This window comes from Myripristis murdjan, chromosome 12 (genome assembly GCF_902150065.1).
Source record: "Myripristis murdjan chromosome 12, fMyrMur1.1, whole genome shotgun sequence".
Taxonomy (NCBI): Eukaryota; Metazoa; Chordata; class Actinopteri; order Holocentriformes; family Holocentridae; genus Myripristis; species Myripristis murdjan.
In genome coordinates, this window is record NC_043991.1 from 26866566 (window position 1) to 26935397 (window position 68832).

The 68832-nt window shown below is 40.1% G+C and overlaps 4 protein-coding genes across 4 annotated transcripts in view; 2 read left to right on the forward strand and 2 right to left on the reverse strand.

Annotated features, from left to right (window-relative positions):
- gas1b (growth arrest-specific 1b) overlaps positions 1–2019 on the reverse strand; it is a 2408-nt gene extending 389 nt beyond the window's left edge. Inside the window, exon 1 of the mRNA XM_030066180.1 lies at positions 1–2019. This exon is cut by the window's left edge and continues 389 nt beyond it. Within this exon, the coding sequence (XP_029922040.1) occupies positions 744–1622 (879 nt within the window). The 5' untranslated portion in view covers positions 1623–2019 and the 3' untranslated portion in view covers positions 1–743.
- Positions 2020–13287: 11268 nt separating this feature from the next.
- fbp1b (fructose-1,6-bisphosphatase 1b) lies at positions 13288–16819 on the reverse strand. The gene is made up of 7 exons (XM_030065505.1): positions 16650–16819; positions 15184–15346; positions 14981–15073; positions 14346–14486; positions 14079–14216; positions 13623–13742; positions 13288–13476 (listed from the first exon to the last, which is right to left on the reverse strand). The coding sequence occupies exons 1-7, from the start codon at positions 16817–16819 to the stop codon at positions 13288–13290; spliced, it is 1014 nt and encodes a 337-aa protein (XP_029921365.1).
- A 15876-nt stretch (positions 16820–32695) lies between these two features.
- Positions 32696–42380, forward strand: LOC115368611 (KN motif and ankyrin repeat domain-containing protein 1-like). The gene is made up of 9 exons (XM_030064808.1): positions 32696–35261; positions 35368–35511; positions 36743–36851; positions 37352–37439; positions 38806–39025; positions 40594–40736; positions 41119–41319; positions 41865–41963; positions 42125–42380. Exons 1-9 carry the CDS (start codon positions 32696–32698, stop codon positions 42185–42187), a joined length of 3633 nt encoding a protein of 1210 aa, XP_029920668.1. The 3' UTR covers positions 42188–42380.
- A 9493-nt stretch (positions 42381–51873) lies between these two features.
- LOC115369072 (probable global transcription activator SNF2L2) lies at positions 51874–60445 on the forward strand. The gene is made up of 6 exons (XM_030065584.1): positions 51874–51969; positions 53917–54146; positions 54394–54499; positions 58737–58838; positions 59103–59247; positions 59484–60445. The coding sequence occupies exons 1-6, from the start codon at positions 51874–51876 to the stop codon at positions 59615–59617; spliced, it is 813 nt and encodes a 270-aa protein (XP_029921444.1). The 3' UTR covers positions 59618–60445.
- Positions 60446–68832: the final 8387 nt, after the last annotated feature.

Consider the following 68832-nt stretch of genomic DNA (forward strand, 5'->3'; position numbering starts at 1 on the left):
GGCAAATTTAAGTGGCTTACATCAACTTTGGTTTTTTAATGAAGGGTTTGCGGAGTAAGTCTTGGTACAGCTGTCAAAAGAAAGCCGCTCCACTGTAACAGCCCACTTCTAATATGGTCGTATAATGGCAGAGTAAAAACAAATATAATGACTCTTAGGCACTTTTAGACAAAACATATATTTCCTTCTGTGGTCACATAATTCACTAAGACAAAAAAGTGAGGCTTAACTTATTTCTCTACAGTGCAAATTTCTTAGCAACGATAAACAAATACTCTGACACAAAAATATACATTATACTGTACAATTTACCTTTATAGTTGACATACAAAAATAAGCTCCTTCAACTTTATCAGATTTACTCATCTAGCCTTTTTGAATGTGACAATGAAAGATAACTTATGTATGTATGTTTAGACTGATCCAACCAAACTTTACATGCATTTGACATGTGTAATACTGATGGAAAGATATGTTGTAGCAAATTATTTTGTTGGATGTGTGCAAATCAAACCCAACATTTTGTGGATGTTGCTGGACATGAAAACTGATGGTCAAATAGGATGTCTGAGTAGCCATGCGTTATGATTAAACAACAAATGAGAAAAGAAGAGTCTAAGTGGAGTGAGGTGTCATGATTGCAGGTGTTAACTCAAACCTCAAGGTTATTTAAAGAGCAGGACAACAGCAATCCACGGCTGTTTCTGGGATGCAGCTATTATCTTTTCCCCCGAAACAGCTTTTCAGATAAATTTGGTTAAAACCAAGATGGTGGTCACGACATTTAGCACAGTCGGACAGGGTGGGGAGTCGCTGGAGTTTTCCACGTACTGATAATCCTCTGAGTCGAAGTAATCATCCTCGGAGTCCTCTTCAGAGTCTGAAAACCCGCTCCCCGCGAACCTGTCGTTGGAATCAAAGCAGAAAGTGTTCATACTAACTTTGATGTACTCGCATATGTTCCTGTCGATGCCATCGCACACGCAAGTGTCCAGCTGCTGTGCTTTCGGTATGGAGCGCATGTTGGCTATCACCCTCCGGCACCCATCCGAGCACCTCTCCCCTCCGAAAAGTTTGCGGCAGTGGTATAGATAGTCCCTCATGGCCGAGCTGCACGGCAGGTCTCTCTCACACAGGGTGCGGGCTTCAGTGCAGCCCATGCTTCTTGTCCGGGGCAGGCACGGCTCGATGGCCCGCTGGGTGCTCCTGCAGAGCGGGTCCGAGGCGCAGTCACAGTCCTCCAGCGCCGGGCCGTTCTGGGTCAGATTGAGCTGGATCAGAGAGGATATGCAGTGGCTGGGACACTTCTTCACATCCCCTCTGATCACAGGCTCACAGGCGTACAGGTACTGCTCATATGCATAGTAGCAATCCGGCTCTCTTTGACACTTCATGATGGCTTGCCAGCAGACCAGCCGCCCACCATGGTTAGGGGATCCGACACAGAGACCTGTTAATATGATGAACACGCCACATAGTAACAAAACCCGAGTCCCCGTCCGCTCCATCAGCATGGCAAAACTTGCCATTTCGACGGAGAGTGACACGCAAAACTGCCAGACTTCAGCATAAGGACCTAAATAATCCAACTGGGCCGCGTCAGAAGTCGGCTTAGTCCACATCCATCGTTTGGTGTCATGTCATTGCTGTTGCATGACTTGAAGTCACTCAAGTAGACTACTCGAGGATGCGCATAGCGAGCGCTGATGAATGGAGTCGGACAAGTAAACCTAGAGGATTGTTGCACGGCTGCAAATGAGCTTGAGTGTTGCTAAAAGGCGTCCACTTTCACCAAGATCCGGTTCGATGTGGACGATCACATGCGCTCAGGTCCCAAGCCGCCAGCGCCCACATGAAGTTGAACTTTTTTTTTTTTTTTTTTTTGCAGCGCGCACAGTCCAAGAAAATAGCCCAAAATCCGTCAAAGTACAAATAACACGATACCCTTAATCCTAAAGTTTGATAACTCAAATGCGTTCACGTCCTTCCCGCATCCTCCCACTCAAACTGCAGCGTAGTACTGAGGGCTGCAGTGATGGGCTGATTAGGTTACTGCAACCACCGTGTCCTATTGGTCCAGTAAACTGTTGTGATTTGTCTCGTCACTCCGGGGCAGTGACGCAAACCCACTGCTAGACCGAAAGACAAGAGGAAGGGAAACCTGATGCATATACTGCTTTTATTTTATGCAACGCTTTGTTGGCGTTTTATTTTGAAATTGTGCGTCTTGAATTCGCTTAACAGTCAAGTGTCCATCAGTGGCTCTGTGCACTCTGTTACTCTTGTTTTATTCTGTTTTGATTCCAATGTGTCTGATCACAAATGGTATTAAACTTGCCTCTGAAACTTGCCTCTGATGGCTGAGTATAACAATTCACATATCTTATTAAGATGATTTGGAACTTGCAGATGGGTTACATCACTTTTTCAAGTTTTAAATTATTAATTGGTTTTGCTTTTCATGTAATTTCAGCTACCAGCAGGCCCACACACTTGATATCCAATTAAAGATTGTGGATTATTATAGGGCTTTGTAATCCACACTGGCCGGGCACTAAATTGTGGGCCTATGTCATTTCTCTGTAGCCTGTCAGTAACCTCTTTTAATATGGTTACATTTACATTATACTACAGAGAAAACTGCATATCTAATGTATGCATAGTAAAACTACCATAGTCTGATTCTTGAATAATTGCTCATCTATCTGAAATTGACAGCATTGTATTTGCTTTGTTTGCTTTCCCTGTAGAAAAATAACAACTATTATAACACCCGGTGTGCCCACTGTATTACGCTTTCCACTATGAAAGACAAGTTGGTATTTACACAACCCCGAGGGGCCTTGCTATGTTACAACATACTTGTGAACACTGCACAGACACATTTGCACATGCCAATAAAGACATGACAGCTCCAAGCTTTAAGAGCTATAATCTCCAGACAGGGAGCTGAGAAAATACCAGCGGCTCTAACATATAAAAAACACACTGTATGCCTTCCATAGCCCTCTCAGCTGTGTAAGTGTAAGCAAATAGCCAGCGTAAAATCATTATGACATGATATCTGTATACCTTTTTTCCTAAGGCTATTTATTACTATTTCCAATTGTGAGAGGAGGAACAGCAACTCCAGTCAAGGCACGTAAAGAAAGTATGTGCTTTCTGCTTGAAGCTGCTGTGACTGAACACAGCTCAGTGAAAGGATTTGTGTTTGCCTTATCCTTCCTTCCAGTTGCTTTCAGTCCACTTCTCGGTAGGGGACATGAGGCCAACAAAGTTTAGGGGAAAAAAAACCCACACTCAGTCACTCAGATAGCTCTGCTCTTCTGACCCCGTCAAATCATTACACTATGACCACAGAGATCTGGCAGCTCTCAGGGGACCCTTGGACCCCCGATTCCAATTAGAGAGATTAGAGAGGATTCAAGCCGAGTGCAGAAGAGTTCTCAGCCCTTTGAGTGAAACACTACTACACCTCCACAAATTTGCCCCCACCTCCCTCCATCTCTCCAGCTGGCATACCAGAGCAACAGCCCTGCTGGAGAGTCAATTTATAGCAACATCAAAGTGGGGGGCTATCTAGAAATCCCTTAACTGGTGAATTGCTCAAGGTTCTCCATGAACTACTTAAAGCCTGACCTGAACATAGAGTACATAGTGGAAAGTATTGCTCAGTGATGATGACTGCTTGTGCAGTGTCACTGCTGACGACTATATTGCTCAACATGTGTTGTTTTGCACAAAATTTGGGTAACTCTAATCCTGGCTCCTTGCAGAACTCACGATTTAAAGGGCTTGTGCTTAAAGGACGGGTACTAGTCTTGCATAACTTTTTTTTTTAAGTTGTTCTTTTTGAAAACGGCACGCAAGCTGAAGTAGGCCTACTCACACCCTGTCCATACTTGCATTTCACTTATAAGAAGTAGTGCATAATGCGTAGCAGAACCAAAATCCCATCAGTATTGGATGACAGCCAGGCAGGAACAAGGGCCAGATTCACTCGAGCCAGTGTGTCTGTATGATGGAGCAGGCAGCTGCTCTCCCCCCTCACTGTACCCCTTAAATTACTGTTACATTCTTTGCTTTTCTACCTAACTCCATTCTCCGATTATTCTGACGGGAACACAGTGAGGATAATGTGAGCCCAGTGGTTTGTACTCTTATTTTTCAGTATCCTCCATTTGTTTCAAAGGAGTTCCCCCAGATCTACATCCTGTACATGCGGTTGCTCGTGGCGACTTGCATATAATAACGATTCCAGAATTGGAATGTGGTTCTCAGGAATAGATTCACAAATACTCATGCAGAGACAGACATGCTCTTCAGTTTGTCTCCACTGCTGTCAGAAGTCATTACACACAAGCTGCCGTGCCAGAATAATTCACTGAACTTTGCATTCAAGTGCTTCAAACCCCAGAGAGAGAGAGAGATAAAGAGAAAGATAGAGAAACAGAGCAAGAGAGAGAGAGATAAAGAGAAAGATAGAGAAACAGAGCAAGAGAGAGAGTGAGAGAGAAACAGAGAGAGAGAGAGAGAGACAGAGAGAGACAGAGGAGGAGGAAGGAGGGAGGAGGGGTGATATTAAAAAAGCTGCCAAGTGTTTTTCTCCCTGCATTTATTCATGTTCCTGTGGTTCATGGAAAATGCTACCAAGAATGTCTGTATTATGGATGTGCTGATATCCTTTTCCTCATTTCTAAAAGTGGAATTCACTTGAAATACGACTCCCTTGTGAACACTTTTGCGAAAATGCAAAGAATATGTTTTCAGACTCGTATGAAGACAATAGCAGGAACGTGTTTTGTGAGATGTTACCGTTAACGATCAGGCCAGCAGGTTGACATTGCAGTTATGAATCCTGCTTTACAGCGCACACATGTTAAATGAGGTATTTTGGAATCATAATTCATGATGTCACGGTCTTACAGCCATGTAACCTGTGTTGTTGGCAGTGTTTTTGTGCCGTGTTCCTCTCAGTATTACAGGCTCTCTTTTGCTGCCTTCTTGGACTCCTGCACGCCGTGTGCTCTTATCATGCCAGTGATGTTCTAGGATGGCACCGCACATTCTGGGAATAAGTGCATCCCTCTGGGGAAGCCGAGCACCAGGAAAAGGGTTTGACTTTGAACTCATGGAAGAGAACAGAGCCACAAGTTCAAGCATCGGTCATCTCCAAGAACAGCCCTGGCCAGAAACAGCAACATGTGTAGCCAAGAGTACTAAGAAAGCTGTAAGCGTGGCTTTCAAGAGGTTCCTAATCAGGAGATGCACTCCATATGTGTTACGATGTGAGGTTAAACAGATAGCTAATAGGCTCTGGCCAGACAGTGGTTTCGCTTAAACATACTGTGTGCTGCTTTCACTCCAGTCCAGATTTATGCAGGAACGCAGAAAGGGCTGTGAAAGAGATTGGAATGGAGAGCTACACCCTGTTTTTGCCATTACCAAGGAGGGATAGGGATAATAGGTGCACTACTGGACTAATAGCACCTGCAGGAAAATTTCTTCTAAAGGAACAATGTATATATACCAAGGTCTTTGAGGGCAACCCTACGGAGGTGTTGCACAACACAGATATGGTAATGGTAAGAAAACATGTTTGTTTCCTGCCGACTTTTTTCTTATGAGGCCTATTTCTCTTTGATATCAAACAGACAAAGATAATAAAGCCACACACAGATGCAGTACCACCGAAGAGATCCGTGTCTCAAAGGAAGGTGTGTATTACAGCAGAAGATGAAACTGTGGGGCAGAGAGGGGGATTTACATTTTGTTTGAAACATGATGACCCGCCACCCCCCACCCCCCTCTTAACTCTGATCATATATCTCTGCAAAAGGAAATACCCGCTCAGGGAAGGGAATAGGGATATGTCACCAGCACCAAAACACAGCGCAGCCATTGTTCACTAAATCAAGGCCACAAGAGAAAACTTGAATGGGAGGAAAATTACTACTCAACATTACTACTCGACATTTGACTGATGGGATCTGAACAGGAAAAAAAGAAGGAACCCTGTGTCTTTAATGATGGTAACTTGGTCGTCCAGTGGTTCGGTTCCAGTGGTTCACTGCGATAGACAAAAGAGAAATGTGTTCAGTGGTTCCAGTTTCACCATCTAACTTCTCCTTTAAAAAAAATAAAAAAAATAAAAAAATCCAAGACGTATTTCAAATGTGCATGATATACTGTGTAAATATGACAACTTTGGAGTTGCTGTAAGGTTTATTTTTTCACTTTGACAGAGCTATGCTAATGACCTCCATAGACTTCGAGTCTTTATGCTAAGCTGAAATGCTGCCAACTGGAACTGAACCACTGGACGAACAGAGGCGAGAGTTGTATCAAACATCTTGTCTCAGTCTGGGTAAGTCGGAAAAGGGTATTTAACCCAAAACATTATTCGTTATCAAACCCAAACCAAGTATTCTTTTAAGCAGAACCAGTATTTAAGTTTCAGACTAAAAACTCACCAGAGTCATCTGTAACAAGCGCAGACATTTGATCAGCGCTTCTGTATTTTTTGATGAGCTGGCAGCTTCACGGTATTCTTCGCCGTGGCCCACTGACTCTTCATGGGAAGGTGAACTGACTATTATGTTAACCACAGAGTTTAGGGATTGTTGGGGATGTTGCTAAGGGAAATGGGTTTGGATGCCAAAGGCACCACATAGTCCCCTCATTATTTGAGCCAGTCAAAGATCTCAGACAAAAGAAAGTACTCGAAGTAAATTAGACATAATTGGCATTCATGAAATGAGTCGCTCCCTACAACCCTCAAGGAACTTAAAGTAAATAAATTAAAATGCATCATATACGTGACATACCTCGGTAATGGCCAGGGGGCAGTATTTGATTATTAGTCTCTACATGTTAATAAAGGGAAGATGCAAGCTTGCCAGGACCTTGCTCTCAGGGTGTACTCTGTTCTCTTGGCTTCCTGCCAACGTGGGCCGCAGTCTCAGCCTCTCTTATATTTACGGTGTAGCTGTTGTCTCCGGAGACAGAGAAAACGAGATGTGACCCAGGGCTTTCCCGACATATGCCGGAGTAAGTGCAATGCTGGAAAGGCACCCAAGATGATATATGAATAGAAGGGACCATTGTTCCCAGATTATTGCAATGACAGCCTGGAGAGGAACAGTAGTCCTTCAGGCTAGACACAACAGGAAATATGCTTGGGCTGATTTAAGCCTCAGCAAGGTCAAACTTGGTACACTTCTTCCATTCGACGGGAAGAGGCTGTGAGATTGCACGGCGCATATCAATTGTGTCCTCTGTGTCTTTGAATGGTTGTCAAGCGTTTATGAGCCATCAAGCGCTAACACAGCCACAGCAGAGGTGCAAATATATCGAAGAGCATCCTCTCATCTTTTTTATTCACATGGATCTATTGCCCTTTAAGCTGAATTTGTAATTACTGCCAATCATAAGAATAATTATTGTTTCTAACCCTCAAAATCCCACATATCCTGTAACAGCAGGGACACTTATGGTAAGCTCATAATCATCCTGGTGGACATACCACAGATGAGGCTGTCTTCAGAGACAGTAACCACACACACTTTCAATCTAAACACTCCAGCCCACCAGCTCCACCGGTGGTCTGGTCTCACTGTCCTCCTGATGCTGTAGAGGAAATCAGCATAATGTCACAGTCCACTTTTTGCCACTTCCATGTGCAAATACCACAGTTATTGTTCAAAACACCCCCAATACTGAGCAAGAAAAAAAAAAAATCAACTTTCTGGCAAGAGCCATATATTATTCTGATTTCCCCACTGGGCTGTTCCAGTCTCTTCAGCTGGCTCTGTTTGATGATGAGATGATGAACAGCGGCAAGGGTGGTCTGTCTGAGGAAGGGAGAGGTCTCCTCTGTGTACTGATCCCAGAGAGAGAAGACACAAATTCACTGATTTTACATGGCCTGCACATGACAGTAACAAAGTTGTTAAACCTTTGTGGCTGGTTATCTGTGTACGGTGAGATGACAGCCATATGGAAATGTGATCTGACCAGCATTTTCATGTTTCAGTATAACTTCATAAGGTGCTGTAGCTTTAAGCGTCACGCATGCACACATGATCTGAGAAGAATGCATTTTGTCAAGATGCTGGTCCAACGTTGGGCTTATTGCTCTTGCATCGCAGTCTGGACATTCTCCATAAAAGCTCATACATAGTCATTCAATGAGGAACAGATGGATATTTCATAAAATACAGTTGCTATCAAAGGTAGACATGAGAGAGGCACCTGGACTGGCTCCACGCACTGCAGGCATCAGTGTTGCCTGGTAACTAACATAACTCCACTCAAAACATTTCACTTGATAACTCTTTATTTCTGTGGATGTCACATATTCCATTGCGCAGGGGTTTCTCCATCCAATTTGGCTTTCGCAGGGGCACATTTGTTTCATTCCAGCCTTCCAGTCGTAGACTAGGTTTTCCCTTTTGTAACAGAAAAATTTCCTTCTCCCAGGCTTTACACAGTGTTCTGTGTGCTGGGACTAACTTGAGACCCTGGGTGTAGAAACATGATATAAGGTCTGTGATACAGAGGTACCAGGGGAACTTACCACTCCCTGAACAAGGAAACGTACTCACAAGAAAATAAAACTTGATCTGTGTTTTTCTGGGGAGGTACCATGCCCTGTGTGCAAGACGCACTCTCTAGATCTCCTTCAGGTACAAATAAGGGATCCGTCCTGGAAGAGGGTTTAGAGAGTATTTGGAATGGTATTTAGTTTAAGTCAGGGTGGTCTGGGATGCAGAGTTTATGTTTGATTTAAACACAGCCACCCCCTCTCCAGATCTGCGTACCATCACAGTGGTGAGTCAAACCATGCTAATCATTTACAGGGAGATGAAATCACTGGTAGTGTCAGGCCCAGTGTGCGCTATGGTGGCTGAACTGACAAAACCCTGTATACGCTTCATATGTTCGTTACAACAAGTGAAATCCTGTTTTTAGACCATCTGAGCAATTGCATGTTTATTTTGTGGTCATGTATTATAGAGCCTTTCCGTGTTTCTCTCTGGTGATAAAAAAAGATCATCCAAATGTGCCTGTTTTGCCTTGAAATAGCTCAATGGTTGCTGTGAAAAATAATCATCTTCTTAAAGGACGTATGGTGATTTTGTTTTGCCCATTTACCACAGTTTACCCACATTTTACATTGCAACAAACCATTTTGCAAATGATTTCACAACATATAATAAAAATCTCTCAATTTTCAGATTTGATTTTTTTTGGGTTGAAACACCCATCATAGTGTTCTGCTTCTGTGGCTAACAAAACGATCACCATTCATAAACCACAGAACTGATAACTGGCTGTGTAAAGCAAAGACAGACCACAACATGGGGGACAACATGTTCATTATCAGCTAATGTTTTGTTTGAGGGTATTTTTTTTGCCATCATGATCATTTGACATCATTTTCTGGATGGGAACAAATCAGAGACTCCGTTGTCCTTTGTGATCTTCCCCTCCAATCCAACACAGCAGAGCTTTGGCTTCAGTAGGATGCTGAAGTGAGCTGTCAGTCCCACCACCATAACACTCCTCGTCGCAGTGTGAGGCAAACAGAGCCTGTCTGGACATGGACATGAAATCTGTAGGCAGACAATGTGGGGCTATTATAGCAGGCAAAGACAAGCAGTGACCTGCACCATGCCGTCTAGAACAGAGAGCAAGTCAGCCATTTAAAGCAAAATAAAAACAGACAACAAATATCCACACTCACTATTGCGATGCATTTAAAATGATGCATGCTCAAACAATTAACTAATATAGTCATTATTACTATTAGTTATTACTGTGTCCAAAAAGTCAAACATGTTCATTCTGTTCACCACTGTTGTTTTGTATCCTTTAGGTATAATCCATGTGCCTTTTTCCTGTTGTCACTGACATAAAAAAAAAAAAAAAAAAAAAACATTATGAATTCAATTCAGGTATAAGACAGTGAGCCAGTAAAATGTAACATCTATCAACAGGAAACTATATATTGTTAATGCTGAAATACATGAAAAAGACTACAATAAAACCAAAGTATTCCTTTGTTTATACAACGGTTGATACCCATCAGCAGTCCTCTCTCTCTCTCTCTCTCTCTCTCACTCTCTCTCCCTCTCTCTCTCTCTCTCTCTCTCTCCCTCTCTCCCTCTCTCTCTCCCTGTGGCTCATATCTGATTACACCAGCAGTACTTTGGTTTTCACAGAGACACAAAGTCACATTTGCCTTGTAAAACAAAATCCTCTGCAAACCGCCAGTGAATGCTTAAGTAGAAAGTCCAGGAAAATGAGTAAAAATGCTCATTTGAATAATGTGATCGTGTTGTTCAAACCACAACATGAAGTCATCTCACTTTGTCCATCATCGTCTGTGTACACACACTCACACACTCACACACACACACACACACACACACACACACATAGAGACACAGTAGCAGGAGAAAAATAAACAGGCTGGGTTTTGCTTTCCCTGCAAAATCTAAATATTGACTCAGTAACCTATAATCATACACAGTCTGAACAAAATCAAAATAAACAAGTGTGTCTGTATGTGTAAGCCAGTGTCTGTCCAACACAACTGCCATTTAGCAATCTAACACACATAATAAAGAAAATAATTCTGTTTTTGTTGCTGCGGGATGCCAGACAATATGGAATGCATCCAGCATATTGGTTCTACATAAATTATTCTCTAGCCTCCCATTATATGAAAAAGTTCTTTTAAAAGGACAACGCTGCACTTTCAATCCTTCCCCAGGCATCTGCTATCAATTCACATAGTCTAACTTTCAAACTGTATGAATCACGTAAAAAAAATCTCACATCAAGAGGCTTTCAATTGCCAAGACTTAAAAGAAGCAATAAAAATTCCATTATGTTCTCAGAGGGGCTTTTGTATTGCCATGCCAAGTTTCCAAATGGATATTTGACATCATAATAACAGCCATTGATACACACTCACACAAGTGTACGTGGGCGTGTGTGTGTGTGAGTTTAAAAGCATGCCAATAAAAAAAAAAGAAAAAAAAAAAAAAAGAAAGCAGAAAGCTGTGAAATCTCTCAAAGTCTCATATCAGTCTGTCAAGTTGTATTATCTTATTCTGGAGTGTTCCTTTGCTCTGCCGGACTCTGCTGCACACCCTCAAAGACGCAGAGTGTGTATGCTGGCTTTCAATGCATTGTTGTCATGTGGACCGTAATGACTACTCGCCTAAATAAACTGCCATTGAATGAGGCTTTTGAGTTACTATTGGGTTTGTTTTTTTCTTCCGAGTCTTTATGGCCCATTAGTGTTGTGGCACAGCTGAAACATTTCTGGCCCTGCTAGGACCTGTCAGGGTGCATGCTGATGCCAGAAGCAATCACAGGCTCCCAAGCGGCTGCAGTGCTTGGAAGAAAGAAAAACCGTTGATTACTGACAAGAGCGATTGGGCAGATATTCCTCTTCCCCAGCTGTATGCCCTCTCAGGTGAGGTGTTACATTTCCTGGTCAAACGAATGGCAAAAGTGTCCTTATGGTCCAGCCTCATGTGATTGTGCTTCAGAAAAAGAGCTGCTTTGTAATGGTAGCATTAAAGCTCAAATCAAAGGTGAGATGAGTTTACCTTCTGTGGAAACACATTATTTCATTAATTATGTGGATTTCTGTGCTCTTGGGCTGTCAGTGCCACTAAAGCCATGAAGGAAGGATTTGCCATTTAGTTGCCATTTAAAATTTGGGGGGATTTTTTTTGGATTTCATGGTCACAAGCCTCATCATTTTGCGGCGATACAAAGTCACAAAAATTTTGTTTTTTAAGATGCAAAGTAACACGTTTGTTTAAGTTTCATTTTCATTGTTGTCTTCAGCCAGCTGTTTTACAAAATGCTGCATCTACATTCTGAGGTAGCAGCACCGCCGTGTCACCATGCAGTGGTGCTCTGCTCCCAAATTCAACCGAAAGGGTGACACAGTGGTAGTGCTATGGTTAAAAGAAGTAGAGGTCAAAATGTTAACTTTGCACAAGAGATTAAAATGCAATCATGAAATGTAATCAGTGGATTGCTGGGAGATTTGGTAAGTGCATTATACTCCTCGAAGCAAGTGTCCTCCTGTTTGTGGTGACCCTATGATTTTTTGCTTTAGCACCACCCTCAGGTCAAATATTTGACTTGTACATATCTGAAAACATAATGGACAGCCAGCCAAGTGAGCTGCTGAGTGCACTCTTGCTTCCCCCTATGAACCTATGACCTTAAGGCCAAAATGTCACATTTGATACTACACATTTGATCGATTGGTCAGATTACCATGATATTTGGGGAATGCATCCATACTCCTCAAAGGAAGATTTCTCTTGATTTTGATGACATCATTACCCTTCCTCTACCACAACCTTTAGAGCAAACTATCCAATTTGATGTCTTAAAGTAGCTAAAAGTTCTGCTTATAGTAACATCTCCTCATGGCCTCCTTACTTGCATCACATGTTCTCTATTTTTGTCCATGTGACTGTTTGACTGACCGGTACCTGTTGTATATTAAGCTGTTCTTGTTCTTTCTTTGGCCTATCCTAGGTTTCTGTCATTTTCCCCCTAATAATGTTGTTATTGTGAGTTTTTTCCCAGTATGTAGAGGGTCTAAGGCTGGTGGTACCAGATAGGCTCTGTGCTCTGTGTCTTGCTATATGTCATATGTTTGTTTCTTTTTGCTCCTGCCTTTGTTTTGTCTGAAAACATGTTTGTGATATAGGACTATGTAAACAAATAAACCTGAACCTGGACACTTCACCATCATTTTGTTTTTCTCAAACATTTCCATGCATGGGACACTTATATAAAATTCACACACCAGATATTGGTGTCCTACACATGGACACTGGATTTTTGCACATCGTGGAATGATCATTTTTATATTTGTCTTTATTTTAAAAAAAAGAACAAAAACCAAAAACAGGGCAAGTGTCTGCAAATGAGATGCACAGGAAGAGCAGCGATGTGTTTTTAACACAGTGTGAGGCAGAGTAGGTCCAGTGAGGAGGAAGACCTTTTCTTATTGTTTCTTCATCAGTGCAGTCGAGGGACTGAGGAGCAAGCGCTCAACCTCTCCCTCCAGTTGTTCGCCCAGCTTTCAGTTGCTTTTCACCAGACTTGACCTGTTCAATCTGAAGACACTGAGAAGAAAAGGGAGAAAAAAACATTTATTCATCATGTCAGTCTGCGTGCTTGTTCACATCTGTTTGGCAGTGCTCTGTCTGAGGCTCCTACACAGCACAGGTCAGTACCTCATTTAGCATGCTTCTTGAAGATGGAGATGTATTCCTGAACGTCATCAGGGGAGCCCAGGACCACCGGGACCCGCTGGTGGATATTGGTGGGCTGGATGTCCAGAACATTCATGGATCCAGTCGTGGCCATGCCTCCGGCCTGCTCCATGATGAATGCCATGGGGTTGCACTCATACAGCAGCCTTAACTGAAGGACAAGACGCACCAAGTGGAGTGACATACAAGCCACAACGTTCATGTGCATTTAACACTGGAGAATCTTTGTGTGCTGTCAATCTAAAATAAATGCATAAGTATAGATTTTGCCTTCTATTTGTACTTGCTCCAGCTCACCTTCCCCTTGGGGCTCTTTTCATTGGCAGGATACAGGAAGATTCCTCCGTACACCAATGTACGGTGAACATCAGCCACCATTGAACCAACATATCGGCTTCCATATGGGGCAGAGCCATCCTAGGGACACAAAACATTAAGTAGAATTTCAAATCCACTGAGCCATTTCATAATATTCATAATTCAATCAAGATTTGTGGAGAGTGATTTTCATTGGCCAATGGGAAACACCTCCTGTTGAGCTAAACATGCACTGTGTTAGTATGTCTTAGAAGTGAATTTACAGAACTATATGCATTAGACACCAACATACCTGATGTTTCTTGAGAAATTATGCAAACTTGGCACCATTAAGACCACAATACAGCTAAATATACATTTGAGTGATGTTACATGTTATAATAATGTCTACAATGTGAGATAAATGATTTTAAGTGCACTCTTTATTGCCATTACCTCTGGGAATTTCTTCTTCTTGAGGTATTCTGTCACATCCGGATTGAAATGCTGTGCATATCCTTCATTCAAGCTGTAGATCTTCCCTTTCTTCTTAATCCTCACATCTCGATCCACCAGGATGAACTCACCAATGGACTGGAGAAAAACCACAAGAGAAATTTATTTACCTATCTCACCAAAGACAGCTAATCAATGATATAATTTGCAGAAAGGAATGAATAAGAATAGTAATAGTATATATATAAAAAATGAGCAGACACTTACTGGGTCAAGCATGAAGCAGTTGACTCCTTGGCCGGTGGAAAGGACCATCATGGTGGCACTGCCATACAAAGCATAACCCGCAGCCACAATCTTTCTTCCAGACTGCAGAGCATCTTTTTCGTTCGGTTCATCATCTGTGGTCTGTCAAACAGTAGTTGTGGTAAAGGTGGCATACAGTTAAAATACTATTCCTCATGATAAGGATGCAGTGAAGTCAATGAGAAGAAAAGGCCCCTTGCTTGTGCCATAAAAGTCTCCTCTTTCTATTCCACATGTTGATTTATATCATGGTGAAGATGACTCTCAGAAATAAAAGGTAGACCTCTGATTTATCATGTGGTTATTTTTTACAGGCATCCAATGCGCCTGATGTTTTCTGCTGTATCTTCAATTCAACTGAATTTATGCAAAATGTATACCAAGTATGACCGAATGTCATGTTGAACAATAGTCTTAGGTCATTGCTGATCTGTCTGTGATGCGATACAAATACTTGTAAGGTGATTCCAGTATGTTTTAGTGTTTATTTATAATGATATAATATCATGAATTGCAATTATTTTGGCCAGGATCAACGTGAGATGAAATTTTCATATCGTCCCACACCTAACTTTGAATCATCAATAATGACACACCTTTCTGTAGATGGCGAAGATCGTTCCAATCGACACTAGACAGTCAATGTTGGAGGAGCCGTCCAGTGGATCGAAACACACAATGTATTTACCCTGTGAGTTTATAAAACAGAATTTTTGTTACTGTCACTGTAGCGTCATAATGATACAGGAAAGGCAATAACATTAAGAAGGATGACACACAAATACACAGATGCACACACCCGTTTTTCTGGCTCCACAATAATGGCCTTCTCGTCCTCCTCTGACACCAGCACGCAGGAGGTGAAGGAGGACTTGATCATGTTGATGACCAGGTCGTTGGACAGCACATCCAGCTTCTTCACCTGGTCGCCTGTCACGTTGGTGCTTCCAGCAATGCCATATCTCCCCAGAAAGAACAGAAAGAAGACTGAATAAAATACATAACCATGAAACTTTAATGGAATGCCCTGAAAAATACCGTTTTCCAACGTACCCAGACTGAAACAAGATGTTCGATACCATTTTCACCTCTGTACATCGACTGGTTCAGTTCATATGGGTAACATTTCCTGTTAGCTTAGCACAAAGTCTTGACGTCTATGGGAGTCATTAGCCTAGCTCCATCAAAGTGAAAAAATCTTGGGTAAATTAAAATCTTGTGTATTTAAATACAGGTCTTAATTTTTTTTTTTTTTTTTAAAGGTAGTTGTTGTAGAATTAGTTACATAGTGGAACTGTAAGCACTGAACACCTTCCATCTATTGCAATCACCTGCACACCATTAAAGGTACAGAACTTCTCCGAAAATATATATCTCACATTTTCACTTTGACAGCGGTAGGCTAATGATTCCCATAGACTTCAAGTCTTTACGCTAAGCTAACATGAAATGCTGCTCATAGAAACTGAAACCCTGGATGTACAGAGATGAAAATGGTATTGAGTTGGGAAACATTGCAGCATTCCTTTAAAACACTTTATATTCAACACTGACAATTAAATCAAGAGTAATTCTTCATTTTTCATTAATTTTTAAGTTGTGTTTTTATCCCATTATGTTCAAATAGTGTTTGAGGAGTGCATTATCTTCTTGACCCCTGTGCTGGAGAAGTGCACAAATCATGAGTCCACCTTTGGCCAGAACCCAAGTTAACACTGTTTACTGATTTGCAAGTTTCACATACTCAGACAAAACGCTGACATGAAAGATTCTTGCAAACACTATTCTGAATCTGAATAAAGGCTATTTTTAATGAAACAATGTTGGAAAAAGCTAAATCACACACACACACACACACACACACACACATGCACACCCAAAAAGGTAAATTGAACCAGAAAACCTCTCTCTCTCTCTCTCTCTCTCTCTCTCTCTCTCTCTCTCTCTCTCTCTCTCTCTCTCTCTCTCTCTCTCTCTCTCAAACCAATCCTAAACTCACACTGAGGTTAAAGCGTTTCTCTCTCTACTATTTCTATCTGGTATTTAAATTCCTTCAAACTTGATGAAAATCATCAAATAATGACTGTGATTGATTAAACAAAATATTTAATGAGTGTATATCTCTCCACCAATGATGTTTAGCCTCCACTAACAACAGATATTGGACTTGCATCCTATCCTCTTAGGCATACAATGGATCAGCCCTGTTATTCTCTGTTGGCTCCACATTGGGAGACAGAAAAAAAGGCTAAAAACAGAACTTACAGGTTTGCAATGCCAGCCTTCCTCACGGCGGTGGAGATAGCCTTGACAGCCGTGCAGATGGAGTTGAGCAGGTTGGTCAGCTCACCTGTTCCATGGGCCTTCCTGCCCTCCTCCAGAACAAACCTGGTGAGGGTCAACACATTGGTATCAAAGGCTCCTTTGTCAGACATGATGCTGCCAAATGTGGAACTGGGACTTGGACTGGTGACTTCAAGTGAAATAGGTGAGCGCAGCTCCAAAGTTAAAGGACTGCAGGACGGAGATAGCACAATGGACGGGGGTGTGCAACTCTTCTAACCAATCACAAGTCTCCGGTTAGGAGATGGTTTGATCACATCTGTCACTGCGTGTTTAAGAGAGCAAAGTTCAAAGATAATGGACATTTTTGCTGCACAGAAGGAAGGGCTTTGGCCTGATTCGATCTCACCTCAACATTCTTTTGCTTTCATGCTGCTGGAGTTGTTCCTTAATCGGTGCATTATTTTAATGATGCATTAGATATAAATGTTGCAGTGAGACACAGTTTATTCATCATTTCAAAAATAAAGCAATCACACAATCACACCACCTCACACCGTTCCAAATACTGTTCAGTATTTATACTGTAGTATATCTGTATTATAATGAGACTGATTATTAAACAAAATGGGGAAGGAGACACTAGTAATGCAAAAAAAAATATTTATTAGGTATATGTGGAATAGATAGATCCATCGATAGATAGATAGATAGATAGATACATACATACATACATACATTCCAATATATAATTCACAATTATTCATAATAAACTTCAACCAGAAATCCTGTTGATGTGGCAGTATATTAATTCTTTGTCCAAATTTCCCCTGTGTTTTACTATGTGAAAAAAATCTATGCTGTTTACTATTTAGAGTTACACTCCCACAAACTCTGTGGTATACAGCGATGAGCAAATGATGGGCATACCAAGCAAACATAGATATTTACTCTGCTTAGTTGCCATATTTTAAATACAACTAACATTTAAATTTCTACCCAGAAAAATAACTGTTCCTACCCAAGTATATTTTTAAAATCCCTTTCTCAAAAAAGTGGTGCACAGATAAACTTTTTGCAGCTTAAAATTACAGCAGGTTACCAAATTAAAGGCCATGGTAGACATCAATCTCCTACATATACCACCGAAACTGATTTAACATGCGTCTCCTGCATGATCCTTAATAACTGAGTGTAAAGTTCAAATCATAGGTCGACTCACTGTCCTTGTCTACCCTGCCTGCCTGTTATTACATGTTTACTTTACATGTGGCGGTAAAAATATTTACAAGACAGCTGTTAACTATGTCAAGAGTGAGTGGTGTGGAGCAGGTTGTGTCTGTGTGTGAGTAGCTGGTTCATGGCTGTCCCTGTGTGTGTGACGAACATGGTCAGGTATAATGAACTGACACGGCTCATGGGTTACTTAACTTAGTTTACACAAAAAGGAACAGAGACCAGTTTCACAACATGAAGCCTTCGAACTTTGAACACGAGACAAGCTCTGCAGGGCATGATTACAGCCACCACTGCAAGCTAATGGGGCATGATGGTCAAAAATCATTCAGTTCAGTGATCCAACATGTTGTAAATATGACTTCAGCTTAATATCAGGAAAAGTATCATTTTATTAGCTTTCTCAATAGTCTATAACACATGAAAAGGCTAGGGAGAAACTAAGGCAACAAAATGCCACATGCAATAAAGAAAATAAGAGGCTTCATTTAACCACTTCAGTGCAGGTTCTCCTCCAGCAAAAAACAATCCCTAGGTCATTTGTGCATTACGAGCTATAGTTACGCCTTAAAGTTAAGTGACCTCTAGTGGTCTAGTAAATAACAAGACTGGTGAAATTAAGGGAGGGACAAACTTGCGTCATGTCAAATGTACAAAGGTTGGTGGGTTGGTGAAGGAGTCAGTCAACATGACTTTCACTTGCTGACCCATGACGTGAGTTCAAATGCCATCTCAAGCGAGTGCAGTGTTTGTTTTCAGGTAGCTATTGTTAGTTACCTAATATTAGTGGTTCTCAACCCAGTCCTGAAGGCCCACCTGTCCTGAAGGTTTTTGTTCCGGCTCTACTCTTGCACTCCTGACCCAATTAAGACCCATGCACCTTCATGCACGCCCTGGTCAGGTAGATCTGTTTCAACCAATCAGCATAAAGCCCCTAAATAGATTAGGTGTGAAAGAGTAGAGCTGAAATGAAAACCTGCAGGACTGGGGGTTCTTGAGGACTAGGTTGGAGATCACTGTATTAGCGAACATTAGGTAATGTTTCGTAACCTTAACCAAGACCTTTTCCTAACCACGATCAAGTACTTTAAGGAGTTAGCAAATGAGATAGCAATGGGGGCACATACTGAGTGTTTGTTCCAACCCTCTAATTTAACCCTAAGAACCATTTCCCAAGTGAACTAGCTAGCTGGCTTGCTCAGGAAATGGTCCTTTAGGTGGCTCTTGAGACGGTCCTGCAGGTTGTATGTGCTACTAATTTAGGGAATGCTCCTGTTGGTCGTATTAGAGGGTTGGGACAAATGACCTGTGGTGGTATGGGTTTGAGGACTTGTCAGCATAGATGGCAGCTCATGCTCAGTTTTTCCAAAAAAGACCAAAACCTGTTTCTTACCACAAAATAATCTAACCCAGGGATTACTCTGTTTCACAGTCCGCTATCAGTGGTTATAATCTATCACAGGAATTACATAATCAAACTGCCAACGATCAAGAGTTACCAGTCCACGTAAACACGCAGAGAAGTGTGTCACAAAGCAAGTGGTAGTAACTGTGGTTGTGTTGACCAGCTCATCACCGGCTGCAGGTGCTGAAGTACAACAGTCACTGGATCTGCTCTTTGTCATCGAGCCGGGACACCTCTTGGTGAGAAGCAGGAAGGAGTAAGGTGCTCAACTGATCAGTGGAAGTGGAAAGCATTTGTTGGCAGCAGGGGGCAGCCACTTTAATGTTGCCTTGATCCCTTGAATACTTAATTATAGTATCAGCAGTCACCTGCCAGCTGTTGTAATGAATGTAAAGTGCATTTTCTCATTAAGAAGTAAGGACATGCACAAAGACAAAGTATCTGGACTACTACACTGTCTGGACAAAAGTGCTGGGCCATCTCTCTTAATCATTGAATTCAGGTGTGTCATTCAGTCCCATTGCCACAGGTCTATAAAATCAAGCAGCTAACCATGCAGTCTGTCTTTAGAATTCACCTTTTTTTTTGTAAATCTTCTAAGTCACACTTGAGGAGCATTTTAACATTGTTGGACCAGTGTGGGGACACCAACTACTGTATTTCCACCTTCTGTCCACATGGTGTCACTCAGTAGCTTACAAATGGGTGACTATGTGAATCAATGAAATATGGACACAGTTTCATTCCTTAGGGACCCGGCCTAAGCACAGCTTCCTTAGGCCCACCCCGCTCTGCCCTGAACACACTTGAGAGTATGATTCATAAATTACTGAAAAACAGATATTTTATGCATTTCATAAGAGCTCCCGCACCAGTGGAGTGGTAAAGGATCTTGGGAGGTAGGACGGTGCGGTGAGGAAATCGTTTACCTCCAAAACAAATGCTTGCATCAGATGTAACACGAGCCGTGTGCTAAATGTTACTTTGGTGTCCTCTGTTGGCAGCAGGATGTAGGCTGCCCATGTTGTTTTCAGTGCACTGCAAGTACGACCTTAGTAGTAGTATTACTGTTTCTTGTATGTTACTGTATCCTCTCACACATTTACACGTTTATTATCTAATTATTGTTGATCAATTTAGATCAAAATACTTGTATGTTGAATAATAATAAATATGTGTTCCATAAGGCTCACCCAAGTCTGAGAGTCTCTACATCAGGGACTGACACATAATAAACTATAATTTAAATATCAAGATTAACTGTCCCATTTATGCATATTTTATTCTGTGGATATTTTGCAGCTGTATTGCATTACACATATTGTCTATGCAAAGGTTTAAAGGTTAAAGGTTTATAGATATTTATAGATATATTTTAGTGTATTTTATTTTATTTTATTATTCTTACATGGTATGCAAAGTTTTTTTCTTTTATTCTTTGTATTGACCTACTTAATTTAATTGTGTTATATGTTGTGTATATTTTTCTAAAGAAACATATTTCTCTCTTCCAGTGTTTAAGAGATTATGACCTTATTCACTGTTGCTTCATGCTACTTCAGAGAATCAGTAATAAGAATATTCGATTATGGTGAAAAGGTACTTTAATTATCCTTATCCTCCTTATCCTTATCTGTTATCACATACATACACTCAACTCCTTTGAATTGCTACTTGAAATTAATATATTTTAGTTGCTTTCTGAACAAATCACAAAGTAGGCTTTTAACAAACAAGCAAAAAAGAAAAGAGAAACACTTGCTTTTGCATCACAATGTCATTGACATTGTACCACATAAGCTGGTAAACCAGACAAGTTTGCCAAAAAAAAAAAAAAAAAGATACTGTGTTCAAGGACACAAACTAGGACCCAGAATTTCAGCATTTCACTCCTGGACATTAGCAGTGGGGTTTTGGAAATACGCCAAAAAGAGCTCCCAAATGTTCATTTATTTATTACTATTATTTTTCTTTTTAAATTTGCCACAGAGTGCAGCGTTTTCCCCCGAATCAAGTCAGGACATTGCGACCTTGAGCCACTGTGAATGTGTGAGTGGGGCAGTCTTCCTCCACTTAAGTCAGACTGTACATTTTGCACAAAGGGATGCAAAAGCAGTGATGTTCGAGCTGTTTCTGGGTAATTGTATGTCCTCTTGGAAAATGCCCAAACAGTGCCACAAGAGGTCCGGCCATTATTCTACACTGAAGTACCCCAGACAGAGTATCTGGATTTCCAGAACTGCTCTTGGCTCAGACAAAAACCAATACATATAAATAAGTGAGGCATCAGCACTTTTAAAATTGATCACAAGTGGAGCCGATTCCAGTGTACATCTAGAATAGGTTTACTTTGAAAGTGAATTTGATTCACCATTTTATTTATTTATTTGGTTTTGGGGCTTTCTGCTTCATTAGATATATGCTGGACAAAAGTATTGGTCCACCTTCACATTCCACCTCCAGGAGCTTTTCTGACCTCCCATTCTAAATCCATAGGCATTTGCAGCTAGAACAGCTGCAAATGCCCCTTTGCGGCTAGAACAGTTTCCATTCTTCTGGGAAGGCTTTCGAGTGTGTCTGTGGGAATTTTTGTACATTCATCCAGAAGAGCATTTGTGAGGTCAGAAACTGATGATGGACGAGAGGGCCAGCAGTCTCTGTTCTAGTTCATCCCAAAGGTGTTGGACGGGGTTGAGGTCAGGGCTCTGTGTGGGCCAGTCAAGTTCTTCCACACCAAACTCACCAAACCATGCATTTATGCACCTTGCTTTGTGCACTGGGGCTCAGTCATGCTGAAGCAGAAAAGGGCTTTCCCCAAACTGTTCCCACAAAGTTGGAAGCAGAGAATTGTCCAAAATGTCTTGGTGAGCTGAAGCATTAAGATTTCCCTTCACTGGAACTAAGGAGCCTAGACCGACCCCAGAAAAACAAGCCCATAGCATTATCCCTCCTCCACCAAACTTTATAGTCGGCATAGTGCAGTCGGGCAGGGAATGTTCTCCTGGCTTTCACGAAACCCAGACTCGTCCATCAAACCGCCAGATAGAGTGTGATTGGTCGCTCCACAGAACACATTTCCACCTCTCCAGAGTCCAGTGGCGGCATGCTTTACACCGCTCCATCCGACGCTTGGTGTTGTGCTTGGTGATGTGAGGCTTAGGGTTACATGCAGCTGCTCGGCCATGGAAACCCATGCCACAAGGAGGTTAATGCCAGAGGAGGTTTGAAGCTCTGCAGTAATTGAGTCAGCAGAGCGTCGGCCACTTTTACGCACTATGCGCCTCAGCACTCTGCGACTTCGCATGGTCTGCCACCTGGTGGCTGAGTTGCTGTGGTTCCTAAATGCTTACACTTTGCAGTAACACCACTTATAGTTGATCATGGAATATCTAGGAGGGAAGAAATTTCATGAAGTGACTTGTTGCAACAGTAGTATCCAATTACATTACTACTGCCACTAGTACCACTCTGGAATTCAGTGAGCTCTTTAGAAAGAGCCATTCTTTCACAAATGTTTGTAAAGGCAGACTGCATGGCTAGGTGCTTGATTTTATACACCTGTGGAAACGGGACTGAATGAAACACCTGAATTCAATGATTAAGATGGATGGCCCAATGCTTTTGCCCATATAGTGTAGGTACAATGAAGAGAGACAGGACAGACAGGGCAGAGAGAGAAGGGAGGTGACATGCAGCAGACGCCCTGGAGCAGAATCAAAACAGGGTCGCTGTGGCTAAGACTCAGCCTCAACAAAATATGGCATGAGCTCTATAGGGTGGGCCCAAATGCACCACTGTACTGTAAATTATATGAGTGTGTGCCAAGCACACATATAGGAACTGTGAGTTTGTTCTAGAATAGCTTCCCAAAGGTCATCAGCAAAGCATGTACCTAAATCTTACTCCTATGCAGTTTTAGGACCTAGCAGAGGAGCTGCCAGGAGGCCTGATATCAAGTCACAGGCAATATAATTAATATATTTTTAAACGGTGAAAATGCAGCACTCTCAGTATAGGCTGACTTTGAGCTCTGTGCTGGTCTAGTGGGACCACTGAGTCATATCACTCTTTTCTACCTGGCAGCAGACAGAGGTTCTGCCTTCGTTTTTGTGGATTTTTGGCAATCCCATGTGTCTGCTTCCTCGTGTTTCTCTTTCTCCCATGTGCCCTCTTTTCTCATTGTCATTGTTAACATTACTGATTATCTTGCTATTTGTCCTGGAGCCCCCTGCATGCTCACTTGTCCTGGTGGGGAATCTGTCTTTGTCCTAGCCTGCGCAGTTGTTTTCAGTTTTTTTCACTTTGTTCCTAATGAGCCTTTCTTCTCTAAACTTTTCCTTGCATGCAGTCCAGGTTTATTAATGCCAGTTAGGTCAGGTTTTCTAGTTTATATAGGTTTGATTTGATTTTATTTGGATCCCCATTAGCTGTGGCAAACCACAGCTATTCTTCCTGGGGTCCTACCATAATCTTTACAGCGTGTCAATGCCAGTACATCATTACAATACACTACATGTTCTAAATACATATGTAAAATAAAATAAATGAAATAACTAACCAACAATACATACACAAAACAGCTCCCTCATGCCTGTTATGCTTTTCCAATATGCTGTTTTGTGTATGGCTTTTTGTTTTTGTCTCCTCGTGTTTTATTTCTCTGCTTGCAAAATAAACATCATTTTGTTGTGCAACTCATTGTTGTCTCGTTATTTCTAAGTTAGCTCATTCTTTGTAAACTCCTTTGAGACACACTTACTATGATTGGCTATATAAATAGATTTGATCTTGAATTTGTACTCAAATTTCCTGTGGTAGGCCATAATAAGTTATTTGATGGGTACTCTGGCAATTTTCACCAATGTCCACAACAGCACTTCAGCCCATGTGTTATTGTTGTTTTATAAAGGATATTCTTATCCATTCGTTCCCTCAAGGGCGCTACACACTTTGTAGCCTATAATACAAAAGAACTGTGTTATGAAAATTTACAGGCCTGGAAAGTTTCACATTTACAGCGTGCTACAGGTACATGATTAGGCTACTGCTGCACATTTATGAAATAAGAAAAATATAAACAAGCAAACTTCAAGGTCATTTTAGTTTTTGTAATGGAAACTTGGGATTACATCAAAGTGCAACAAAATCATCACTTTTTTCATAAGACCTGATTAAGAACTTTAAATGGACACTGAATTGAATACAGTTGTCTTTGTACTGTATATTTTTATTTCTTATTTTTACTTACTCTTACATTTTACTGGCACTTAAAATACATTTGTTATAGGGACGGTGTAAATTGAAGGGCCTGGGTTGTCTGCCTACCTATAATGTTGTACAAATGCTGCTATTGTGTGTTGTCTGTCTGTGTTTTTAAATGTTGATGTGGAATAAGTGCACTTTTGCCCAAGACAAATTTCCCCTTGTGGGACAATAAAGTATATCTTATCTTATATTATCTTGTCTTATTTTAAATGGACACAGGTTAAGAATGTGATTTGGGGGCATTGTGAAAATAAGAAAGAAAATTCTTAAATTCTTTCTTAAAATTTTTAAGAAAAGTTTTATCTGTAAAATGATGCCACAAAAACGTGTCTTTTAGACGCATGTCCTGCACCCAAGAGCACCCCCCCAAGCCGGTGCATCAATATTTCAGTGATGTGAAGTGTACCACCTGACGCTGAGCCGTGCGCTGAAACAAGTCTCCGCAGGGCGCATGCGCAGTGTCGGTCCTGCGGCCGTGGGGTCTCCCGTCACGCTCAAGCGGAGTTACAGCAGTACAGCCTCGGTTGAATTTCAATTAGACGGTGTCCCCCGATGAATAAGGCTCATTTATGACTTTGACATCACTTGGACATGATGTTGTCACCGCTCTATCCGCTCCTCTTCCACCTGCGCAGGTGAGTGTCATCTCTAACATCAGCAACAGGTAAATAAACACACAAACTAAGAAGTTGTAAGAATATAAAGTCCGCCTTCCTCTCCAATATAAACATCAGGTTAATTTTTGAGTTATGAAAACAAGACACCTGTAGATACACCTCTTCATCCAAATCTATCTATCTATCTATCTATCTGAAATTTTCACCGTCAGCTGTGAGAGCCTGCTGTAATTGTGTTATTACATGTACCTTTAATAACACCCAAATATATCATTTTCCTGGAGCACATAGCCCTTCAGTCGTTAGGCTCTGTTTACAGGTGAAATAATGTCAAGGACAGCAATTTCTTAGTTGACTTGCAAATTACACTCTCTCAACTGCCACATGCTAATGAGGGGCTTTTTATATCCTGCTGCAAAAACATACAGTGGGAAAAGGGCTTGTTGGCCTAATCTGCAAGTTGGCATGGCCTGAGTAGTGTTCCTGCTTACATAAAAAAAAAAAAAAAGAAATTGTCTTGGTATTCACCAAAGCCATTCATGTTACACTTGTGAAGCCATACGCAGCAAATTAATAGGAGATTTAGCTACCTAAGAAAAAGAGTATGCACCAGATGGCCTCAGGATGTTGGTCCCATGGAGGATTATATTCGCCATGGTTCTGCTAGAAGCTATTTAAAAATCCAGCCAACACTGCATTACATATATAATGCTCCAGAGGAATATGTTCCCATACTTACGCATAAGGAGATTTATAAAGAGGTTTGCTGTGACTACAACAGCTCTTGGAGTTTCATTGCAAGCCCCAGTTTAGTTCTATATCCCCTTAAGCCAAGGAAATATTTAACTCACTGTAGTGATGCAGTGGTAGAGACTGACCATTAAAAATAGCTGCTGCACATGGGATTGAGCAGGGGGCCTCACATTAACTGGACATTATATCCACCAAATTCCTGAAGGAGGTTGCTGGGGCTGTGTGTGGAAATAGCTTCCTGACTACACTGTTGTATCCCTGAATATTTCAAGATGACAAATATCGAGCCTCCTCTGAAGAAACCCAACTTTCATATATCCAGTTATAATAACCACAGGTTTATTTCCAAGCTGCCTGTATCTCAAAGATCATGAATAAAGTGAGTTTAAAGCAACTCAAACTGACAGGCAGAACATTTTTCAAAGAATTTCAGTCAGCAGCACAACAGCAGTGAAACCACATTTCTTTAGGGATGCACCATAATATTGGCACGTCATCAGCATCAACTGATATTGGCTTTAAAATGAAATAACGGCATCGGCCCAGTATGAAAGTTTCTGCTGATATGTGAAACAGGTCAAATTTGCGCTGGTTGTGCTTATTGTCAGGATTATCTCAGGGAGAGCATCAGCTAAGCCTGGTTAGGTAGGATGAATCTTCCAGTTTTGTTTGAAAGAAAATATTATGCAAAAAACAAATATGGCATGTTTTACATAACCTAAGTTAAAGTAGCCTTTGTATTATGCCCAGTGAGAGTGTATATTTTGAAAAGCATTGTGTTTTATGTCTGAATCTGCAGGTCATCACTATATAAGAGTAGGCATAATATTATATTAATTCCACCACAGGAGAGAATTGATGTCCTGTGCAGTTATGAGGAAAACAACATGTGCATATCTAAATTTTGACATCAGCAATCAGTCAAAAGACTTGGAAAATATCAGCATATCAGATATGAGCAATAAAATCTAATATTGTGCAATTCTAATGACACCCAATGATTAAATGCTCGGATAGGGCTGTCCTGCCACTTTTTAAAATCTATACTGTACTATATTACATTATATTATGTATACCTGTATGTTTAAATTATATTGTTATTCTTTTCTCCTGTTGCATATCCACGGCTTCCTGTAAGTCAATCAATCACATTCCAACCAAAAATCATTACAAATTTAACACAGCAGCTGTAAACAGTGATGAACTTTGTCCAGATATCTAACTCTGACTTTTGAGATTTGATGGCTCTTCACCTTTTCATGGTGGAAAAACTGAAATACAGCATCGAAGAAAAAAACAGTTGGTTAATCACTTGGTACCAGTTGCATCGCTTGAAAATGACATAAAAACTGAAAAATGTCCATACAAAGAACCCGAGGCTCACAAAATTTATAAATGGCATGTTGGGGCAGCTCAATGCGTGGGCCCTGTTTCATTTTTCATTTAAAAAACAAACAAACTGGAAACTATGCTTTATGTTCGTGTGTGAAACATGACTGAAAATGAGCAGTAGTATTATACTGGCCTGTGCCGGTTGTTGAAATACAGTCAATCCAAATGCATCAGATATAATTATTGATTATTAATGATTATTCCTATTTAATATCATTTGTGAACATTTATTTTTTTGCCTTGGTCCGTAGTTATAATGCAAGACACAGTTTGAAATGAGCTTTACTGTGTGTGGCCTTGAGAGTCGACTGAAAGAATCTAAGTAGCTACTGAGCAGCATAACAATACAGCAGCACTGCTCTGCTCTGACAGACCTGAGAGTTTTTGTTGGTAATGGGTTAGAATTTAAGTGCTTGTTTATGTTGTTCTTTTGAGTATTCTGTTTTTCCAATAAATGAATAAATAATACATTAAAAAAATACCTATGGTAAGATGTGTAATGCAAAGATCATGCAATTCAGCTTTGCCCTCTTTGTTCCTTGTAGGGAACACGTCATATGAAGACTGGTATTTTAGGCAAGTAGGAATTTGCCAGATTTACAGATTCTATTAACTAGATGAGACTTAATGTCGCTGTCGGTATATGTGTGCATTCTTTGCTTCTATGCCATGTCAGAAAATAATTATTATTGCAGCCATTCATCATTAATTTATGTTCTATAATATCGTTGACAAGTTCCATGGATTTGTATGTCCTGCACAATATTAGAGGGTCTTGGCCAGTAGTCCTCAACCTTTTTGGTGTCAAGGACCTCCAAATGAATCCACATCAGGCTGTGGGCCTGTATTTGATTAGATGTCGTCTCAGGGATCTCCATCTGATAATATTCACATATTCCATAACGGTCTGTGCTATAGATTGGCACATTAACAGTGAGGAGTGGGAAACAGATGAACAGAATAGTTGTTCTTATAGATTTTCTCATTGGGCTAACTTCTAGTCAATGAAATATTGGTGAAAATAAAATAGTCCCCATTTGTTTGGGGACCCCCAGGAGCCCCCTCAAGGACCCTTGGGAGTCTCCAGGTTCAGAACGACTGGTCTAGGGTTCAACATAAGCATTATGTTCATCCGTTGGTCTATTGATCCATTCTGGGCTGAATAATGTGCTTGAATTAAAACTAGAAGCAGAAGACACTTGAGAGGTGGTGCCGTCCACTTGGCTTACTTCATGGTCTAAAAGGTTCACAGAAATAGTACAAGGGAGCTTGAGAGTTTTTAGATTATTACATTGAAAATTGTAGCTCTATGCATTTTATAATTATGGATACATACATAGACTTTATTCTCTATGGTTTCCATGCAGCACATCATATAATAATATATGCAACAAATGTGGTCAAAGATTTTTTTTTTTGTATGCAGAATGGCTTATGTCTACATGTGTATCTTGCTTTTTTTTGTTCTCCCTTCCTTTTCCTCATATGCACATTGATACTTTTATCTGTTCACTGAACATTTTTGTGTTTCTTTCTGTTGTGTTTTTAACCTGTGAACTTAGCTCCACCCCTCCTTGTAATAAGTGGTTCTCAAAACGCTCTGTTGCAGCAGTAATTTAAGTCACTGTGGTTTAACCCTGTGAAAAGACCTTGCAAGAGCTCTTGTAGACCATGGGTTGAGAGACTTCATTTGTTTTCTTCTTCACTAAGATTTAAGATGAAAAGGTTATTTCACTGCCAGACAGAGTAATGTCTGCAGAGCTACACTGATAACTGGTCACTACTGAACGGCACTGGATGTGGCTCAGTGCACTCTTACAGATGGCAGTGTAGTGTTTGGATGTGGCCTGTTTTGGATCTGGGCTGTGACTTTCTCTCAGGCTTGGTGTTCAGCTTAAGCCCAAAGTGGCATTTTACCACAGCTCTCAAACAGGCACATTTTAATGTCTGGTAGGGTTTTTTTTTTTTTTCCCCAAAAAAACATACATGCCTACTGCCAGCTTAGTGCACAGAGTGACCCAAATTCCAAGATTTGTTGAAATTTGGTGTGAGTTAGTATTCATTCAATCTTGCATTTTGGGAAACGTTTGTAATACCGTGTTTATGTTGATGTTAGGTTTATGCAAATTTTGTGTGTATGCACATAACAGATGTTTTAATATGTGGGTTGCTCAGACAGGTTACTTTTTGTACTTGTCATAGTATTTGCACAACAGTAACATTATTTGCAATTGTATTCACATACATTTGGAAAAGGTCAAGGCTTAAATTGAATTGTAGTGTTTATATATCTTTTTTTATTTATTTGTATTGATTTCTGTTTCTATTATTATTATCGTTGTTGTTGTTGTTGTTGTTGTTGTTGTTGTTGTTGTTGTTGTCATAACCAATGCCATGGCTACTGTTGAAGCATTTATCTCGCAGTTCTACAAAAACTATGAAGCATATAAACAGATGCCTTTTTTGAAAGCTGTGTTTAAAAAAAACAAACAATGACCTATATGTTATGTAACCATAAATACAGGCCTTTATAAATGCAGCCACAAACAACCATGACCATAAACAATTAAAAAAATCTCCACCCCTAACTTGCGTGTGGAAGTTTAAACTGCATGAGCGCTGGGGGACAATAAACAATAAATGCCTTCATGAATCAAACTCCTTCTCACTCTCAACTACAACCCAACAGTCGATCAAAACATCCTCAATATCAACTATCGTGTGCTACAAATTGAAAAGGTCTTTATAAAAGAAAAATATATATATATTAAATGTTCTTTTGCACTTTCCACCTCTTCACACTATGCTCTTGAATCAACCCCTCTATAAAAAGTTATTTACCTCCACAGCTTTTTGTTCAATTTGCATAATCTGTTAAACATAAAAAGGAGGAAAAAATAAATCTTCCCTGGGAGGAATAGCCTTGTCAGTGACTGTGCAGCTTATCAGATTTCTCAAAGTTGGCGATTCTGTGTAGACAAGAGGAGACACATCATCCTGCTGGACTGAAGACTCTCAGAGGAGAGGGAGGCTCCCTGTCCCCCGAGGCCTCTCCCAGCTGTCTCTCCCCCGTCTGTCTGTCTCTCTCTCTCTCTCTCTCTCTCTCTCTCTCTCTCACCCTCTCTGAGCTCTGTGTGTGTTTGACCAACAGACTTACTGTGGAATATAAAACTCTGCACGCTTCTCTTCTTGGTTCAATGAGAAAAGCCAGTCATGTTGTCAAATCAACAAGGATGTGTTTCCTCCACAGTAATGGGCATGGGATATTGCAATAATACTGAAAAAACACACCCCAGAATAAATATTCTTAAAGCATTATTTGTTCAGGAGCATTCCTGATAATATATAATCCACATTCTAGTAAACAGTTGAGACTTTAACTGTAAGTAAATCCATAAATGTTTGTACTCCATTACTTTCCAAAGCTCCAGCTTTTATAGTCGACTCAGCATGTTCAAACTGTTCCACATCTTTTTACATAATGTGACAGTTATTTCTACTGAATTGTGTTGCCTATTTTTTGCACATTTTTTGTTTCCAGTTCCCTGCTGAATCCTGTTATTGTTGCTAGAACAACTTAATTTCCACATGAAGCTCAACAATATTTATTTTCTCATCTTATCTCATCTCATCCTATCAACTTTAGACACGCTGCAGTCGCATTATTTTATCCAGTATGTAGTGCACATCTGATCCAACTGATTGTCAGGTGTATTTGTGTGAAGATATAGTGGAGTATAAGTTGTGTTGTACAGCAGCAAAGAACACTGACAGAGCTGGAGCCTGTGCACATATTTTGTCTATGAGATTCTTTGAGAGAAAGTGTACCCAGAATGCCGTGTTCAGAGAACTAGAGGTGCTTACTTGAGGGAAAAGTGATACATCGTTGCAGCTCACTGAATCACTGTAATGCTATGACACCAAGCCATGTGCATTTGCAGAACTATCTGTAATATGTCTAGCTTGGAATTGTATTTCCTTTATGTAAGCATTGTAAGGTTATCTGTTATTGACTGTTGACCTTGAGCCAAGAGAGGCAGACAGAGTGAGAGAGAGAGAGAGAGAGAGAGACAGCACGTCTGTATACTTGACATGCTGCAAGATGACAATAAATGTGTAAGGTAGGAAGTGATAGACAAATGCAACTGGTAAAATTGTTAAGTATAGCATTTTCTTTTTGTTTTCTTTTCATTTTGATGGCTAATATCCAGACCTGTGACCTGACTGGACTTCAGTGCAAGCATCACTCCATCACTGATAAACTGTGAAGTACGTCCATGGCTCAAGGCGGTAACATCATGAAAAATGAGTCAGGTAACTATTATTGTTATTATATGTTATTTCCTCCTTTTGCTTGATGTTAATTTCATAATTTCTGCATAATGCACACTTGTATTCCATCCACTGTTTATAGTGGAGACCTAAAACAGCAAACAAAAGAAAGTACCATCTTCACCAACTTTTTGCCAAAAAGATCACACTTAACCTTTACAGCTTGCTTGATGAATCACAGCATTTGTTCTGCAAAGTGTCATTTGGAAAATGAGAAAGGTTTTAAAAGAGTTATATTTTTTGTTTTGTTTATTCAGTGGCTGAAATACTTGGAAGATGTCTGTGGTTGAGAAAAAAACTGCCAAGAATATGGTTGGGCATTTAGAGGGAGACTTGCAGAGTAATTATAGAGTGGGTCCAGTCCATGCAGAGACACGTACCATTTGGGGTGAAGTGACTCCAAACTGTGTGTCTACACGATTGGTAAATGCTCCTCTGTCCCTCCTCCACTGAAGGGACAGGCAAAGATAGACTGCAGTCACAAACATTTGGAGGTGAGAGAAGAAAGCTCTAGACTCAGATAGAGTGGTCACAAATCAACATTTAATTTCAAGGTAAGGTAAAACAAATGATACCGCAGGGGCTGAAAAGTAAAAACTGAAAAAATCTATGAGAAAAAAAAAACTTGTATCTGCATGCAACAGTTTTTCAGTGATCATATTTGTTATGAGGAGTTGTTCAGGATATTGATTTAGTTTCTGAATGTGAATACTTCATGTTTATTTACACTCTAGTTGGTGTGCCAGATAATGTTCATCGTCACTCTATTTGAAAAATTAGAAGATTTTAAACATCACAATGCACGGTGCATGTTGATGTGTGTGTGCATGTGCGTGTGCGTGTGTGTGTGTGTCATTCTCTTTTGAGACATAATATTATCATCATCACATGATGATCAGATTGATTGGGACAGTGTGAAACACAAAGAATGTAAAAATGACAAAAGTCCTGAATATATTTTTATTTATTATTATTATTTTATTATTATTTTCTCTTTAAGAGTAATGAATTATTTCTGTCTTCCCATTATGTATGACACAGGAACAAGCACCGGGAAGTGTGTGCCTTACCACTTGGAGGTAGCTTACAGTTATCAGCTGGACCTGAGCCACTCCAAGTGTGTGGACGATTTCCAAAACAGCACCAACATTAAGCGGCTAAGCCTTAAGAGAAGGCCCAAAGTGGCCATAAATAATGTGGAAAAACCACAAAGTGACACTTCACTTGGCCAGTGCCATTCCTCAGAATCCCTGCCATCATCTAGTAGTGATGATAATAGACTACTGGCCACGTCGTCAAAGACCAGAGGTCGCCCCCCGCTTCCTCCACCCCATGGATCAACCTTGGATATCCCACCATCCAGGAATGATGGACCCACAGCCTCTCAGATGCCTCCTGAGTCGAAGCCTAAGCCTGCAGCAAGATCTCTGACTTTACCCAAACACAATTCTCTTGTGGAAAAGATGCTGATGGAAACAGGCAAATGTTTGGAACAGGAGAGGACCATCCAGCCTCCACCTGAGCCCCATCCTCGTAGACGACTTGCCAGCTTTGGAGGAGTAGGCTCCACTGGATCCCTCTCCCCCTTCACTGGCTTGGGTGCATATAACCAGAACAACAATGGGAACAAACCTACCGGCACTGGGGGTGATTTGTCTGTCCAATTCAGCTCCTCCCTGGGCAGCACAGGGTCCTTGAGGCTGAGCCCACAAAGCTCTGGCAGATCCACCCCAGTTACAAGTCTTGGTTCCATGCACTTGCAGCATGTCCGTGACCAGATGGTAGTAGCTCTGCAAAGGCTGAAGGAGCTAGAAGAGCAGATCAAAATCATTCCTATCCTACAGGTGAAGATTTCAGTCCTTCAGGAGGAAAAGAGACATTTGGTCTCTCAGTTAAAGAACCAGAATGACAACCAAGACATATCTGATATCATTTGGAAGAGAGCATACAGTATGGACAGTTTTGACCAACTCCAGAGGGTCTGTCAGGTTGACAATGAAAGTAACAATACTGGCCTCAGGGAATTCAGGCAACTGACTGAAGAGATGCAGGCATTGGAAAAAACCATCAAAGGTGGACGTTTGCAAGCACAGCACGCAATAAGTAAGAATACACCGCACGACAAATCCATCAAGTCAGTTGCCCCTGCAAGTGATGAAGATGTAGGCATCATCTTGTCCAAACCCCCAAAAGAAAACAAATATGTGGACACTGAACACATAGAGACAAGATCTGTTGCAACAGAAGTATCTGAATTCAATCTTGGAATTGTCCCAGAGCGGGATACAGAGCTTGATATCCAGCAGCAAATAATTGAGACTCTGAAGGAGAGAATATGTCACTTGGAAGCAGAGTTGAAAGAGTCAGCTCTCCAGTCAGAGATGAGCCGTCTAAAGCTGGAGCTTCAGGCTGCAGGGATTAGGAACCGGGTTGACAAGGCCTCCATTGCTAGACCATCTACTGAGAGCAAAGGCACTGAAGCTAGGGCCCAAACCAGGAGCCAGGGAGTGGGTAACCATACAGAGCTCCGAGATGCCAGCACAGGGGAGTGCACTGAAGTGAAGGGGTGCAGCGTGGGGGTATCTTGTAGGCCTGAGCTTAGAAATGTAAGTACAGGTTCAGATGCATCGATGAGTCACTGGGTGGTGAGGGAGCGAGGGGAGACCAGGGAACAGGGTGTAGGGATACAAGTTATTACAAAAACACAGGGGGTTGGAACAGAGATAGTGGTATGCAATGCAGAAACCAACACAGATATAACAATGGAGAATTTGGGGTCTGTGAAAGGACAGATAGAGTATCGTTCAGTGGCGTGTGGGGACTGTTCGGTTAATGTAACTGTTAGTGAGGCAAAGGAAGTGGTTTCGCATGGAGTGGCTACAGAACCAGTCAGAGGGATTGATCAGGGTATCATGGCATCTCCGCAGACTGCTTCACAGCGCACCAACACAGTGTCCAATTCAGTGTCCCGCTTTACCAATACCAGATGTGCCTTCAACACCAACTCCAGCACCAACACTGTCCTCAATACCCAAGAGAAGCACACCAACACTGCACAAACAGTTACTAGGACAGTGTTTGTTGGGAACAGCGTCCGAGACATTCAGGGTATCCCAGAAACCCGTTCAATTGGCGTAGGAACGGAATCTTTGGCAGGAAGTGCCTTAAAACAAATACCAATGACTGCAGTCAAGGCAACCCGGGACATAGGTGTTGGATTCACAAACATTAACGATAATTTCCTTATTGGACTAAAAACACGGAATATGGCCTGTGGACCTTCCCATCTACCTGACCCCACCAAGACTAGGAGCATCGGTGTAGGTGAAGGAAAAATACGGGATTTGTCTGGTTCATACCGAATACCTGGCCAGCATTCTGGACAGTCCCAGTGGGACCCAGAGCTGAACCATTACATAGAGAAGATGCAGAGGTTGCTAAAGGAGCAGCAGGACCCTCTCACAGACAGCTACAGTGAGCAGGTGTTTGTGCAGCAGCAAAACAGCCTGGGAAATATTAGCTCTAAAGTGCCGTGTATAAACACAGCCATGACACAAGGAGGAACAGAAAGCCTTCTAGACCCACAGTCCGCAGGTATCACTGCAAGGATTGATATTTGTGTTGGATGGCCATTATTGTCATTTAATGAATACCATTCAAAAAACATATAAAAAACTAAACTCAACTTTCTCTGCTGCAGCCAACAGACCATTTCCCTCCCTATCTCAGCTCTCAAATGACTCCTCCAAAAGTGATAAAGGAAAGTCAGGAATCTGTCAACCTGGTGATTCAGAGGTGAAAAGAAGGATTCAATTGATAGAACAGGCATCCTCAGCTCTAGAAGGTAAGCCTGTGCAAACATGGCTTCCTGTGTGTGTGTGTGTGTGTGTGTGTGTGTGTGTGTGTGTGTGTGTGTGTGTGTGTGTGTGTGTGTGTGTGTGTGTGTGTGTGTGCGTGTGTCCGTGGGCGTGGGCGTGTGTGTGTGTGTGTGTCATTGTGTTAGTCCCTTTTGTAATCTGTTACATTCAAAACTCATTTTGCTACAATATAGTATGCATCAAGAGGGAAAGAGTCACAGCTACTGTCTGTTAAAAAGTTCACCATATCAAAAACATTCTATTCCCAGACCACTCCCAGTCCCAGTTTGGACTGGTGTGAAGTCTAGAGGAAGTGGCACTCTTTGGCTTGGCAAACTGACTCTTTGAGGTGTACACATGGAATGTTTGGTATGGCAATGGGTTTTGGAAATCATGTATTTCTCACTACATAGCAGTTTGTGGCAGAAGAGGATCTAAAATTGAATGGCTTTGTAGGAGGGACTTGAATGAGGGAATGTTTTCTCCTTTTTAAAATGAAGCCCTCATATTTGCAAGAAAGCATAACCAATTCTTCTTATGAATCTAGAATAATCTTGTGAGGTCTAAATCTTACAGATCCACACCCTACTGGTTTTGTGTCAGATTTTTTTTTTCCAATTTACTAAATGGCTTGTAGTTAATAAAAGCTAATACCCTGCAAATGTCAAAATGATGATATTAGATTAATTAGGGCTGTGTATTGTTAAAAAAAACTATATATATATATACACTGTAAGCAAGGTAATATGTTGTGATTTTTTTTTTTTTTTTTAAATCTACTTTAAGGAAAACTGATATGTACTTACTTCTTCCTGTCTCATATAGATTACAACACAAACACAACCCAAAATGAACCACTGTCTGTCACAAATCTTTGCATGTAAACTGTTAAATGTAGTGTTTTAGAGAATCAATACAGTACCACAAAACATAATATCATGATATGTATGTATTAATACTTTCTTCCAACCTGAGTACGTAACGTCCACAAGCTAATATTAGCAAATGTTTAATGTTTCGCAACCGTGACCCTGACCTTTACCTAACCTTAATCATTATTACAAACCTTGAGCTCTAATTCTTGATTTAGGAAAAGCTCCCGTTGGTCGTATTAGAGGGTTAGAACAAACGACGAGCAGTCATGTAGGTTACAGGACGTATTGTACTAGTTAAGTGTGATGTGGCATTCAGAGGCTTGTGCTCCATGGTTGTCCCTAGACAGGCCAACTAATGTCAATATGCTGCGGTCTACCATGAAGAAACAAAGTGGTGACCAAGTCTGTAGCAGCAACAGGAAGACCATGAAGTTTATGGGGGTGACCACAGGGTAAGGCTCTCATGTTCAGCCTCTTATTTGCTTGAGACTTGTATTTATGATGGATACCATGTCTTCTGGCTTTGTCCAGTATGGGGTTGATGCTTTGCATGTGTGCAGGCCTGAATATGTTTGTGCAGTATGCATTAGAGTCCTGTGGTTTGTCCTTAGATTGGACCCTAAGTCAACTTATGGGCCATCTGCCAGTGAGGAGGCTGACTCTGTAGAAGCAAACAGAAAACAGAGGGAAATTTCTTGGCAGTCTGATCAAGGGGGGATGCAACCAGCACAGAGCAAAGGTGTGAAAGGCTCTGCAACATCAGATACCCAGCAGAGGTAAGAGTCTTTGGTGTTGGTGAACATCTTAGTTGAGTGAGGTTTTTGCATTGAAAAGCACCAACCTTAAATCACCATAATGTCTTGTATATCAGTGTACCCCTGCTATCTTTTACCGCAGGATCATCTCCAGTTTAAAATAGTGCTTAGTAACTAGTAGCATTTATTCTTTTAAGGTTTAAGCTAAGTGAAAAGATGTTTTCTGCATGTCAAGCCTTAAGGATCCACCTGAATGATGACACAGCTTTATCCGGCAGGGATTTGGTAAGTTCTGCTTATCATATCCAGCATGACGTGTATTTGAAAGCTCTTTGTGTTTGTGTGCATGCATGTGTGTTTGTTTTAAGGGCATGTGTGTGGACGGGGAGAGTGTGGAGAATTGCTGATGCAGGGTGTGTTCAAGTATGTCTTTTAAAGAAATGAGTTTGGCATTGGACACAAAAAGCCTAGGAATGTGCTGACTCTGTAATTTTCAGCCATGGTATATTTTTTGAGCTTAAAAAAAAAAAAAAAAAAAAAAAAAACAATGCTATTTTTAAAAGAAAAGGACTTCCTGACTCCCACTATAATTCATGATTTACTATCCAAGACTTTATTGCCATGTCAGCGTGCTTGATTGGAATTTGTAGTGCAGCTCATAAAAAGTGAGAGACAAAAACAAACCCAGCAATTTAAATGTCAATAAAGAGATAGTTGAAGACAGCAAGAGAGACAGTGTGATTAATAAGGAATATCTAGGCATAATTCACTCAAGCACACTCACACACCATAAACTACTACCAACCTAACCCACCAGAGGGTATAATGACTTTTAATATTCTAATGAACCTCTTCTCAACATGAGTTAGGTAACCCATCAGTGGGAACAGGTTTATTTTTGTCAAAGTAGATTTTCAAAAATCAAAAAGCAGTACAGTACAACAGTATGCTTGTAAAACAGTCAGTAGTAATGTTATTTATGTGTGCCATATAAATGGGATAAACATGCAAAAACAACAGTGTGGTTCTTTAAAGGCAGACTGTACAAAGGGGAAGAGACACCTCTTTGCTATATGGTAAAAGATGATGAATGCTATTTGCAAATTTAATTTAACTTATACAGGCATCATGACTTAAGCACAGCTCTTTTACCTCACTACAAAAGTAAGGGCATTTTGCTATTTTTTTATGTTTTTTGTGGACATGTGATATCAAAACAGTGGATTCAAGAGACATTTAGAAGTGTTGTGTCGATGCCATCAGTTATCAGAGCTCAGCCTGTCGTTCCTCAGATGCATCCTTTGCATTAGTAAACAAAGTGCTGTGCCCTGCCCTATGAAACTGAATAGTCTGCCTTTAAGCGCTTTTCTTTATGAGGTTAATTTGGAGCTTCTTCCTTATAGTTATTGAGTTATTGAGTTATTGGTTTGTTGTTTTGTTGTTGTGATCTTTGTCCGTGCTCTATAGTCCCATGATTACAAGATGTCCCTGGCTAATGCAAAGTTACAATTGCTATGCACTTTGTGAGTTATGGCAACTGGCAAAACCAAAGTATTGATAAGGATGGCTGAGAAACCAATTCATTTCCTTTCTTATATTTACCAATTCATTTCCTTAATTCATACACATGGGTGTCTTGTCTCCCCCCCAGGATGCTTGTGTACACACAGTCCAGGAGGAGTGGTTCCGCGTGTCCAGCCAAAAATCAGCTGCTCCTAACATTGTGGAGAACTACTTGGCTACATTTAGGAGCATATCACCCTCACTGTTGCAACATGTAGCTAATATGGCTGATGGCAATGGAAACACAGCTCTTCACTACAGTGTGTCTCACTCCAACTTTGGTGTTGTCAAGAAGATTCTGGATGCAGGTAATATACCCTCGGGATCTCATTTATAGCAACTTTCAGCTGTTTTTCTTCCCTCCCTTTACCTTTCTTCTTTGGTCAAGCATTTTTTAAATTTCCAAGTAATTAATGTAAAATAAAGCAAAAACATTTGGACAAATTATCCTACTGGTACTTTTTGGAACTGAAGAATTCCCAAACCACAACAATTTTGCACAAATTAAGCAGTATACCATAATAATTAAATATTAAAGACAGAAAATAAATACAAATGTTCTCATTAGTGACTTAGTGAGATTTTGCTATTCTTTTGTCCTCAGGTTTAATTTCTATAACAATGAGTGTTAACTTGATAGTTTGTCAGACACTGATTGAGTCTAGTTATAGACAAAAATGATCCTTTGAACTGGGCTAATGAAACTGGTTTCTCACAGGGAATATTGAATGAATGAATTGAATTTTATTTAAGTGTCATGCACTCAAGGTGCCCAACCCACATGGGCTTATAAGACACTAAACATGACAAACAGCATTGCATAGTGTGTAAACAGATAAACAAAACAACAACAGATAAACAAAAATAAAGAAAAACATACATACTCTTATGCCTGCACATATGGACTACATACTGTATATATTACCAAATTCAAATCAAATATACAGCACATCTTTTCTCTTTTCCCACGCTTTACAAATAAAGTTAGCTGTATGAAAAACCCCTATTCTGAAACATAATTCCAGTTTTTTATAATCATCCAGGTAAAAGAAACCATTGAATAACAATCTCATTTTTCCAAAAAATACATGTCTAAGCTCATCATACAGAGGACAAAGGAACATAAAATGAATCTCATTTTCAATCTGTTCTAAATCACAGAGCAAACAAAGTCTCTGTTCCTCAGGTACACCCCTAAACCTGCCCGTCTCTATGGCCAGAGGTAAAGTGCCGGAACGTAGCTGGGCGCAGAGGGATCTTTGGATTTTAGATATATTTTGTTCAACATATTTTTCTACTTCATATGTATTTTTTATGAGGCAATAAGTTCTTAATTTAGGTTTACTCCATATTTCTACAGACCATTTTTCTTTATGTTGTTGGAAAAATATGTTTTTAATTTCTTGAATGTTGCAACATAATTTATTGTGAAATATATATAACAAATCACAAGTAGAAAATAAAAATTTCACCTCGCTGGCCCAAGGAGATCCCTTTGATATTTCCCAGTTGTAAATCTTTCTGGTCAGTCTATGCTCTGAATAAATTAATATAGAATAAATTAATATAGTCCTGGACTTAGCCCATTCTAGGTAAACTGGAATGCATATATGAAATTATAAGAAATCTATTATTAAGAAATCTGTTATAATTTATTCATAATACATAAAGGCTGTCAAACTTTTTTTTAATCTTCTGGGTGCAATGTGATGAAGCTTGGTGTTAGAAAGCCTGATAAAATCCAGAAGGAAGTGCTGCGGTTAGTCTAACTATAAATAAAGATGTACACATCTTTTGTTTTTGCACCCACGTACTGTAACTCTTCAGTCATATGTCTTTTTTTCCCACTTGCCCCCACTGACTGCCATCACTTCAGAGGTGTGCAGTGTGAATCAGCAGAACAAGGCAGGCTACACGCCCATCATGCTGGCTGCTCTTGCAGCTGTGGCGACTCCCGAGGACATGAGAGTGGTGGAGGAGCTCTTCACCAAAGGAGATGTCAATGCCAAGGCGAGCCAGGTTAGTTTGTGGGTGTGATGTCCTTCAGGCAGACTTTAATGTTTCCATGTGCTCCAGGGATGAGTAAGCCTGTTGTTGGCTCATTCATACTACAAATGGATGTGTTTATTTCCTTTGGATTATTATATTTGTAGTGTGAATGGAACAACATGGAGGTACCATTAATGTGTAAGGATTTTTTTTTTTTCAAATAGCCTTGTTGCAGGGACAGTGGATATCGCATTGAAAGTAAGAGTGAGAGAAAGAAGGTCTGTCTTTAAGGAGTGAAGGAAGAAGAGAATGTGAATGTTTCTGGCTTATCAGACAATCTCTAAGTCTGTTTTTGTGAATAGCACAGATAAGAAGAATCAGTGTGGTTAAGCTGCTGTTTCTGCTCCTCCAGGCAGGCCAGACAGCACTGATGCTGGCAGTGAGCCATGGCAGGATGGACATGGTGCAGGCACTTCTGGCACAGGGGGCAGAGGTTAACCTCCAGGACGATGAGGGCTCCACGGCACTGATGTGTGCAAGCGAGCATGGCCACACTGACATTGTTAAACTACTGCTGGCACAGCCGGACTGCGATGCCACCCTGACTGACAGTGTATGTGAGTCATTCCTGCCACCTCATGCAGCCTCTTTGGGCCTGGTGGCTTCAAGCACTGCCTGTCTTTTACACACTGCATCACACAAACAGATTTTAATCAAACAAAAATTTAAAAACTGTATGAAAACTTCTATTTCATTCAGTCACCTTCAGGAAAAATGATGGAAACACAGAGCTCTTTCTCCTAAAAATTCTGTTTCAAGGGGAACATATTTTGCCAACGATTATGTTTTTAATGTATCACAAGAACATTTGTAATAGCAGTGTTCATTTGTTGCATATCTTACATAAAACACGTTCCCGTAACCAAGTGTTTTTTATGCCTAAACCTAACCTTTCCCTAACCTTAACCAAGTGGTTTTGTAAAGGTAAGGAAATCCCTCGAAATTTAACTGAGAATGTAGTTTAGTTGTATGGGAATGTAATTTTTAGGAGACAGAGTTGTGTAATGTGTGATATGTGATTCTTATATTACATTAGTGAAGTTCAGCACACAGCAAAACTTCTCAGAGTGTGTGTGCTTTGTCTGTCTGTGTCCACAGGATGAAAGCACAGCCCTGTCCATCGCATTGGAGGCAGGACATAACGACATCGCAGTGCTCCTTTACGCTCATACCAACTTCTCCAAAGGACAGTCTGGGGTAGGTTGGTCCTTATACTCACATTAACTCTTAATAAAGTAGATATTCAGGTATCATTTTTACTGTGTGTGTGTGTGTGTGTGTGTGTGTGTGTGTGTGTGTGTGTGTGTGTGTGTGTGTGTGTGTGTGTGTGTGTGTGTGTGTGTGTCCATTCTTTTTAGGGAGCTGCTCGTCTTGGTGGCAAGTCACTCTCTTGCTCTGGTGGAAGAAATGTCTTTGAATGACACGATGCCCCAACGCATCCTTTTGCTGCCTTGGACAATGCGAACGGATGTTTGATTTATGATAATCATGAGGCCCTTCAGTGTGAAAGCTCCAAGTAAAGTATTGTTCATAATATTTCAAGAAATCTTTGAGGTATTTTGAAGTTGTTAGAGTCAAACCTTGTTGGATATCAAGCTGGCAAGAATGATACTTTGTTTGAGTTAGCCATGGAAATTGTCTTTTGATGATAGCTATTTGTAATGTTAGAGGGAAAAAATAATATTTAACCACCACTTGACGATATGCATGCTACTCTCCATGTAAATGCAACATAGTTTAGCATGCATTTAAGACAACATAACCTATAACCTGCGAGGAGTTCCTAACATGGACCATAATGTAACTCAACAGATAATATAACGCATGACAGCATATTCTCTATTCATGATATCATCATGTTATATGCAAACACTGATTATTATATACTCGCAATTAACGATATGCCTTTTCCACAGTTATCTCATTTCATCCTTAATTTTATTTTTGAGAGAACGGGGACTGAATGTGTCTTACAGAGAGAAGCCTTGTTAAATTAATCATGATGGGAAGAACTTATTAAAAATGTTGAAACTGGGGGAACTTTGTATATCATTTTTTGATTCATAATATTAAAATGTTATGGATTTTTTTGTTTCCATGTATAGTCTCTACCTTTACCATTTCACTTAAGATGACTGATCACTTTTTTGATGCATAAAACTCAGGGGAAGAGTGACAACAGAGCAGTGCAACAGAACCACAGATGGCCATAGATTTTTTATTTTATTCATTCATTTATTTATTTATTTTTCATTAGGTTTTTCAATAAGCTTAAGTAAGGAAAATGCTTTCCAATCTACTCTGGACATTTACTGCTTCTGATTTTAATGTCTTGTCAAAATAATAGGTCACATGTTTGCCCTCCAATATGCTGTTAAATTACAACAATCTATAAAGGGAAATGCACATTATACTTCCATTTTTATGTGCTGTGTCTTTTGATGGAAGTCCCTTTTACTGTTAGCCAGTGTGTGTTTGAGGTTGGCCCTCAGAGCAGCTGGCAGCGGAGGGGTCACACAGTTTTCCTGGCTCCATCATGTCGCCTGGTGCTGACAGGCTTCACTGTCAACGTGCCACAGCACATCACACTCTGATTTGTTTTGTTTTCTGCTGGGATGCTTTAGATCATTTGCTGCTTTTTGAAAAATTAATATCTAACAAGCTTGGACAAATTTAGTTAATTTTCAGTCTGGATAAAGAGAAGTCCTGGAGAGTCTTGTTAACAATTTTGTCATATCTCTAAAATAAGATCATTTCACTTTATTTCAGACATGGAGAAAGAATTTTTTTTTTTAATCTTTAATGACAAATATTGACACCTTGCTGTATTCTTGCATCAACTGCCAAGCAAAAAAAAGAAAAATTAATAAACAAAGAAAAAAATAATAATAATAAAAGGCTGAGGTGAGGTCCCTAAGCTTTGGAGCAACTTGTCTGAGAAAAAGAGTAAACCATCTTCATTTCATCTTCAGTCTCTCTCATGATTGAAATCCAAAATTTTATAGCTCTGCATGTAACTGGTATTCTGCTTATAGCTCTCTCAAAGATGCTTGATTAATCTGTGAATATGTAATATGGTCTCTGAATTTTACTAACTTTTTTGTTTCAGACAGTGTATTTGTCATTTACAGGCAATTTTATTATATACATTATTTATTATTTTATGATCTAGTTATTTCTTCCTTAGGGTTAGGGTTAGCACATAACCTCTAGGGGGCACTAAATGTTTTAAGTTTGGCTGTGCTCTTGCATCAGTTTCACTACTCTAAAGCTGGAACTATTTGGTCACTTAATAATTCCCAAACCACAAGAATGTCATAACAATTAAATATTAAAGAAAGAAAAAAAAGTCAGTTAAACACAAATATATACTCATGTGTTTTTATTAGTGACTTAAAAGAGAATAGAGTTTGCTGTGCTTTTGCTTTTTCTTTTGTTTGTAACTTGAAATCCTGATGGCATCCAGCCCCGGTTGAACACTGTCCAGACACTGACTGAGTCCAGTTCTGCAGCTGAAAATGATGCTTTGAACTGGGCTATGAAAACTGGTCTCTCACAGGGAATAAAATCATATAGTCCTGTTTTCAGTTAACTGGAACACACAGAATGCTTGACAGTTTTGCCGGCCTGAAGCTGGTTTTCATTTCCTTCTATAATCATGATCAGATGTGCAGCCAATAGTGTTGATCCATTTCAACACATTTTTTTTAAAAACACTTTTCTATGGTTTCTTAATGAATAATAATAATAATAAAAAAAAGTTTAATATCTAGATATATCATAGTATGTCTGTTTTACATGTAGGACGTGTCACAAGACAGCTGATGGGGAGTAGAGACTGAGCTAAGAGCGCCACCTGAAGGTGTAGTGTGGAAGTTAACAGAACTTTTAGCCTTGGACAGAATGAAACTCAGGATTAGTATGGTATCATCACCAATGGTTTTTGACACAAAACAGGTAATGATCTACAAGAAAATATAATTTTTTTTGATAAATATATCATGAAATGACATTGAAGTACTAATTTATTTCCCCATATTATTGTTATGGTTATATTATTATTATCATCAATTCAAAGGACCATCCTTTTGAGTATTTTTTACTCTTGAGTACAGTAGATTTAATAGCTACACATTTTGGGATATTCTGTGTAGTTTACCCTGTAATCCATAATGTTGCGAGACCCGTCCTCCCCACTGTTTTGAATCACCATGCAGCCTCTTGTGGTGACTGACAGTTGAACACTCCCAGGTACAGTCAGAGCTTTTAGTCCTGAAAGATCCAACAATATTCCATCTTACACCAAAGGAGCACAGTGCCTGAGATGGCTTTCAAGATTTACAGAGCATGAATAGGACTCATAACCAGATATGAGCTATGCTTCTAAAAACAGATATTTGAGTCTTTTAAACTACTACCTATTCTTGAAACCTGTCTCAGTCAGTGCTTAAAACCATGATTATTGTAGATTAGTGTCAAGGTTTAGGCAAAATTAAACTAATAGTTAAGTGAAGTGGTTAACACAGCACTTTGTCAACTAGTATCATCAAAGTGCCCCTGAGCAAGGCACTGATCCCACACCTCTCTGCAGGAGCTCTTACTCAGTTTCCCTGATAATCGGGATTCATAATACATTTTAATGCATTTGCAATATCTTTTGGAGATCAAACTGTTCTGGTTACTACTGATAATAAACTGAAATTCAAAGACTTTGTTTGCTATATGGTCTGTGAGATAGTTAAGGTAAGAATATTTATGTTCATTGACCTAAATTATTTCTTCTTTCAGGTACTCCAAAAAAAAAAAAACATCAAGCCAAAACAAATGATAGTATAGTGGAAATCTATAGTTGACAGATTTGCAGCTAATCAATTAGTAGTCTTAAGCACTGCTTACAGCCCACATCATGGTAGATATCGTAATAAATACAAGATGAGATGGTGTCAAACTGCTTCTCTGACATTTGAAATGAGGTAGCTTCTGTTCTCTTTTGCCTTGTTTTTCCTCACTTTTTTTACTTTGCGGCCTCCGCATGCAGCTCTCACGAGTTCATTTTCTATGCGTTCATGAGTTTGTTGTTCACACACCGCTCTGTTCTTGTTAATTGGTTCTTGTTGTGGCAGGCACGGGCCCAGCTGAATTTAGTTCTCCTCAGCAGCGGGAGGTATCCAACCAAGACGCCATAACCAGCTACTCGGCGTTGGAAGGCAGCGGCATGTCGACAAATGTTCTGGTTGTGATGCTCAGTTGGTCATGCCTGCAGCCCACGGAGAGGCTAAAAGTTCTCTGTTCTTCACATAGTTTGTGTCCTTGATGCTGACAGAGACGGAGCTCTGTCTGACTGCTCACCTGAACACAGTTTGGAGAAGTCGGCACCTCCCAACATTAGCATGATATCCAATATAGGGACATAATTCAGAGAACTCATATGAGCACCGGTATTTTTGTAAGCTGACATGAAAATAGAATTCTACTTGAACAAAAAATAATCAATAATCAGTAATCTCTAGTGGCCTCCTGGTGGTTTCCATCTTCCCTGCCTGACTCATTTCATGGACACTTACTTTTTTGAACTTCAGCAGGATAAGTTTATATGAGTGTTCTCACGCTTTCCATCTCTCTCATGAAGTAACGTTCATTACTTCTTTATTTATTTATTTGTCCATTCATTCATCCATTCATTCATTTTCCACTCTAGCAGAGACCATGCAGCTTGATCATCTCCCTCATGGACTGACCTCCAGTCCTTGGCTCTCCAGCAAGACAGGAAGGAATGCGTTCCTGTTCTTCTTCTGTCTGCTTGGTGTGGTTCCAGGTCCAGGTCCGGTGGAGCGTCATGGTTGAGCTTCCTAAAGAAAAATCTAGTTACTAAATGGAAAGGTGGGTGTTGTCCCTGAGTGGTGAAAATGATCCCGTTAGCTTACTCCATAGTGAAATAGGCTAACGGTACTTTTGCTCGCCTAGTTACTTAATATCTTCACAAAAAACTCACAAAAAAGTTCTTACAATCTCTTAATGAAAAAGTTTTTTTACATTTCACTCCTCCTATAGCCAAAATTTAATGCAACCCGTTATCTTGATACACCCGCTGGTCCACCAGAGGAAACAGTGTCGTGTCATGTTTTAGCATCGCCAAGGCGCCACAACTAGACACACCACTTGTCCACCGTAACAGTTAGCTTATTGTTCCTAGCTTGTTAGCTAATGTTAGATAAAATACTTGGTCAAAGTGAGGTTAAGGTTAGGGCTAGGTTAAGGTTAGGGTTGGGTTAAGTGTCAGGAACAATACACTCGGTATCTCACACCTACTTCATCTCCAATTTCAGTAGTATGGGTGGCTTGTGAGGTGAGTTTTCAAGAGAAAAGGCACTCGCTCACGTCCATGACTTAGGAACAGGTGTTAGGGATTAATGTAGCTCGAGTTGGGAATTAGTGTTAGGGGTAGGGGTGGGGTTAGGGTTAGGTTAATGTTAGGGTTAAGTTTAGGAAACTTGCTAGAAACGTTAACAAACATTAGCAAACATGATAAAAAACAAACTCCATTGTTTGGACATGGTTTGGAACTCTGGTCTCTCATGGGAAAGTCCACCACCCCACCCTCCTCCCTACGCAGACTGTGCACCTCCCTTTATACGATGTCACGTTACTGCTCTTTCATTCAACGGTGTATTTTTGACGCATCAGCGACACCCAATATCAAACTGACACGCTTTCCTCTGGTGGACCGGTGGCTCCATTACACGCTTCGCCTTGATACCGGGCTGTTTAATCAGCGCAGGCAAACTTTAAGCAAGCTATGAATACTGAATCAGCTGTCTCTGCCCATGCCCGGTCCCAGGCCCAGCAGATCCAGCCTCAGGCTCAGCGGCCCTGTCCCGCCATCCCCCGCCCCCCAGCCGATGATGAAGCCTCCTGACTGAGGAAGAGGGTGAGCATGTCTGTGTTGAATGACATGGCAGTGGGCTTAATTGCTGGGGAGTCATGGGACTTAATGGCTGGATAAAATTTGTTGCGCACAATCAAGACCTTAAGTGGAAGAAACGTCTTAATTGGGTGAACACTTGACCTTTACTCTAGCGCCACCATCAGGCCTTCTCACTTCCATTTCCACTTTATTTTCCATTTCCCACCTCTGCTTTTACAGCTGCTTATTTTCTAGTTGGTATTCACACTTAGTTCAGAAATCTGGGACTGAGTTTATTGTTTATCATAACATTCTGTCGATGATTATGTTAATTCATTTTAACTGAAAAGGTTAATGTATTTTTATTTATAATTATATTTATTTAAGTTATCATCAATGTTAAGAGTATTTTCCATTCAGGAATTTTACCATTAAAATTACATGTAGACTGCAAAAGATGGCCTTTGGCACATTTTTTTTTTTTTATAGAGGGTATGAGTCGTGAAATGCACTGTATGCAGAATGATGCATGCATGTCTGCACAGTGTTATATTGTCACAGCTCACTGTCAGTAAATATCATACAGTAAGAACCCAAATACAAGAGAGTTGCAAGCATGCAAAGGCAGAGTTATTTACAGCTTTGAATGGGTTGACTGAGTTCTTGAAGTGTGGTTACAGCAATCTTGCAGGCTTGGCCCGGGGTGGTGGGGCCCAATGATATATATATTTTTTCATGGGGCCTAAAATCCCCGGCGGTGTCCCTGTCCACCACCTCAGCTATTGTCGTTTTTCGCTATATCACTCTATGAGTGAGTCCACTGCTGACATTACATTTCATAAATCAATGCCTTCATTTTCTAATTTCAAAATTATATATATATATTTTTTTTATTTTGAAAACATCTATTAGGTGATGTGTACCTCTTGAGGATAAGAGGGCAACATATTTTAATAATAATGACTTAACATCCTCTCAAACGACATGGATGACTGTGGGTGCTGGGTGGCTAAATGAGCTGACATTATGAATCACACCGTGGATAAATGATCATAGCACATTGTTGTAAAGAGTGATCACACACACCACAGGCCGGAGCAGAGCCTGTGTTTGCACCACTACTGCAGATCAAAATTGAATTTCAGCTTTGAAATAGCTACAAATACTTCATCACAAATTCAGAATAACCTGTGCCCTTTGCACAGTTCAGTGTGTTTCAGTGAAAAATCCCTATGGTCTTCAATAGCAGATAAAGCACACAGAGGGTAAAAGAGAGTTTGTCTAGTCCACGCCTGTGAAAGCTCAAAGTGGGGCAGTCTTAACTCTGCATTAGCCTTCCAACGGTGAGACTATCATTGTTTATTTTAACTTAAGAGCATTAATAATGAATGAGGAAATAAAGGGCTAGACATTAATTATAAGGGGTTATCTCAGGATAAGGCCCCAATCTGCCATTTTTAAGTTTATAAAATATTATTAAGATTATAATTCTTATTTTGTTTTTTTGTTTTTATTTTTCCAAAGAGTCCAATGAGTTGAAAAGATTGATTGTGACTGTGGTGAAGAAATGTTTCACATCACTATAGCAGGCCTTGAGTGAAATATCTTTAAAAGCTCTGACTCAGTTTCACGGCTTAAAATTTTCATTCATGTGCTTTGATTTTGTGTGGATAGTTGGATAGCACATCTTTTTTTTTTCTTTTTTTTCCATGTTAATGTTTTTAAACTGGTAACTGGAAATAGAACACAGAGAGCTTCTACGACACAACTGGGGAGGATGTTTTGATGTCGTTTCACATGAGGACATGCCCCTGTCTCTCTCTGGTGTGTCACTGTGTCTCCTTGATGAGAGCTTGTGCATGTGTGACTGAGTGCACTGAGTCATTTCCCAGCAATAGCAATAAAACACAATACCATACTAGGCCCACCATCAAAATTTGCTGTTGCTATGGTAACAGTCGGTAGTTGAAAGTGTTGTTTTGAGCAAGTGGATGTTAGGAAGATAATAATGAAATTATATCTGTGTTTCACCGGGCATGGCCAATCAGATCAATGCACATGCACAATGCACATCCTGTAGGTGTGCGATTTGCATAGAAAATCTATCATTCACTGTTTTAATTAGATATTGACATGTCATTTTCTGAAGCATAGCTAAAAGATACCCCCCCCCCCCCCCCCCCCCCCTTTTTTTTTTTTTTTCCTTTTTTTTCTCCTTAACCAGCAGTAATAGTTATGATACGAACTGGCATGTAGGGCTTGGAGCAGCACGTTCTGATCTCTAAACTAATCCCCTTGTACTTTGAGCTGAAAATGCTTTAAAAAAAAAAATAGCATCAACAAATCACGTTTGCTCGTTATGCACTGCGTGTTTGTGCTTGTTGCTGTTTCTTGGCTTTTGTCAGCTAATGATTATCTCAAACCTGCAAGCAGTAAAGCCTGTATGTGTGTACTGTTGGGTTCGTGTGCTCCAATTTCAGCGGTTTGGCTTCTGTTTTTAAAAGAAATTACTGTGCCCCATCATTAATACTGAAATGAAGCATTAGCACCTAAAAATGTCAGCACAAATGATGCATGGTGCATCCTCGGTCCTGAGGCATATAGCTCACATTAGCTCATGTTACACAATAGAGGAGAGCATCGGCTGGCGATAGAAGTGCTGATAGAAGGGAGAGAAACACAACTTGAAAGTCTATTGTTTTTTCAGTTTTTTCTTGAATTTGCTACATCGATAAGTTCAGGCTATTAAAGGTCCCACTCTATTTGGTCATTTTTCGAGTTTAGAAATTCAGGTTGGTCGCTAAAATAACTATAACTATACATTTTCATGGATGTTAACTTAATAGGTTATATGACGTGACTGAGTGGCATTTAATGTGTAAATTGCTGGTGTTAAAAAATCCCATGACAACAACTGCAGTGATAGAGGTAGGATGTTCGTGTTGGCTTGGTGTGCAAGAGGCTTAAAGAATAATTTATTCCCCTCTAGTAAGGCCATGCAACACCACGGGTAATTGTGGAACACGACAATCCTGGACTTTTCAGCAAAAGAGGTTCAGCGTTCCCAGTGAAACACATGGGGACACAATAACAATAGGCCCTAGTTACAATAGAAAATAAAAGTAAATCGAGGCTTGTATAAAGTTGTATTGTAAGAAATACAGTCTGCACGAGTAAAAAAAAAAAAGTGTGACAAATAGCCCTGGCTGGATGCTCTAAGGTTGACTGAACTGAGTGGCGTGGCATGAAATCACTGCTCTAGATTGCCTGTTCAACGCATGTGCATCGTGATTTCTCTGTAGTCTCAGCAAAAGAATTCCAGTCCCCACAGAAGTGCGACGGTTGCCAAGTTTCTGCATTATTGACAAGGACACAGTTGTGTCATTGCAATCTTGATCATATTCTAAGAATAAACTTTGCAACATGCCCCAATCTCTCCCTCTGAACATGCTACAGAATACATAATCAGCAGTTGCAGTGAACATGAAAATAGTATTATGTCATGGGGCTGATGCAAGCACACATAAAAACAAGCCAATCTTTTACCTCCATTCTGTGTTGTGATTCGAACAGTATGGCACGTATGTGTATGTGCATTTTGTACATGTGAAAAACCTCATATAGATGCACAGAAACCAGATGCCTGTAGAAAGGACATAGATTTTCATTGAATTTGTTCCAGGTATTGCTGATGTTTACCATGTCATCTGTGCACAGGATTTACAGTTTAGGGAGATTGAATGTGGCCATAATTCAACTGTATTTCTGTCCCTGATGGAATTCTGGGGTAATTACACACATACATTACACACAAATGTGCTCACGCTTGCTTTGTATGAACCATGAATATCCATATCGCTGCAGGCTGAGCTGTGTCTCATGTGCTTAAGATCCCTGCACATTGTTAGCTGACACAAACTGGCAGGCTCCCTCTTAAAATGCAATGCAAAAATCATTCTCAGAAAAAATGGACTCGATAACTTTAACAGCAGGGTAGAAAAAACGTCTGGCGACAGTCGATATTAAAAACATGCAGAGGGAGACAAGCTTGGGGCCTTCCACAGTCAGGAAAAAGACTTCGGAGAGCTGCAGTCAGGAGATGAGTATGACATTTGTATTTTCCCCCAGCCCATTGATTTGTATATGAAAACATAGCGCTTTTATTCTCCCCCCTTCTGGGCTCTGCTTTTGAGTGATCAGCTGATGAAGAGACTAGCAGCTCGCCGCTATGCTGGCTTGCTAATTCTCTCCCCCCCAGCTGCAGCCGATCCCGATAGCCAGCCTGCAGATTGCAGTCAGGTAAATATCCTCCTCCGTGTCTTTCTTCTCAGGCACAGGATTCAGCCAGGCTACATCGCATGGAAAGGGAGGAAGAGATGGATAAAATGTGTGCGTGTGTGTGTGTGCGTGCGAGGGAAAGAGAGCGAGTGTCTCTTCAAGTTTATTCGTGTCTGTCTGTGTTTGTGTGTGAGAGCAGGGGAGAGGGAGTGTGTAGGTGTGTGCTGTAACAGATGAGAGGGAATCTTTGCCAGATGAGTCAGGGAAGAGGCAGGCTTGTTAGGAGATAGCACAGGCATGGAGCATCACATGCACACGCGCACACACTTGCACTCACACATACAAGCTCAATCAGGCAGCTTTAAGCTGTTTTATACATCTTTGGGATTACTCTGTATCCCTCAGCATTCCGCTGGAACGATTGCAGCCCTTAGAGAGAGTAGCGGGGCTTTCAAAGCCTACCTTTGAGCTGACCGATCAGCAGCAGGATTTCTTTTGTTACCTCTTTAGTGTTGTCTCCTCTAACTCAATTCTCTGTCATGTCTTTTGCTTTTGTAGTGCAGGCATGTGCTTGCTTTTTCAGTGTGTCCATTGCCTGTATCAGTAAGAGCATTTTCTTCTTTTATTTTGTAATGTGTGTGCGTGAATCTATTAATCCTAACATTTATGTTGCCTGAGAATTGTTAATTTAATAAGGATGGTTTTGTTTTAAATTATTATTATTATTATTATTATTATTATTATTACGATCCTGTGTGGTTCTGTTCAGCTGGTCTCTTGGAGTGTTTGTGCACGTGTATGTTAGACAGAAAACTGATATGCAGAAAATATAACATTAAAGCTGCTGTAGCCTCTATCTCTGTCCTTGACACTTCATCGATTTTTGCAAGTGCATGTTGTGTTATATGATGTGATTGTGCGTGCTGGTGTATGTGCCTGTTTGATTCATGCATCAATATTCTGTTCAGAGTGGCCAGCATGCCTTCTCTATTTTCTCCCTCCTCTCTCCAGCCTGGTGCTGCTGCTACTGCCATAGCTGCTCTTACTGCATGCATACTTATGTTTCTGGCCTCTAATTGCCTTTGTGGAAAATACAGTGGTTGCAGCAGATATTTGAAAGGGAGCTATGAAAGGGATGAAAATAACTCAGCGATGCTGCAGACCTCCCCATCAAACACCTATATGCATCAAACTGCCACATACCTACCAACAAAAACACATAGAATTTGTGTGGACAGTGGAAAGCACAAACTATGAAAACAACAGTTTTTGTGCTGTATGATAAGGTATTTTTGCAATTATTTAACATTTTCAAATTTAATCAAATTTATTTTGTGTTTACAGCCTTTTTGTTTTTTTGTTTTTTTAATCTGCCTCCTTTGCAGTCATCTTTGGCATCAAAGCCTCCACATAAAATAATCTGCCCTGTATTTGCAGAGACAGACACACAGCTGGGTCATTCCATTTCATGTAAATTTAGATGGTATTGTAATAAATAAATAAACTCTCCATGGGATTGAGTATAAAACCCCTTTCAGTAATTATAAATCTTTAAAGTCCGGCCAGTATTACTAATTAGTTGGAGCTTTTTTGTAATAGTTAGACTCTTTATTAGTGCCTTAAGCCTTTCAGGTTTTTGTCTTTGTGGTATATGATACTTTGACAAGAAATGAATTGTGGAACATCCCAACTATCCAGTGAATTTCAGAGTAAGAATTCAAATTACCATCTTGAATGAAAAATTCTCACATCTTCTTAACTGTATTTCCTCTCTAGCTTTGCGCAGTTGTTTTTGTCCGTGTGATGTTGATATGGACAGAGGACACGAGAAAGAACGTGCCAGTTTTTGTTGTGTACAATGTGTACAATGCACATTTTTATGCTATACCATTTCATCCTCCTTACTCTACCCCTATAAGTTTGTTTGAGTTGTTAGATGTCCCCACCCATCGCTCCCTCTTCCTGCAGCCTGAGGCAGGAGAGAACGGTGCCCTGGAGGACATGGAAGAGGACATCAGTATGAAGAAGCGCAAAGGGGATCACCATGCAGAGAAAGAGCTCCAGACCGGGCAGGAAGCTGGAGAAAAGGTCAAGAGGAAGCGAGGACGTCCACCAGCTGAGAAACTACCTCCTAATCCCCCTGAACTCACCCGACAGCTGAACACACTGGTGGACATGGTCATCAACTATAAGGACGGGTGAGGGGGCTAAGCTGAAAGTGTTTGTGGACTATGTTACACATGACACTGTAATGCTGCTATATAGACTCAACATATATGAGCTAACTGAAAAGGCTCCAGTGTACAGCTCCAGTACATTTTGCACTGTTCCCTTGTCTTCTTGTCTTGAGACTGATAGGAGACAGTTCTGTTAGAGTAAAGACAACACTTTCTTCTTGGTTCTTGGTTAAATGAGATAAAATGACCCTGTACCTCATATTTCCAGGTTGGGTCGGCAGATCAGTAAAGGCTTCGTGCAGCTTCCATCAAAGAAGGAAGTACCTGAGTACTATGAGTTGATCCGAAAGCCTGTGGACTTCAGACGGATCAGGGTATGTGTGCACTGGAGTGGATTTGCAGCTGTGTGGCATTAAACACCCCCAGAACCCACCAACAAATATATCAGAGCCATGGTAAAGAAGTTACATAATGTCAGACTGTACAGCAGAAACATAACAAATGATAGGCATGCCAGTATTTAAGCACTTCTTTTCAATGAATGCTGACTGAGCAAATGAAGCAGATAGTACAGATAGTGCAGCTGACTTTCAAAAAATGGTTCTTACACAGTAATCCTTGAGCAAAATGGGGTGCATAGTGTATGTTTTTTATTATATATTTTTTTAATATATATCAATTCTGGACCCCCCAGTAGCTCACCAGATAAGAGTGTGTACCATGTGTTAAGGTTGAGTCCTGATAGCAGCGTCCTGGGTTCAAATCCAACCTCTGGCCATTTGCTGCATGTTATCCCCTCTCTCCCCCCTGCCTTTCCTGTCTCTCTCTACTGTGACTGTCAAACAAAGCAGAAATGCCAAAAAATAATCTTTAAATAAAGAAATAAATACGTATGGATTCATAAGATCTTTTGAAAAAGCTTAAGGTAATATTTATCTTAGTAAAACATTAGTGAAGATTATATTTTGGACATTTTTGCTCTAATAAGTGACAAAAGGAAAGAGACTGAAGAAAGACAGAAAATCGGGTGGGAAAAGTCTAGTCTGTGGACTAAGGCTCCATTACATAATATGCCTTAGACCACTGAGCCACCAGGACAATAATAGAATTATTGTCAATAGCAGTCATAGATAACAGGAATGCTAGTGATGAATAAAAAAAGTGATGAATTAACTTTTTATACACTTTTATACACTTAATTACTAATAGATCGTAACATTTATTTTGATAAAATCTGTCTGACTGATGCATAAGGAAGAGGTTTATGTTTTTTCATTATTTTCAGCACCTCCACTGTGGGTAACTGCAGCGGTGCTGATTAGTTATTCCACCCCTAAGCAAACTTGTGGGCGTCACTGCTTCATATGAACTATAGTTTATAAGTGATTCCCAGCAACTGAATGAGCCTTTGGTAACAGTTACATGGCACATGTTTGAATACTGATTCAAAGTAAATACAGTTTTCAGATTAAAATTAGGTCGATTTTGACAGGTATGCATCCGCAAGGCAAGAGCCATTAGTGTCAGTGTACTCAAAATTCAGAATAAAAGTTGTACTGACGAATTGGAGACGCTAAATTGCCCCTAGGTATGACTGTGTGTGTGAATGTCAGTGTTTGTCTGTCTGCCCTGCGATGGACTGGCGACCTGTCCAGGGTGTTTCACTGCCTCGCCCTATGAGCGCTGGGATAGGCTCCAGCACCCCCCCGCGACCCTAGTGAGGATAAGCGGTTTAGAAGATGAATGAATGAATGAATGAGTTCTACTGACAAAAACATACATTCTGGCCAGCCCTGAAAACAGGTATCTTGAGCAATTTTTTTAGACATTGTTTACCGCTGTATCTTTTAGTTATTGAAATGTTTCTCTTAATTTTACAAAGCACTGAAATATCACAATATAAGACAGAAAATTGGCAACATATACTAGCCTCTGCATTGCATTTTACACTGTGTGCCACCAGGTAGGATTTCCCCAGAAATCTAGTGGTTTACTTTACAGCACAAAACAGGAAGAGGATTGAGTTCTTCTTTTGCAAATCGAGCTAAAGCTTTTGAGAGTTTCTCACAATGACAGATGGGAGAATGAGTGACAGGCCTATGGAAAATCACTTCCAACATGTTAATTCTCTTCAGTGAAGGAAAAGAGGAGACTAATACACAAAAAGGATGCATTGCAAAGCTTTTACTATTATTCCTCTCCAAGCTTCCCTTACTACCATTCCTCTGATACCAGAAGTAACTAAGGCGAGATGAAGATGGGATTGCCAAGGTTTCGATGTCAAATTCTGGGCATGAGCACAATGAAGACACCCCCACAAAAGTGAAAAGATCTCTTATCTCTGCCGCTATTGGGACACCAAGCAACATGGCATGATTAACATCTATTTCACGGTCACAGAGTCAGTGAAATACTAGTGGAGGAAAAGTGGATTGATTTTTGGAGCTTTGGGACACACCCAGAGTGAAATCAAGCCAGGGCAGATAGCACAAATGGAAACATCCTTTTTGTCTTTTTCTTAATTCTGAGATGCACTAGCACTAACAGTACCACTGATACTACTAATCATCTTGACCATGGTTCTGTTTGTTTTTGAGAATTATAAGGTAAAACCAGTCATTTGGCAATGATCTATTAGTGTTTAAAAACTGCTGCATGCTGCTGCATCCCTAAAAATAACGTAAGTATTATGACTGCCAGATAGAATGACAGAAGAACTGAATCAATATTAAGTATTGACAGCAACAAAATTTTCCAATTTAAAAAAGCCAATTAATCTGTTGTAATTGAAGCTGGAAGTTTTACATCCAGTCACAATAATACTAATTCTCTGATGTTCAGTACACATACACACACACACACACACACACACACACACACACACAGGGCAAACATGTAGTCACCAACACTTGAAATTGGAGATTACCTGGAAATTCAGGTTACTTTGAAATTCCTGTTTTGAAAGAAATTAAAGTTATCTCACTGAAAATGATGATTTGCATTTGTCCATGCAGCATTATATATGTGCAGGTATTTTTAAATTCATTTTTGAAGACTGGGAGTCTATGACTTGTGAAATGTGTAAAGCAAACCTGCAACAGAACTGACAGCTACGTCTACATAAGTTGAGTGTCACTTTGAGTGTCACTAGCATAACATTGATAATTGGTGTCATAATTATTGACAATTTCTGCAAACTTAGAATGTAAATAGAGAATAACAGTGGGCCTTGCACTGAGCCTTGTGGTACTCCAAACTGAACTTTGGTTCACTGAATGGTAGATGATGTTTTGAGTAACACTGAATTCTCTCTGACATGATATTTTAAACCATGAAAGTATGGGGCTTTGGATGCCAGTGTGGTTTATAAGGTGATTTAGAAGTTAATTGAGATCAGCTGTATTGAAGGCTGTGTTTAAATCAAGTTAAACTCAAACTAAGGAGGAGTCAGAATCTGAGGTAAGCAGTTGGTCATTTTCCACTTAGTGCTATGAAATGGCTTAAAGCCAGATTGAAATGGTTAGAATAGCCTGTTGCTTTTCTAGATTTATTAGCTTTTTAACAAACAGTTTATTCACAGCTGTTTTAACGGAGGAGGGCACAGTTACATTAGAAATTAAGGTATGACAGCAAGCAATGGGCGTCCTAATATTGAAGTTCTTTAACAGGTTTTGCAGGGAGAGGATCACGTAGCAATACGTTTGTGCTGTAGGTGAGTGCAGGTTTTGTTGATGGAGGTAATATGAAACTGGATGTGTGCAGGTGGTCTCTAACCCTAACCCTAACGCATCAGGTGGTACACTTATTATGTCATCTCTATACTATTTCTCAGTTTTGTGACTGCCTCAAATTACCTTTAAATTTCACAGTTTACTTACTGACTTTGCCAAACTGTGAAATAAGCAAGACATTATTATATATGCCGCCAGCTTACTTTTGCGCACACTGACTGTCTTAAACCCAAAAGAGGCCATGTTATGCCATCTCCTATCCCGCTGAAGATGAAATAATTACCATATATACCTAATTATTCAGTTTCCTAATTATTCAGTTCCCTCTCGAGCTAGAACTTTCAGGATCTTCACAATGTTGTTATTCTAAAGGACATTTGTAGTTTTTAGACATTTAAATATCTTTCAACACTTCAGTATGAATAATAAGCAGTAAAAAGGGCATGCTTTAGTGGTGGCTCAATTGGCTAAATGAAAGTTTCAACACAAAACTGTTCCTAACACTTGCCCTGCTCCTGTTTTCTTGTCTTTGGAGTGGGGTTTGAGTTGACCCACAGAAAGCTACATGTGGTAACTTAACTACCAGAATTTATAGATTCAGTGACTGTGTTGTCATATCTTAGGTCAGAAATTATCAAAAAGACGTCAAAGGAATGCTATTCTATTGTGTAAATGTTTGCTGTTTTATAACTGTTGTCACTTTTGGTCTGACTTTGGTTGTAGTGTAGGTTTGTTTTCATTCCTTTATGTTTTCAATATTATTTTCTGTACTGTGAGCTTTGTCAGAGCACATGTTAAAAGGACTTTTCCCCTCTTTTGTAAGGTTAAGAATGCCTGAGTCAGGTGTAAGGTGATGATCCTGACTGCCTTTGCTTCACAGGAGCGTGTGCGTAATCACAAGTACAGGAGTGTGCAGGATCTGGAAAAGGATATTATCCTCCTGTGTCACAACGCTCAGACTTTTAACCTGGAGGGATCTCAGGTGAACGCCACGGAATGCTCCCATTCAAAACCAATAGCATAATTTTCCACAATTCTCCATTCTGTATATATCCCATTTAGACATGAGCTGTAACTGCAGTTCATGGTGTAAAAGGCTGGATCTTATAAGGTAAACAATAAACCACCTTCTGATTTTGTGTGTGTGTGTGTGTGTGTGTGTGTGTGTGTGTGTGTGTGTGTGTGTGAGTGTGCTTGTGCCTGCATTTGTGTATTGGCGTGTATGTGCATGTGTTTATTACCACAGATCTATGAAGATTCAATTGTCATTAAGTCCGTTTTTGAGAGTGCGAGACAGAGAATTGTCACAGACGAAGAACAAAAAGGAACAGTTGCTGCCAGTCACAGTGATAACGGTGGGGGGGCTGAAGACCAATTTGTTCCACAAGCAGGTAAGAGTTTCAATTTAAACGTCAGGAGGGTTGTGTGTGTCGCTTTTTTTTTTTTTTTAATGGCAAAATGGAGGCAGGAAAGAACAAAGACACAAACATTTCTGTGGTAAAAAAAAAAAAAAAATCAGCATTTAAAAAGCATTTAAATTAAATCTGAATCACCAAGTATAATAATAAATGAAATGAATGGATAATAATATATGAAACTTAGCCCATTATCTCTTTTTTGCAACCAGTGAAACCATCGCCAATACAGCTGAAGCAAGGGAATAAGGAAGAGAGAAGCAGAAACACCATGGTCAAGAGGCTCCACAGTGATTTAGACAGTGATGAGGACCTAGAGGATAACACTACAAAGGATGAAGGTTGAATTGGAGGGTCCTTCAGTTTTCATATAATTCTTTATATCTGTTCTTTGCCACATCCCTTTTCATTAGCAGTTTATTCATTTTAAAACCATAAGAAAGGTCTTTGGAAACTTAATGGGAAGGGCTACTCAATGAGAGGTACTTATGGAACAATGCTTTCTTTCAGATGATTCATGCCACTCGTACAAGCTCTCTCATCTCTTGCTGCACACAGTGCTGTTCTTTTAAATAAGTTGGTCTTTTACGGTATCTATTGTTTCCAATTTATCTGCCTTAGTCCCTGTGATTGCTTCAGTAGATATTATGTCCAATCCAGTTTCACTGACTGTTTTTAATCAATATATTTGATTGTATTTAATGCCTTCATATGTCTTGGAGCATGATGATTTATCTCTCCTGAAGCTGGCTCTTACAGAGCAGCACGTGCTGATGACAATGTTTATGTGTTCAGGGCTGGAGAATTGAAGCACACAGGAAGGTCATTTCTAAAGAATACTAGTGTGACGAGCACTCCAAGTTTGTTTTAAATATTAGAATGTGTTTTTAACAATATCATTGTGGAAGTCTTGATTAATCAGAAGGACTTGACAAAAACTAGTGCTGATAGTATGCCCTTTGTCAGGCCATGCTGATACTTGATGGAATGAGTTTGCACCGACTCAAGGGGACTCAAGTTGAACATTTGTATCACTTGTGCTACGGTATATTCTCATATTATACAGTTTGTGTGGAAAGTCCCAGATAATTAAAAACTAGACTGCTTTTCAATGACTCTCCTGGTTGTTGGGGAGGATGGAACACATCATTGTTAAGACAATCCCTGGCAAGTGTCATATAAACCCTTGGGAAATAAATTTTACCAAAAAAAAAAAAAAAAAAAAAAAAAAGATGTTTGATTTATGTTAAACTCTGTCAAAAGGAAGGATCCTATGCTGCTTGATGATGTATGCAGAAACCATGAAATGAGCCTAAATGTTATTGTTCTATGGATTTTAAGAGTATACTGGATACACACTGAGGGAGCTTTCACATGAGGTGTGACTGCTTACACTTGTGTATCAACACATTCAGATAGTGTGTTGATACACAATCTGAGTGAATGAACAGAGCAAGCGGTACACTTAGGTGTAGCATTCACACATGATGCCAGCCATACCCAAGACCACCTTTTCTAAGTAGACTCCTTCTAAGTGGAATCAAACAAACTGGACTTTGGGGTCTGGTGTACTCAGATCCAGGCCCGAGTCCCTAATGCGAACGCCCCCTAAATCACCTATGGCAGCAAAGCCACTCTGCTCTGCCCCCCAAACGTTGACATTTTCAGGCATGTTGCCCTCTGGCCACATCCAATTAGTAATTTCCCACTTGAGAAAAAAGTCTCACTTTGACATCACTGATTAGGTGCAACATGCCTAAAAGTTTCAACATTTGGAGGGCAATGGAACATAACTTTTCTGCTAGTTTGTATATAGCTTTTAATGTCTTATGTCAAATAACAGTGTGAGACCTCAATACCCTGTGGCAGCTGTAGATATTTACCAGAACTTCAAGTTTGTCCAGGAGCATAAATGAAGTAAGGTAGCAGAGTTGTTTGTCCGTGTGTCTTCATCGTCTCAACGAAAGACAAAGTAAAGAACCTGTGACCTCTTTACTCTGTATACAGTTCTAGTGTGACTGCTCTGTAAACGATGACATTAGATCAATCTCTGACCAGTTTCAAGCCACTGCAAAATTAATTTGGTTTTCAAGCCCTAGTCAAAAATCATTATTATTATTGGTAGTATTATTATTAGTAGTAGTAGTATTAAAAATTTAAAGTGATTCTAAAATCAAACACAAACCATGTTGAAATAGATTATTTTTAGTTTTTAACCCTGAACTACAGTAGATGAAGATGACAAAAAGCTATATCTTTCTATCCAGAGATAGATGGATTGATTGATTGATTGATTGATTGATTGATTGATTAATAGGCAGCCATATGACACTATCATTCCTGACAGAGAAGAGAAAACGTGCTGTTGACCATGTGCCAATAGGTGGTGCTAGAGTACTCTTTTGTTCCCACGTGTCTGTGCTTATGGTGATAATAGCCACCTGGAGGATATCATAATAACATCATTCTTATTTTAACCATATAAGAAGAAGAATGACACCTTTCATTGGTGCCTGCACCAATCTGTAGTCATTTTTATTCTCTATATATTTAGTTGATATTCTCTCTATATTTAGTTGATACCATGTTTTATGTGCAGGATCTGCAGATATATGGGCACACCACTTGCCTGTGCTGCAGGCAAACTATTATGAACACAGATAAACTCATAGTCTATGTCAGACATGCAGTGCAAGTTAGGGTTAGTCTGATGAAATAAGGGAACATCTTTGTTTGGAATTTCTGTGTTTCAGCGCCCTGCTCCCACTTTCTATAGAGGGTATTTAGACAACCTCAAGTGTCCAGCCCAGTCACAGCACACTAACACTGCACACTTTCTGGAAGGTACAGCTTGTTGTTCAGCGAAACCTTGAGATGATGGATGTGTGGGTCCACTACAGGTAGAGGTCAGCCTCAATCCGTACAGAAAATAGTGCAAATCATGGTGAGGGGTGCAGCACACACTGGTCCAACCTCACGCCTCCAAGAATTACCAACAGTGCTTAATGAAAATATGATAACAAATAAATAACAGTAACAAGTTGTAAAATAGCAAAAGTACAAGTATTTCATGCATTAACCTGTTCAGATAATTTTAATCTTGCACGGGTTAGATCACATACTGTTAGTTAGTTCCAGTGTTTTTATGGATGCAAAGTTCAGTCTTTTACACTATTTATTTAGATGTTGAAATTGTAAATTTAATAAATTTAATTACATTTAATTTTATTAAATTTAATTTGATAAAGCGATAGTTTTTTTTTAAATTCATGCCTTTTAGGCTCCTTCCTCTTATGATTGTGGTAAGCCAGTTCAACCATTGCCTGTATAGAGATACCCCTGGCTATCCACATCAAAAAAAAAAAAAAAAAAGTGTCTGCAGAGAAAATGCAGATGATGATCATGGTCATTTCAGGCAACACAAAAGCACATTCACTGCCATTTAATAATGTACCATAATCAATTTTGCACGGGCCACCTGCCAAGCACTGCATTGCTGGCCTTTCAATCACTAGACACACACAACCTAACATAACCAAGTGTTGTAACCTTTCAATGCCTTGATTATTTTTAATAATGTGACACATTAAATAAAAATCTACTGAGGCTGTAATTTCTGGTGGAAAAAAAAAAAAGTATTGAGTAGGCAAAAGATGTGCTGTGGTGGTGGAGGGGCTTTCAGGTTTTTCTGGAGCTGGCCACTAGATGGCAGAAAAGGAACTGTCTCGGACAGCGTTGGCGTCCAAACCCACCCTCTGCTCCTGCCACTTGGTTTTGTCTTTGACGGCTGACGCAGAGCAGCTGGCCTGACATCACTGACAGGGATGTGCAGCGGTTTGAATGTTTTAAGCCACACAGAGCAGAACAAATGCAGCTTTTATGGTGGCTACCTAGAAGTGTTTACACGGTGAGACAGAGAAAAAACAGGATACTATCTTTTTTGCATATAAATTACATCTCTTACACACACACATGTTTTTATCATAAGCTAAGTAGTTAACTGTATATTGTACCAGAGTTATAAATTTCCATGAGAGAAAATAAACACAGGGATCCTAGCATGCCAACGCTTAATAGGAAAAAATGTGAGATTGCATCTAGTTAGTTAAGTTTTGTTTTTGTTTTTGTTTTGATATTTTGCCATAGTTTGTCATCCAGTTGTAATCTGTATATCTATACTGCTGTCCTTTCATTTGAGATCAGCCATAAGAAAACACCTGGGAACATAACTTATCAACATTATGTATTTGATCTGATATTCCATATCCAAGATATGACTTGATTTGAAAAAGTGTATTCTCTGTTCTGTTCTCCACACACTGCAGAAATGGCTAATGGAGACAAATCAACCAATTTACAGTATTTAGATATGCTCCTTGATATTTGATGGAGTGTGGTATGTCACCTGCAATAACCTTTTCGCTGTTAAGCACATCTTTAGCATGGGCCCAGGCCCTGAACCGGCTCTGGGAAACAAAGTGGCACATAAGTCTCCATGCAAATCTCACCTAAAATGAAACATTAACCTAATGGAGAAGTGAAGATGGAGATATTGCTGAAGGTAGAAGCGCTAATGGCCTTTTGAGATTAGCGGGTCCATAAGGTGACTTTAATCTGCTGAAGAGACAATCCATTTTCTCCTCACCCATAGGACAAAGATTTATTATGTTTGGTCTACATTCATTATGGCTATCACTAATTATCCTCAGTATCAGTTAATTACTTTTGATCCCATTGTTCTGCAAATGGAAACACTGAACATTTCACAATTTGTACGTCCTTTTGGTTTTATCTGGCCTTTTTAAGTGTTCTTGTAAGTGACAGTGACTGCTTGCATGTCTGAAAAAATTCACTATTTTACTGTGAAAAAGAAGGTATAAAATATTTCCACAGAGAGAGGGTGTCCAGTGCAGTAGTAACCAGTGTTTTTGCTGTATCAGAGAAAAGGTACAGTAATCATAAACATAGTAGTTTGAGGAATGACCTGACAGACAATAACACATTTTTTTTTTTTTCTTCTCACTGTGTTGCTCTGCTGTGCTGCTCAGACACAGCATCAGCACCACTGGTCCAAGGAAGGAGTTGACTTGTTCAGGAGTGTGTCTCTTCATCCAATCTGACTGGATCTATACCACAAAAAGTCCCATCCACAAGACTTATAATGAGAGCCAGGAAGCCATATTTTTATGTAGGTGTATTGTCTTAACAAACCATTATTATGACACACCGCACAGGGTGGGAGTGCTCCATTTGTCTGCTCACATGTGACAAACTGGTCAGTTCATTCTGCGAGCAGACAAATGAACCCAAATGCAGACGCTGGAGGCAAGGCTGAGCTTGTAAGTCATTACTGAAGTAGTGGATGGCAGGTGTAGCCAACAAGTTATGGAGAGGCGACAGGAACAGCACGAGGAGGAGACACAGAACTGGAGGCTGAACTGACATAAAAAACTGAAGTAATCAGGTAATCGAGACAGGTGGGTGGACCGGACATCAGGCAGGTAGCTGATTGGCGGGGCTAGTGTGGCTGATGAGGAACAAGTGTGCAAGAGTCCTTACCACAGTGGTCCGGCTTCAATTCCAGACTGAGCCCTTTGCTGCTGCCTCCGTCTCTCTCTACTGTCGCTATCAAATCCATACAGAAAACAAAACAAAGACAAACAGGATTGTGACACTTGCGCTGATCCAGGCTTTGGAAGGCAACCAAAGAAGCGGCGGAGGAGGCAGAAAAGGCAAGATTGTGGCTGTGGATCAGGAGGACAGAAGAGGTTTTGCTCACTCCCCAGTGAACAACTCCTGATGAGAGGCTGGCTGCAGGGCATGGCAGGGACACATCCAGGGCCGGACTGGGAGATTATTTCAGGCCAGGAGGTAGTCATCCACCCAGGCCAACCGGGGGGGGGGGGTGGACTCCAACACTCACTCTGATGTCACATAGCCACTCCATATTTATGTCAACTGCCTGGTTTTCATATGTCTGCAACTTGTTACAGGTTGGTGATTAATAATAAAGAATAACTACCATTTTTGTAATGTACCACCTATCACATGCCCTACTGTAGACATTGTTGTGTACCTTCTGCCAATGGTCGTGCACTGGCCTCTCTTTCTGCAGCACCAACAGGACTGCTATCAATACCACCACCACCTTTGAATAGCAAACATAGAATTATTGTGTTTTGCATTCACTATAAGAATAATGGAATGATTATATCCCATTTGTTGCACAAAAAAATTAATCTCAAAGGCAGTAAAAAAAATATGGCTTGTAAATCAGTGATTTTAAAACCTCAATCCTTATTTAATTTCAAAACTTTTGAATTTCAAGTCCAGGTCCTACATTTCTACACTGTACGTGTAAAATCTAATCCTCAGTGTTAATTCAACTCTAACTGAGAGTGTACATGGCCTAAAGAATCTCCTACTGAGAAGAACCAGTGTGTTTTAGAAAACTCACTTGCTGAAGCATCACTTTTTTTTGACGGTGCGACAGCGGGGGAGGGGCTGAATAACAAGGGCAACTTGAGGCACTTGGCAGCGTCTTCCTCGAGTGCCTTTTATTTTTTTCTCTCTCTCCCTTTCTGCCCCACCTTTCCTCTTTTTTTCCCCCGGATTTGGATTGGGGTCCATGGAAAAATTTATTTATCAACTGCAATGTAATCACTAAACCTTTCCTTCCGCCTCCTCCGCTCTCCTCCACAGTCCAACACACTCGCGCGAGTCGCCACACCCCCTCCTATGTTTACAGCGTGCTCGGACTGTTGGGGCGGGTGTTAATCAAAACAAACCAATCACGTCTTGATCTTGTCACAGGCTGCTGGCCTCTGATTGGCCTGGCCTGGCCTGTCCCTCTGTAAGGGACAGGCCAACCGGAGAGCGGACCGGCATGACAGCTGATTGGCCTGGCCGGCGACCTGTCCAAAAAAAAAAAAAAAAAAAAAAAAGACAGGCAGGCCAGCAGGCCAGTGACAGGCCGGCGCTTCGGGAATTCTCCCGGTTCTCCCGATGTACAGTCCGGGCCTGGACACATCCCTGACCACTGCCTTGCCACCGTGAAATAAAGAAATCATATTTTAGCATATGTCTAATTGGATTATAGCTTTAATCAAAACAGAAGGCAGAACACCAAAACAAAACAAATGCTACTATAAGAAGGTGCAGGCAGAGTTCAGTTATGAATTCTGAGTAGTATTCCTCATTTTTCATCCATATTCTTCAACAACCTAATTTAATTACAATCCTGAGAAATTTGGGGTATCTGGTCAAGTTAGCTTGGAACACCTATTAATCCCAGGTGTTATAAATCATCCCTAAATATAGCACTATTAAATTGGGTCACAGCACTTTGTAACCTGTCACTGATTTTGGTTGCATTTCATAATTCTCAAATGTTTTATCAAGTTTGAGTTTTACATAAAGATGCCTGACTTGGGTTCTTATTAGCTCACAGCAAGAGAGCCTAGGCCTGGATCTGAGCCCCTCGTTGTTTCTGTGCGATCTTTGCATCTTCTTCCTCCTGCTGTTTAAAGATTTGCAGATCAAATGGACCAGAAGCTCTAAAGCCCTGTTCACACAGGATTAGCTTTACCTGGGGACCTCTAGTAATTTGCCATAATTGCATGGGTTGTCAGTCCTGTGTGAATCTGCCATGTCTGTAAATGAAAGTAAATATAACACTGCAAAACACCTACCATACATTGATGGAGACATGAGTCATCTGATAATATAACTCCAGTGTAAGTCAACATCCCAGTAATTTTGGGGGTGTACCCAGCCTCCCAGGTGTAAACCAACCTGGAACTCCATGTGTCCATCAACCAGTTTTGATACAGTGGCAAAGACTATAAAGCTCCTTCCCAGTGGATGATCTTGAAACATGAGTTAACTCCAGTGTGTGAATACCTTTTTTGATTCCCGAATGTGAAGTAACAGAAAGAAAATATTAATTTCCATGCCAATTTTTCTTGATTTAGTGGAAAATAAACAACTTTACCAGCCTTGCAAGGGCATTAATTGGGTATAAAACGATTGGCTGGATCAAGACAAACAAATTAAACTATAATTTGTGAATATACAACAATCACAATCACATAGAAAGCCATCCCTCAAAGTGTCATCACTGGTAAGCAGTAGAATTCCTCCTGGACCTTTGCTTAAATGGCAAGTATGCAAATTTTTACACTTCTATCACAGGGTGGACAAATTTGACCCTTTTTTTTTTTTTTTTTTAGCAATTCCACTGTACTAGTAGAAACTATAGAAGTATTTAAACTGTACATAAGAATTTCATCAGCTGGTTGTTCAAATTCAGAGACAACCAGCTATGTCACAGCATGGAGACGGATTCACAGAACGATGAAGAGTGACCAGATCAGACTTGCATGCTTAGACAGCAGAGAATAAATAAAGAGGGGAAACAATATCCAGTACACCAAAAGTGTTAATACTAAATGTATTTTGACGCACTGGAGTTTTTATCACACATATTGACTCATACAGTCTATCCCAACACATAAGCTCAAAGACATTTGTCCTATGAGAAATGTTTTGTTTATTCCATTGCCCACTATATATATTTATATATTTATGTGATCCGTGGTAAACAAGCTTGTACAGTACAATCTAATTACAGGAGTAAAGAAACAAAAACACAGCCACTATCATCAAAAAGCTTATGTAGTTCAGGCAGAACACTGCAATTGCATCCAGGCCTCTGAACATGAGTATAAATAAGTGTCCTCCCTCGATGTCGATGGCTGTGATCAGTGAGTTATGTTTCTTTTCTATCATTTGCTGAAGCCTAACGAGAGTGTGCACTCAATGGCATGAGGAAAATACCACACATTAGCAGAGCCTGACAACATGTTTTGTACGGATCCAGTTGTTGAAAGGATGTGCTGCTTGGAGAAACATGACAAAGCATTTTCACGAACACGCCGTATTAAGTATTTCATGCGGAATCACATACAAAAATAGACTACCATTTACATGACTCACACATATTACCTCCCATAATTATGCAGTAACTTATTTGATAATAAAGATTACATGTATACTGTAATCAAAGAATGATTCATCAAATTATCAGTGACCATAAGGTTTTGCCACAAAATATATGCAACATTATAGCGGTTGCAGAATATTGGTCATCAAATATCAGCATTTAGAACAGTGATCCTTTACAGTGAAAATGAATATGCAATGACTATGCAAAATCTACAAGATATTGTTATTCCTGCCCCAATAATCTACATCAGCATTCCTTTAATAAGGGGAACACATCACATGATCACAGATAGTTTTCAAACATTTCAAATAAAAGTGGCAACATCATAGTAACCATAAAATAGGAATTTTACAGTCCATGTTGGGTATTCTATAACAGCTATAACTTTCAGGACAAGCAAACTGTAGACTTAATTATCACTATCATAAATATTAGGCGTATTCACAGCCATGTTGATACACTAATGTAGCTCTCCCTCAGTAGTACATTTACAATTAATTTAACACCGTCTGTAAATAATTATTTGCCAAGGTAAAATTATTCTGAAAACTACG

Coding starts and splice junctions, on each gene's coding strand:
- LOC115369072 (XM_030065584.1), top strand. CDS start 51,874: ATGAAGAGACTAGCAGCTCGCCGCTATGCTGGCTTGCTAATTCTCTCC. Junction 51,970..53,916: donor AGCCTGCAGATTGCAGTCAG/GTAAATATCCTC, acceptor CTCTTCCTGCAG/CCTGAGGCAGGAGAGAACGG. Junction 54,500..58,736: donor TGGACTTCAGACGGATCAGG/GTATGTGTGCAC, acceptor TTTGCTTCACAG/GAGCGTGTGCGTAATCACAA.
- LOC115368611 (XM_030064808.1), top strand. CDS start 32,696: ATGTATGACACAGGAACAAGCACCGGGAAGTGTGTGCCTTACCACTTG. Junction 35,512..36,742: donor GGCATCCTCAGCTCTAGAAG/GTAAGCCTGTGC, acceptor GGTTGTCCCTAG/ACAGGCCAACTAATGTCAAT. Junction 37,440..38,805: donor CTTTATCCGGCAGGGATTTG/GTAAGTTCTGCT, acceptor TCTCCCCCCCAG/GATGCTTGTGTACACACAGT.
- fbp1b (XM_030065505.1), bottom strand. CDS start 16,819: ATGTCTGACAAAGGAGCCTTTGATACCAATGTGTTGACCCTCACCAGG. Junction 14,217..14,345: donor ACTGCTTCATGCTTGACCCA/GTAAGTGTCTGC, acceptor GTTTTTCTCCAG/TCCATTGGTGAGTTCATCCT. Junction 13,743..14,078: donor AGAAGAAGAAATTCCCAGAG/GTAATGGCAATA, acceptor TTGTGTCCCTAG/GATGGCTCTGCCCCATATGG.